Here is a 72,089-nt window from a genome sequence, read left to right on the forward strand (position 1 = left end):
AGTTTCAATGTCGACACTTTATACCGGGTGTACGCCTACACCGGGATGTCGATGGTCGTGGCCATTTCGTAAAATGATGCCGAGGATATCCGGGACAACGGTCATTAAACCCCCCAAAGGCTTATAAGCAACAAAACTGTTTAAATGAGCCAATCATATTTAATCAATTAACCACCTAAGCGATGGAAGTATATAATGCTCAATCAAGCGGTATTAGTATACCGTAACCCAAGCCCATATAGGGGAAATAAGTCAAAAGTATTTACCTTTGCAAGTATAAATCCTTAATTTAGATCAAGTCACCGATAGCTTTTACTGGGGCTCCTAATCTGGAACGAAGGTTTTGATTAACCTCTTAGAATCCTAACGGTCCTTGTATTAGCCGTAGCTTAAACCGGTTGATTCCGATATATAGATATGGTTAATTCGCACGAAAAGGCGAAAACCGAGAATGGAGTATGATTCTGACCCAACAAGTTCAGAGACTTGTTTTATATGGGTTTATAGTTCATACTCTGGATTTTAGGGTTCAAATAATATAATTTGACCCATATCGGCTATTGCACGAAAACTAGTTTCATGAGCCGTACCGTGTGCGCAAATAGGCGAAACGGTTAACCATAAGAGTCGTACGCTTATTTCCTAAGTCAATATGCCTTAAAAGTATTTTGGTATCAGTAGGATACCTTCCGTAATGCCCGTAACGAGTTTAAGTTTATATTATGCCCCGTAGGGCTTTTCGGTCATTTTAAAGACTTTAAAAGGGATTTTCGAGTTCTACAGGAAATCTGAGTTTCCCGAACAGTTTATAAAGCTTAAAATACTTTATTTATTATTTAAAACCAGTAGCAACTGGAATCGGGTCAAAAGACCTTGTAGAACTCCCGTTTTGGCCAAAAAGGGCATATTCGGTATTTACCGAATCGTAGCCATAACCGCAGGTTATGAGCAAGGTAAAAATTATTAAAAATCCTTAAAATTCCCAAAATATTATTTTACCACAGTGGGTAAAAGTTTTGGTGACGAAAACTTGGGTTAGATGGGCGTTATGCTAATTGCGCCGTTAATTACTAAACTTTCTTAAAAGTGCGCCTTTTAGCATAACTCTCATTCTAGACCTCGGATTGACGTGAAACTTTAAGGACATGCTTATAATTTAATAAGCAAGGTTTTGGTCCGTTCACGTGTCCGAAATACTCGTTTTAATTTTAAAAGGCCGTTACGGTCAACTTTTAGGCGAATGACGGAATTGCGCTAAAGACTCGGATAACTCATGAACCGACCACAGAGGCTTATACCAACATGTGACCTGGTCCTAAGAGAGTCCTAAGGTATATTTATACCTCACTAAAACGGGTCAGAACTGAAGTCAAAGCAAAAGTCAAACTTTTGCGACTTTCGGCTCCGAACCGGTTCTATATAGTAAATGATCGATTCAAACGAGCGCAAACAGGTTTATATACTTATTATCATGTTTTATGATTGTCAAAACAGGTTCCATAACATATATATCACAGATTATGCTTATATTGCTAAAATAGCTTTCTGTTGACTTTTTAACCGCACGTTTGACTCGATAATTGACATAGTTAGAGTGGTGATCAGGGGGAACCATTTTAGAGGTTTAATACCCACATAAATACCAACTCAAAACTACTTTTGGTTCGTCATAAGACTGAACCATTTGCAAGACATTGCAATGACAACCGTTAGTTACGACGGTTGCGTTTATAGGCTATAACTATGGAAATGTGGAACCAAAATGGTTATGAACGACTTACAGAAGTTAACTCTTGATGAGAGAACAGAAGGGAAAGCTAGAGAGCTCTTGAATGATCAGTTATAAGTGTTTTTGAGTTGTGTGATTGGTAATGCACAAGGAGTGGCTATTTATAGCCAAAGAAGGCAACTCATGATCATTTCAAGCACTACTATCAGTCCAGAGCTGATGGGTAGTTGTCCCCTACATGTATGGGTCATTTGTAGGGTGCCCATGCCCCATAATTACATGCATAATCGTTCACAAGTTCCAAAAGCCAAGTAGTTACCATTTTTCTGCATCTGGGCACTTTACGCGACCCGCATGGGAGTTCCCATGCTCTTTTACGCGGGTCGCCTAAAGGTTAAGAATCAGACGCGTTTTTGAGGAGGCTCGCGGCCCGCCTCAACTTAGGTTGAACCTTTACGCGGGTCGCGTGGGGTCATGTTTTCAGAATTTTTCAAATCTTTTATAATCATTACAGAATCGGGCCATTAATAACGAAATCTTTCGTAATGATTCACCTGGCCTTTCGGTTCTGAAGGGGTAACTTTGCGGTTTGGCCCTCGGTTATTTACCGATAGGGGCCTCGTGTTAATTACCCGCATTATTTAGTCCCCGGTTTATTTATTAATTATATTGGAAAGCCTTAACTTTCACTGTTGACGCTTTTAACCCTTCTTCTACGAATTCGATCGTAACTTTCTCGTTTCATATCGAAACTTCGCGAAATTCATATATATATTATTTTAGTGAGGGTATAATATCGTTACAAAGTCTTGGGAACGTTAAAGGGTCACTCAGAGGTATTATTAAACATGTTGACACAGTTAACCCCTGTAGTTTGTAATCTCTCACTTTCTTCCGCGTTTTATATTTGTACGATCTATAATTTATTCGTTTGAAGGTTTAAGCATTATTTAGGGATACTATACAGTATATTTACCCTTGTTGACATTTATAACCCTCGAATTTATATACTTTCAAGGTTTGTCAAAATTAGTCCTTTATTTATTATAGATGCCACGTGTAAACAAATGCCACGTGTTAACACATCATTGGACACAAAAATTCGAGGTGTTACATATACACATGTGTACATCGCATTAAAATCAGAATACACATGTGTACATCGCATTAAAAACAAAGCAAAATCAAAAAACTGAAATCCAAAAAACTTAAAGGTATATCTTTCAAAATTATGCAATTCAAATATGTGTTAAAAATATGATAAAATATGCCTTAAAGTGCACCTAACAGTTTTTGTTGTTTATGCAATATTTTACATAATGTTGGTAAAAAACTTATATACTTTTATTTTCACATTTGTTGCAAGTAATTCAAAAAATGCCAGCAAAACTACGTCAATGAATGTACATTACGTTTGGAAACAACGATGTCAAAGTAGGTTTTTTTAGAATATATTGATTTAAAATATAAAAGTCAACACGTTTTTTATGAAACCTGTTAATTGAAATTATTAGTTCTAAAACGTAAATTGTAATCTATATCTTTCATTGGAACGTAAATTACCGGTGTTTATGGAGACGGCGAAGGCGGCGATAAAATGGCGACAGCGGCGATAAAATGACGACGGTGACGGCGGCCATAAAACGGCGACGGCGGCAAAGTTGAAATCCCCATTCCAATCGTCTTCTACGGGTTTTTCCAGCGACTCTTGAACTTCGATGATAGGTGAACTTCGACAGAAGTGAACTTCTACGGGAACCATGATAGAGAGAGAAAAAGAAATTGTTGAATAAAATTGAATAATAGAGATTTAAAACTGAAATTGCTATATTTTAGGAATTGATACATTCGAGAACTTATGGAAACTATTCAATTTCCCTGCTTTGAATTCTATGATGGTGTAATTACACATGTACCCTTATTCATTTAATTAAAGAGTAACAATTAATCAATTAATTACCATCATGCCATTCAATTTAATAATCAAGATCATAATAATCAATGGTCCAGATCAGTTCACGCAGTTCACTCTTGGGATTTTGTTCACGTTTGAACCTAATCCTATATATATATATATATATATATATATATATATATATATATAGTAGGAGTTGGGTGGAAAATCTATTTTTCCTAGAAAGTCTAGGAAGGAATAAGAATTGGACATGTGTCATTGAGGGATTTTAAGTAGAAGGGCTATCACGTAATTTCACATTTTAATTTTGTTTTTGGAATGTATCTTCATTAACTAGAATTCCATGATTTTCGGAATTTTTATTATTTTCGAATTCAAATCTGAAAGTCAATGTGCTCATTAACTAAAATTCCATGTCACATTACATCGCATATTCCATTGTTCAGAAGATTACTGGAATTTATCAGCATGTTCTTGGTGCTGTGTTTTAACAGTTTATAGGGCTAAAGCCATTTTTTATAGATCCCACAATATAAAGATGGTAAAACACAGGGTATGAATCTGATTCCTGTTAAAACACAACTGTATGAATCTGAATGCTAAAACACAAGTGTATGAATCTACTTGCTGTTAAAACACAACTGTATGAATCTGTTTGCTGTTAAAACACAACTGTATGAATCTGAATGCTAAAACACAACTATATGAATCTGCTTGCTGTTAAAACACATCTGTATGAATCTGCTTCTTGTTAAAACACATCTGTATGAATCTGGATGCTAAAACACAACTGTATGAATCTAAATGGTAAAACACAACTGTATGAATCTGCTTGCTGTTAAAACACATCTGTATGATTCTACTTGCTGTTAAAACACAACTGTATGAATCTGTTTGCTGTTAAAACACATCTATATGAATCTTAATGCTAAAACACAACTGTATGAATCTGCTTGCTGTTAAAACACATCTGTATGAATCTAAATGCTAAAACACAACTGTATGAATCTGTTTGCTGTTAAAACACATCTGTATGAATCTGCTTCCTGTTAAAACACAACTGTATGAATCTGCTTGCTGTTAAAACACATCTGTATGAATCTGGATGCTAAACCACAACTGTATGAATCTGCTTGCTGCTAAAACACAACTGTATTAATTTGCTTGCTGTTAAAACACATCGTCAAGAAAACGAAGATGATAAGAACAATATTTGAATGGTGATGATGAACTCGGAGATGGTGGAGATGGAGAAGTGTTTTAATTTGATCCGGTGCTCTCCATCGTTTCTAAAGTTATCTTCTTCAATGATTGTAGTTATTTTTGGTAGGGATTGGGGTTTCCAAGATGGGTTTGGAGAGAGAGAGAGGGAAAATCGCTTGAATTTAGGAACTGAGCGGTTATCTAATTGATTTAAAACACGACCATTGACAAAATTGCCCCTACTCATTTAAAACAATCAATTAATTAAACTCAAATATTACAAGATTGCCATTGATTTAATCTCAACCCTTAAACACACCAATCGGATGGACCAGATCGCTTCCTAGACTTTCTAGGAAAAACACACTTTCCGTGCGAACCCTACTCTCTATATATAATTCCTTCCAATTATTACTTAAAAAATGGGTAAATGAGAGGTTAAAACTTGTCTACTTTGAAAAACTACATATAAAATTGTGTATGTATATATATAACTAAAAATTACATCTAAAAATCTCAATCCGACTAATCCCTATTAATCCCGATTAATCACTAGTCGGTACCTCATCGCCCAACTAGCGCCTAGCGATTCTTACAACACCGGTCGAAACTCGAAAGTTGTAATGTGGAATGGATCGGAACCTGTAGGGAGTAAATAGTAAAATACGAGAAGTTAAGGGTGAACAATGGCAACTTGTTGTTAATAACAGAATGTGCTTTAACAACAAAACCCTAAAATCGTAGCTCCGAATCCCCATCTGTGAATCAAAAAATGTTTTCTTCATCATCATCACCACTTCGACGGCTTGTTAATGGATCATCTTCGTTAATTACTTCAAGGATTACCATCTCGCAGATGAGATCCAAGCACACTATCAGCCGTAAGTTTTCATATTCAACTTTTTATTCGAATTTTATGATGTTTTATTATTATTATTGTGAAATGATTTTGATAGAAGAAATTCATTTGAAATCTGACATCAATTTCCTGATGTAAATCTGTATTGATTAATGTAGTAGACACATTTGTATTATTTGTAACAAGGTATTATTGTAATTTTAGACTATCAATTTAGGTTTAAAGTTTGAAACCTAAATTTGTAGAACCCTTATAAATAGACTGATTTTTTCCTTTTTGAAAATGAACAAATAGTTTAGATGCCTGATTGTGTATTCTTGTGTTGATTTTTAGGAAAAGAAGTTTCTAGTTACATTTGTATTGGCTTGGTTTAAAAAAGTGTGTGGCGATACAATGCATTTTGATTTCTAAAGCCGATGCGTGATGCACGATGCGCGAAGTGTGTGCCTCACGTATACGTTGGTAATTAAAAAATATATTTATGGGTAATTTTATCTTAACTTGTTAACTTTTTATACACTAATATATAAAATATTCTCATCATCTCTAGTTAGATTTGTTCAATCGATAGTCTAGTTTGTTCAAATGCTCAAACCCATTGCTCGATTGATGGTTAGGTTTGTTCAGTTAAATTTGAAAAACTCTTGACTCATGGCCAATTTGTTAAATACATTAGGCGCCATAGCAGACCACATCATATGATGCGCGCATCATGGAATCTTGGTTTTAAAAAGCGAGAGGCGCACAAAAGCAACGAGGTCTAAAACCGAGGCGCAAAGCGCAAAAGTGGCGGGCTTTTCGTACCCGAGGCGCAAGCTAATTATATATATTTTTTATATATCCCATAGGTTTTTAGCTTTCCCTACCCAAAATATAGCTACAAGTAAGGTTTTTTTATGATTTTAGCTGCATGTACAAGCCAAAAAAACCAAGGTACAACAGTTAGATGCATAAAAACGCCTCAGGTACAAGAAGTGGGCGCCTCAGGCCAAAAAAGCCCAGAAAAATCCCAAAAAAACGCGTCTTTTAGGGCTTCTTGTAATTACTCTAGGCACTCAGCGAAAAAGCCCCAGGGTGTGAGCCTTGTTGTGCCTCGCGCTTTTTAAAACCAAGCATGGAATCGCATCACGCGATGAGATCTCATGACCGCATCATGTGATGAGCGCATTTAAAGCTAAGAGTATTGGCTTTTGATTTCGTTGTGAACTAATGAAGTTAGCAATGCACATGGAAGAAGTAAGAACTATATCTGACATTAAAAATTGAAATGAAGAATGCTGAGGGATGTGCGCTAAGGAACAGAATAACTTATTAAATGCATTAACGGTTTATTTTTAAAACAAACTTCATTGGTGACTTGTAGTCTTTCAACCAATATGTAGTTTTCTGTCACCAATTTGTACCGTCTCGTCACCAGTTTAATCACATTGAAACACAAATGTGGGCTCTTCATCATCTGGGTCACTGGTTTTAAATATAACATTATTATAGGGGCGGCTCAACCATTTTGGAGGCCTAAAGTGAATTGTAAATTCGAGCCTTTTTTTCTGAATTTCATTGTTATAAACCCTCCTCTTTTATACGGGTTTGAGACCGACAATAGTAAACTAAAAAAACTATTGTTTGGTCATTGGTGGAGTGATAAATAGTTATTATTTTACTAGTTATAGTTGGCCTTTTTTTGATTTTTCTCTTTGTAGTTGGCAACACAGTGAAGCATAGTTATTAAAGGCGTTAAGCGCACTCAAGGCGCATAGGTCTCGCCTGTGGTCTAGTCGCAAGTCGCAAAAAAAGCGCGGGCCTGAGAAAAAAAAAGCGCACAACAAAAAAACTTAAAATATTTTTAATAATAGAAAGTTAATACTATTCTTCAAATAAAATAAAACTAAAGCTATTATATAACATTTTATATCGTCTATTTAGTACCAAAAGTTATAAATGCTTGTTTATAAGTGTAGAAAAATAGTTTTCGTTAGATAAAAGTAGGAAATCTAGCTGGAATCTTGCCAGAATTTAAAGAATTTGGCCAGAAACTCTCCAGAATCTAGGAATCTCACTGGAATATGCGCATGAACCATCACTTGGAGAATTAAAGTGCAATTGCCTTGACTTAAGGCACAATCGCCTCGCCTTGCTAGGAAATTGGGACTAGGCGCAATAGGCGATGGCTTTTAACAACTATGCAGTGAAGAACTAAATTCGCTGTATTTTGCCACATCTGTTGAGAAATAGTGGAAAATATAACATACCTACCGCAGGATAATAAGTTACATCAAACTCTCAAAGTCATGGGATATGTTTATAGATAACAAAATAATATATTCAGTAACTTAGAAAAAGGTTATCCTATTTAAATCAATGATATCATCTGGGCCACAGAATTACAAGACAAGTAATACATGACATATGCATTTAGAGATAGACAATATATCAACCTACAAAATCATCACACATAGTATTCTTACCAAGTTTAAAGCCATTGTAAATCTATAGTACTAAACTTTTTATACTTTAGTCATGTTAAATCTATTGTTTTTAGCATAATAATACTTAAGATTTTATTTCTACAGGTGCGCATAATGTCAGCTCTGAGAGACCGCTTAGACAATTCGTCACTGGTAAAAGCAAATCTGCCGGTAGAAATTCCGCAGGTCGTATAACAATTTGGCACCGAGGTGGTGGAGCAAAAAGGTTACAAAGAACAGTTGATCTAAAAAGAAACACTTCATCTGTCGGGGTTGTCGAACGAATTGAATACGACCCAAATCGCACTTCTCGTATTGCTGTAGTCCGATGGGTGGAGGGTGCAGAGATTGACCGCCACAAGAAAGTCAACACCGTTGAAGACCTTGCACCACCCACCCGTAAGTTCACACCTACCATGACAGTTCAAGGTCAATTCGCATTCTCTTCTCTACCTGCGATGCAAGAAGAAAGAAAGGTTGTTCCTTTTGGGCCTAAAACCGATCATGTCTATGTTGGGCTTCCTAACGGGTCAAAAAGCCCGTTTACTAGTAAAACCACACCCATAGGAACCCAAATGACGAACGTGCGGGATGTATTTTTATCTGCGTTTTCTTCTTCAAAAGTTGATAAAACGTCTTATTCCTTTGTGAACACTTTGGGCTTACCGAGAATGGCAGTAGCAGGAGCAAGGCCTGAATTCTTTGTTCCGAGATCGAAAGATGATGTTAACGATAACGAAAGTCTGTCACTTAACGAGATCAAAAAGTGGGACAAGGATAGCGTCTCGTGGGCCCATAAGATGAAGCATAAAGCAGCGGTTTCTTGGCAGAGTGTTAGGGGACATGCGAAGTCAGGTCTTATTGAACTAGCGGGACAAAAGGGGTCGAAATTGAACTCGAAAACGATAGACAAACAGAAAAGAGATGGGAAGTTGACTGAAGATTTTGCGCCTGTAAGTTATATATTAGCCACCCAGAAAATGGAAGCTGGGAAGATGGTGATGAATCGTGATTCGTCTAAACGTGCAAATGATGAATTGCTTAATAGATATTGATAATGAAGACAGGTTATGTTTCAAATATGTTGAACTTTGTTGTGATGAGTCAGCTTCATAGATTCAAGATAAATTCTGCTTTAGTATTTTGTAGTACTTTTTATGAGCATTACATGCTTTTTTTTAGTTTTCTGAAATGTTTTGGGTGTGCCCAAGTAGGTATAATGCACAACAATGATCTTATCTGTTGGCAAAATCTTTGTTGAACTATCTTTTGGTTATAAAGGACTAATCTTTTGTTTAGTGAAATGCTATTGATAATACATTCTAAACTTCTATATAACAATTAACGTAGGCTCTTGGGAACAGTATTATCATTGGACAAATATAGACTACTAATTACGGTTGTGCCATCTGCTGTAAAAGGAAGAGAGAGAGACTAACATAGAAATGGGAGTTAATAGAGAGAGTACCGAGTACGATAAAGAGAGAGAGTTAGGGGCCGGCCAGGCGGCCACCAATCCTTACGGCATATTCACGACGGTGTCGGTTCGGTGGTGCAAGCAATAGTGGTTCTATTCCTATGGTCTAGGTGGTGTACGAGGTCAACCGGCGGCGGCGGTTCTTACGGCGGTGTGACGAATAGGGACTTTAATCCCGGGTTCGAACCTGACGGGGTGCGAGGGTTTACGGATTCCGTCCGGTTTCCGCGCATCAGGGGGGCACGGTCTCATGGCGGTCGAGGAGTCGTCCTTGGACATAGCCTTAAGCAGGGCACACGTGAGATTCTGTCATTCAAAAAAAAAGTTGCGTGTATACAATGTTTTAAAAATTGGTTTTTAAACGGTACCGGGTAAGGCTCAGAAATAGTTCAACCGGTTGTATTGGGTTTTGCCTGGCGGTAATACCAGGTTGAGCAGTTAACCCTATAATTCCACAATAATACAACTTCAACTCAAAAAATAATCTAAAAGTACACGATTCCATAACTATGAAAAAAAATCCAAAAAACACTCCAAAAGTACTCGATTTGAACTTGGAACACAACAATGGAATGTTGGTTCAGTTCTGTTTATACATGAAGGAAAACATGAAAACATACCTGATTGCATCAGCACAAGCCAGCAGAGAATCCAGATGGAGATGTAGCAACAGTGTTTGACATAGTTGTCAGTTTGGTCTGGTTCCTCCTTAGGGTGCAATCTAATGATGGTGATGAAGAAACCGAATAAGGGAGTTCGGTTATGGAGATGGAGGTCGATTTGATGTTATGAGTAATTAGGTTATGAGTCTAACCCTAGAACCTCAAAATAAGTCTCCTTATATATGCACCCAGGAGGAAACCCTAATTAGTTAATAATGGTAATAAGGCCCATCAACAATTACCAACTAATTATTTAATGGATTGTTATATATTTTGATCCATATAATGTAAATGATTATAATGGCCATATATAAATAAATATATTATTTATTTATTCTTACATTCTCCCACTTGGCCGAGTAATCATTTACTATGAGTATTAGATAAGCCTGATCAGGAGTTAACACTCATTTTAGCCTTAAACAAGTACTATAGCAGAAAAATACAGCCGTTGAATCATTATGCAACTCAGGACCCCCATTAATCATACTATAGCCTTAATTTAAAACCTAATCGTTATGATCAAAATACGCGTAAGCCCTTTGTTTGATTTGTAACTATATTTGTCTATATGCCATTATGCTAGCTTGACATATTCTTAGAGACATACAAAATCAAACTGATGAGGAAAATTAACTAATACTTAGTCATTCATAGTACGATATGCAATTGCGCACGACTATTAATTAATACCCGTCTATGAGCTCTCTTAATAAGACTTATGGGTAATAGCCCTTCAGTTATAGGATCCTTAAGCATATCATGAATGTATTCGATACAAAACTTAGTTTCCTCAATTCGTTCATAAACGAATAATTAATTGCGTATCGAAACTTAATGCAGCACCTCTTGAACTGTTACTGTTCAAGGAGTAATGGTAGCTGACTTTATCACACTAATTCTTCAAAACATTAATTATATGGAGTTAATAAACTTACGAGTCCACTGATAAATTTCCAACAACATTTAGTGACTATATTATGTCGTTATAACTTACGTTGTTGATATTAGTGCATTATGACTCTTCCATGAGATAGTTTTGTCTGCTGACATAAAGATATACCCGAAACTACATTTTGTCATCTTTGAATATCTCAAAGTTAGAGTAATAAACCGGTTTTAATTCTCACTTCTTCTTTAAATTGTAGTCTCTCGTTTCTTTTAAAGATATTGTAATACTCAATTAGATGCTACACATTAATCTAGACATATCTAGTGTGTTGCAATGTGAGTAATATCTAAACGAGTATAGACTTAAACTTACATAAGGCTTCCAATTAATGAAGCATAAGGAAATAATCTCATTTATCCTATTATCCTCTAAAGGAGAGCAAAATTGTTTGTTACATGTGTGAGGACCCATTTAAGGTTAAATTTATGGAACGGAACTAATATCCCATTGGGTCTATCTCAGTATGTTATGATATCAATCACGTAAGAGATATCTCTGAGATTTATTATATCAAAGTTTGTGTTAACAATGCTTTGACTTATGTAACATATACTTGTCAAAAGAATATCATCTATATAGACAAGTTTATCTTAGTTGCTCCCACTCATCTTGAGGTAGGTACATTAATCCACTTGATTCTTGATGAAAATAATTACGTTAGCTTTTCATCATATTATGATGTTTGCATTAACCCATACATGGATTTTATTGGCTTACAAATAAAGTGTTCTTTAACCTTCAGTTTGGAACTTTCAGGTTGTTTTATGAACATGTAAATATGCCAGCCATTTGTTAGGGAAAATCGTTTTAATGTTCATCTAATGTAGCTTAAAACTATTATAAGCTACTAAAACAGTGATGATCCTTAAAGAAATCTTTTGTTAGATATGTAATAAAGATTCTTTAATAATTTATCTCTTCCTGAGTACAACCTTTGACAACCAATCATGCCTCTTTGTGTCTTAACGCTTATATTAGGATTTGATTTAGTTATGAACACTCTTAGGTGATTCAATCAAATCCCAAACGTTATAAGAACACATAAAATCAGTTTTACTAGAAAACAGTTTTATTTCATTCAGAGGATTGATTGACACTAATGGCTTAATTTTAAGAGATGAGATCAGTAAACTTTTCCAAAATCCATTTCAACTTCAATTAGGGAGGTTATGTAATCATCAAAGTTAGTATGTTTTTAAACCTAGATGACCTCCTGAGTTGATTATTGGGTTTGTTAGAAGTTTCAGTTTTATGGATTAGCTCTTTGTTAGGTTGCTATCATTTTCATTCTAAGTTTATAAGAGTTGGTGCAGTATGGTGTACAAGAGGTGTAATCGGAGTTAAATTCGGAGTGAAATTTAATGACACTCTTCCCCCCGCCTCTTGTATTCCTTGCAAGTCATTATAAGGACTTTGACTGCTCCCACTGACCTTAGAAATCTTTAGGAACTCAGCATGCTTAGGGTCAACATGTAATGACCAACAAATTCTAATAGAGAAACAAGTTAATGACGTTAGTCGTTGTAGTTTCTCTTGTTGAGGATTATGTTATTTTAGGTAAGAAATCTAAGTGCGCACACAATTAGGCAACAATGAAACTTTTGTAAGAGTAGCATTAGATTTAAGGAGATAAGGTTTGATAGAACAGTGTCGTGATGGAGCGATGTCTTGTACAAGAGGTGTAAATTTAAAATTTTCACTCCCCACCTCTTGCAACTATTGCAAGTTATTATTAAGACACTTAATGCTCCCACTGATCTTTAATATCTCTAGAATGCTACAAGAGAAGTTTCAATGAGCTACGTGACGTGGGAACCTATCACATATACGTTAGACTTTATTTGATTTCTTTAATGTCCAGATATCATAAGAAACTTTAGGGACATATTTAATAGAAATCTGATTAACTACATATATGAATAGAGTTCTTCTAAGACCGTGGGCCATATGCGACAAAATTTAGATACAAGTTGATAGTCTTTCAAATGATAAATGAATTATGTCTGAATATTCCATTTGGAATAAGTTCCACGAATGTCAATGAATGACTTATGATGGACCCATGCTTATTCCTTAAGCCAAGTCATATTTTAGGGCTTTAACGTCATGATTTAAAATCACTTAAAATGAGATTAGATGAAAAAATCATCCTCATTAACCATGTTATGATTTCTCATGAATTTTGGTTCTAATGGATGAAATTTATAAGTCTCATTTTCCTTTTGTCAAATTCTCATTTGCATGATGACAAAAGTTGTGAAAAGTAAGGCATCATCTAGTTTCATCTTAGTAATGTTTCTATCCAGATATTTAGAACAAATAAAATGAGAGTTTACAGTAAGTGTGACTTTATGTTGACTATGCAAACCTCACAATCTTCATATCTTTGCTTAATTATGATACTATATTCTGATTAATCAGAATATATCAGGTATCGAAAAGCGTTGTTTGAAGACTGCTTATTATGGCTCTTATAGCCTTAACATTTAATTTTTGTCACTAACTCTCGTGTTAGTTATTTGTCGAGTTCTGGTAAGGAAACGTATGGAACTAGAGTCAACTAATCATGTGTTAATTGGAATATTAAAAATTATCAGACTTAAATATCATTAGGAAGTTACTATCTAATTAATTTATCCAACTGTTCTTTAGAATAATGGATAGTCTCGTTGCTTATGCCTAGTCTAATGACATAATAATGCAGTGAGATTTTTCCCTTGAAGAACCTTAACGTTGGGATTAGCACTTATAATTTGTCTATGGACCTTAGAACAATCCTCTCTTAAGGTTTTAGTGGTTGTAAGGTGAATAACATCTTATTTTCCAGTTTCAAACATTTATTTCTTTGTACATATGTTGCTTATCAACACACTCATTATACTTTGGTACTTTTGAGTGTTATAGCTGATTTATAATGCATCAAATTGTACAAATGAAAACTTAGTATGTAATGTACTGGAAAATGTACTTATTTCCATGCGTAAGCCCTTAACTTTATGGGTCATGGTATTGTACATTATAATATATTCACATATACCACTTAACCTTATAATTTATAATTTTAAATGAAGACATGCACCTTAGGAGTTCTAGTGATTATTCCACATATAAGAGATTAGCCTTAGGAAAATCTTAATCTGGAATAACTTTAGTGATAGCATTATGTTAGAGAGTTCTTGATTATCATAAGAGACATCATGTTCGATTTGTCCTGATCATCATGCTCTAATTTTCTTCTTTATAATCTTTATCAGAAGAGAGCAATAGGATTATCGTGTCTTAAGAAATAATCAAGGATTTAATTTAAGAGCTAATTCCAATAGAAACTTTAAATAAAACAAACATTTTGGGTTTAGGAATTAGAGTGGATGAGATATATGTAGAAGTAAATTATAGTGAGTAAAATTATGGGTACTTAAAAAAAACAGACGAAATGATCATAAAAATTAATTAAGGATCATTAATATAAGGATCATTGTGTGAAGAGGTTGTGATATGTCTATTATTAACATCAAAATAATAGACTTATTTAAAATTCTACTTAAACGAAGACAAATCAGCTTTGGCCAGAAGTGTAATCATTTAAGCATGTGTGCAAAGTAATCGTGACAAATCAGCTTTGGCCAGAAATGAGACAATCACTTTAGTTATGCACTTGTCAAGCATGCTAAACATAAATGAATTAAATCAGCTTTGGCCAGAATTAAGACATTTCACGTTTGTAATGCATACTCAACATAGCTTTTATAATACTTGAACAATAAATAGATGCATCAAATCAGCTTTGGCCAGAAGTGATACATCAAAAGCTCATTCAAGTTAAGCCATTTTGGTTTTGTAAATCATTCTTTTATCCTCATTAATTAACTAAATAATTACAAAAACCAATCATTTAATAGCAAACCACCCGTTAGCGCGGATCGAACTACGGTCTCGACTAATGACGTTATGGTTGCGAGTCGCAACTACGGTCTCGACTAATGACGTTATGGTTGCGAGTCGCAACTACGGTCTCGACTAATGACGTTATGGTTGCGAGTCGCAACCTCATGGTCTCGAGCAGCAACCTCATGGTCTCGAGTAGCAACCTCATGGTTGCGAGTAGCAACCTCATGGTCTCGAGTAGCAACCTCATGGTTGCGAGTAGCAACCTCATGGTCTCGAGTAGCAACCTCATGGTTGCGAGTAGCAACCTCGTCAACAGCTGTTAATTGTGATATCATAACCGAAAATTCGAAATCTAAGGGATTTTATGATAGTGTTTCCTGTTTTAATAAAGATTTAATTTTATCAAATATTTCAAAATCATAATCTGTTTATCTAATAACAGTTTTTCGAAATCTTTAGAGGACAAAACAGATCAAAAACAGGAAAAACACTTAATAATCCAAATCATATTCCAAAACATAATAGAATTTTCGAATTTTCTAAGAACAAGTGATGAACCCTAAAAAAGTAAAACATAAAATTCTGGAACCCGAAACCTGAAAATTAATAATTTTCTAAACAGATTTCGGCTAAAACATAAACCAGTTAATTTCGAATAAACATATGATTAAGCTTTTATCCGAAAACTATGATCTCGAGTGGACAAGGCCGACTCGAAACCGGCTGTTATGATTCATAAGGTTTCAAAATTCCGTTTTCCAAGTTTCAATCCCAGAATTATGGATACGAAAACAGAACTGACTAATCAACATATGCTCTGATACCACATGTTGGTTCAGTTCTGTTTATACATGAAGGAAAACATGAAAACATACCTGATTGCATCAGCACAAGCCAGCAGAGAATCCAGATGGAGATGTAGCAACAGTGTTTGACATAGTTGTCAGTTTGGTCTGGTTCCTCCTTAGGGTGCAATCTAATGATGGTGATGAAGAAACCGAATAAGGGAGTTCGGTTATGGAGATGGAGGTCGATTTGATGTTATGAGTAATTAGGTTATGAGTCTAACCCTAGAACCTCAAAATAAGTCTCCTTATATATGCACCCAGGAGGAAACCCTAATTAGTTAATAATGGTAATAAGGCCCATCAACAATTACCAACTAATTATTTAATGGATTGTTATATATTTTGATCCATATAATGTAAATGATTATAATGGCCATATATAAATAAATATATTATTTATTTATTCTTACATGGAATGTACAGACACCTCAATGTGAAGCCTGTAACTGTTTGCGACAAGCGATCAATGATCGTTAGGTTTTTTTCACCATTTACCGAAAAATCTCGGAATTATCGGGATTTTATTAAAAAATAATTTTTAAAAATCAAATTTGTAGATTAAGAAAACCGGTTCAACGGTTTGAACCGGTATTACCGGATTTGGTGCCGACACATAACATTTATCGTTTGCTAGTTTAACCGGCCCTTATTTTGCCCGGCTCGAGGTCGGAGACCAATGTCATCGGCCGGTATGAACTGATATTTAAAACATTGCTTGTATATACCGGAGAATAACTGGCCCAAGTTCAAATCATCTGGGATATTAGAAAGATTAAAACTTAAAAGTTTGACTGTGGAAGTCAAAGTTGACATTAATTAGCACATATCACATATATCAGGTTCATGATGCTGACACATGGTTTCTATGGATCAACCAAAGAGGTGGACAAGCGGATCACTTTCTGAAAGTGCAGCTGAGCCCAAATCCATTGTTTCTTCTGTGTAATGTGATGTTAGCGGCCAGCTCGATGATGCGACTAACCGCTTGTAGATAGATTATCGTCTTAACCGAGTTGAACAGTAAGAGCATTCAAAAAACAAACTACCATAAAACAAAATTCGTGGAGATTTTTTCATTCCAATCTTACATACTAAAATTCATGGATATTTTTTTTACAAGGTAAATAGACATTCTACTTATAAGCAAATCAATAACTGAAATTCAGTACATTGTGAAACCAAATCATCTTGAAATTTGTGGCTTTACACTTCATTATAAACCGTAAGATTTTGTTGATCAAGCAGAAGTAGTGTTTCCTCGTAGGAATGCACGTAAAACGAAAACCCTTCTCCATCAATCCCAAGATTACTTATGTGTTTCGAGCAGGGATCGTAACCAAACAATTGTCCACGTTCATCATCCATAATTTCGATTATAGCTTCACTAGTCATCCTAAATCCCCTAGCCAAAACCATTGATTCAAATGGTGTGTTAACACTAACATTGAATAGCTTTGTAAATGTTTTCGGATCACCATCCTCCATCATCCACACACCCCATACTGTGTCGTTAGGCCCTACATCACGCTCAAGCACAACAAGAGACTCCCTTAGCTTAGACATGGCTAACTTTAACTCACACACGTGGGCTAAACTATTCGTGAACTTTACTTCTCTAAACTCTTCACTCGTCATATCAAACGAGATTATCAGATTACAAGACGTAAACCCACCAACCATAGTTATCTTATCAGTAGCAAGCCAATAAAGCAACCCATCCACCACTTGTTGTTGTAAATCGGAATCGGAAAATTGAACCGATTCACGGGGGAGATTGTTACAACTTCTCCAAACCCCGGTGTTCAACGTAAAAATATGAGCATCCCAACTATTATCATGTAAAATCTTGACAATCTTAGGGTCATTGGTTGTTGGACACACACCAAAACCTAAAACAGTTCCCTGTACCCAATATGGCAGAACAACAGCCACAGCCTTTCTAATAGAAAGGTTCCAAAGAACAACTGCTTCAGTATCGGAAATGGCGTCATCACTGTCATCTTCATAATCACCAAACAAACACAACAAGCCATGAGAGCAGCCGATTATTCCAGGGTTTTGAAGCAATAGAGGAATAGTGTGGGAAACTTTCTTTTGGGGAAATGTTTCATCGTCAGCAATTGAAACATATTTTCGTTCAGAATCAACAAGAGCTTCATAACTTACGAGTAGATGTTGCTTGTGGCCTTGATAGTGTTTGATAAAATCAGCACTATCGATGAGAGACTTCCATGCTTTGGAGACTGTTCGGCATTGAATCAGTGATCTGATAGGAAGCCATTTCATGATGTTTAGTTGGAGTTCAAGAGGTAAGTTGTCTGACATTTTGATTTTGCATGAAGGTATGAATTTCTAGGGTTTTTGAGGGAAGATTTGGGGATACAAGGTGCAGCCAGCAAACGACGCCGTAGTGTATAAAATTATACCAACAATCTATGTGGGTGTTGGCTGTTGCTATATTGAATTGTTGAGTTGCTACAAAATTGTTTAATGGAAAATTACATTTTAAGTCACTATGTTTTAAGGATTTTAAATACCTCGTTCTAAAAGTAAAAGAGTAAATTACTTTTTGAGTCCCTGTGTTTTGGTGGTTTTAACTAGTTGAGTCCAAAATCAAAAAGTTTAACGACCTGAGTCCCTATAAGCATTTTCCTTAACCATTTGAGTCCAATTTTCTAACACCATCCATTTTTTCTGTTAGTTTTCTATTGAAAGACTAAAATGCCCCCCATCTTCTTCAGTACCTTTACAAAAACCTAAAACCCCCTCTGTTGCAACTCAGGCGTTATACATTCTCTGTTTTCTCTCGAGTACACACCGGTGACCGGAGATCGGAGCTTTGCAACTTCATTATCTCTTCCTTATCTCTTCCTCTTTCTTCATTATCTCTCTCTCTGAGATCAGCAACTTCATCTTTACACTCTCTCTCTATAAACACCACCAACAACCATACACCACCATCACCACAATAATCCACCACCATACACCGCCTCTGGCCCCGCCTCCGTCGTCACCATCAGATCCGCCACCACCATTCCACTGCCGAAAACACCACCAACATTAAAACCCCAACACCACCATCCCACTGCTGCCACCTCCGAACACCACACCATCCCCTCGCCGCCACTCCACCGTGAAGATTTGAAGCTTAAACCTACACCACCGCCGCCTTACTACTGCAGATTCCCCACCATCCCCTTGAAAGTTGATCAATTTCCGTTTCAATTCCTCCCAAAACTCCCAAACAAAGATGGGGGTTCCAGTTCGAACAGCAACAGGGACGATGGGTGTCGATAATCTGAGCGAGAAAGCAGCAAAGATGAGAGAATCACTGAAGCAGAGTCAAACAATCACAGAAAATATGGTTTATATTTTGGGTTCTTTTGATCACCGTTTATCTGCTCTTGAAACCGTCATGCGACCCACTCAGGTTTCTGATCTGTTCTTTAATCTAGGATAATTATGCTTGAATTTGAGGTGATTTGAAGTTGTTTGTGTTGGGAATTTTGGATTTGAAGTTGGGTACATCTCCAGTGAATGTGAAATGTCTGTGCGTGGGTATAAGAATATATATAATTTATTTTATATATAATATTAAAATATTTATGCATTAAAGACTTGTTCTTTATACTCTTGTGCATATAAAACTTGTACTTTGTGTGTAAATGACCAAATTACCCTTGCAGTTAACAAACTTGATGGATGGAGTTAGAAAATTGGACTCAAATGGTTAAGGAAAATGCTTATAGGGACTCAGGTCGTTAAACTTTTTGATTTTGGACTCAACTAGTTAAAACCACCAAAACACAGGGACTCAAAAAGTAATTTACCCAAAGTAAAATGTTTAACGCCCTGAGTTCTTACAGTCATTTTCCTTAAACATTTGAGTCCAAAATGTTTAAAGAATTGACGAAAATACCCCTCACGTGGATTGCACGTGGGGGGGATTTAACGGCCCATTTAACAAACGTCACAAAATTGAACTCAAATGGTTAAGGAAAATGGTTGTGGGGACTCAGAGCGTTAAATATTTGTTTTTGGACTCAAGTAGTTAAAACCCCTAAAACACAGAAACTCAAAACGTAATTTTCCCATTGTTTAATCAAATAAAAAATTTTGGTTTGTTGGGCCACCACCTCAAGTATGATCGAATAATGTTTCATAATAATTAGCGGGTAACACCCGTGTTTCGCATCAGGACAGACCGATGGACCAACTATCCAAATTCACTACACGCATGACCGGCACCGGTTTTGCCGGTTGAGTAGGAGTACGTGAGAGCCATTCTGGACGTGCCCCGACCCCCTAAAGAGATATATCTTATCATATGCTATGAATGCGATTAGAGCATTTTTAGCATAAACAAGGATTCCATAAATTCTCCAAGTTCAATACTCTTTTGAGATTCGCCAACACTTTGTTGCGACACTATAGGTAAATATCAGGTTATTCGTTTACAAAAAAGATGCTAGATCATAAGAAATATTTAATCAATAAGGTGGTGGTCCCTTAGCAAAAGTAAAACCTTTAAACACTACGTTTCCACATAAAAAAATATTGAACGACAAATTTCATTAGAAAAACCCAACTAGCAAGGCGCTAGAAAGCCAAAAAACAACAAGACAAAATGAAAATTACACCAGTGTTTCCAAACGTTAGTTTTTAAAAAGAATCTATATTTAATCCAAAGAAACTCAAGGGACCTCATGCCTTCAACAATCTTAGAGCACACGGGCCACTACGTTATTGTATCACGAAATAACAATATAACGCGTTATACAATAACAATTCCCACCGCCGCCATAAACATTAACGCGTTAATGTATCACGAAATCCGATTTTCGTTATTTTTTCAACGCGTGATGATTTATTTTGTGAGGGTATTTGTTGGTTGGAGGAAATTGTTGGGTGTGGTGGTGAGTGATGACCACCCCCACTAAGACCACCCGTAGTGGGGCGTGATTTTAAAAAAAAAATTGAAAAATAACGCCCCAAAACGCCCCCACTACCATTACATAGGGCGTTATTTTCTATTTTTTTTTTTGAAAAAAAGGTGCTCCGGCGTTTTAATTAAAACGCTCAAAACTTGTTTGCTTTACCTGACATGTTTGACTAAGGGGGCATTTACTTGCTTTTCTTTTTGACAAGTGTATGTATCTGACATTAATTTGACAAGTGTAAAGTATCTTTTTTTTAATCCTTTTTAATGATTGGAAGGGGCGTTATTGGAATAATGTCCCACTACACCACTTTTTGCTATAATGCCCCATGCTGACTGGGATGACACGTGTCGGATAATGCCCCATGGTGGGGGCATTATAAGTTGTTACCACTACACATGGTCTAAAAAGGTTGTGAGTGATGAAAAAATGATTGATGACATGGCGGAACTTGATTGGTGCTTGTGAGTGATAGAAACTATCACTAGTGAACCACCCCTCCTGCCCTTAGATGCAAAGAATCGGTTTGTTGGAGAAGATAATATCATTTCAAGCCCCACAAATCACCAACAAGCAATCATATTCATAACTATCCGTGAAGAGATTTTTGCTTCACCCAGACGAGATGAAAAGTTTTCTGAATACAGAAGATCCCGAAAGAAAAGGCAAAAATCTACAGAATGCCACACCAATCACTAATGATTTACCAAACCAAATTGACGTGAACGTTTTGTTTAGTGAAGGCTGTGAGGGTTGGTAAACGCTCCATCTCAGCTTCCCACGCAAAGATGTTTACTTGTTTGAGGATCCAGTTGTTCCAAATCATGACGAACAGAACATTTACCGTCAATGCATCATATAAAACAATCTTCATCAAAGCAACAGAGATGGTACCTGAGGCACCACCAAATCGCCAATGCATTTACTTTAATTTTGATGCTATAGAATAATCAATTTTGTGTATACACGACACCAATTGATATAAAGCTTTGGTTCGCCCAATACAAGAACTACAGCCGAGGCTAAAGCCGTGGACTAGGCCCCCATGAGAGCCCTGCTTAAGGCTAAAGCCGTGGACTAGGCCCCCATGAGAGCCCTCTGATCGACTAATGTACTCCTTTCCCCATGCCTTCCCTGTGAATGATTGACCTTCGGATTCAAATAATACCACGTCGCATAATGTAATGCATTTTGGGGAGCTTTAATTATAGAGTAAAATTAAAAAATCATATTTAAACATTTGAGCAAATAATGTAGCCCAAAAGGATAGATACTTAACAATTTTCATTTCATAAAAAGAGAGATTCTTTTTCTTCATACTAGAATTGTACCATAAACAAACCAGTTTACAATCATCCTTCTAAAGCACAACCTAAATCTCATATCCAACTACACCATCATACAAATGTAATCACAAACAACATCATCTAAGTAGCCTTCTTAGGTGATTTTGTCGATTTTGATGGCGACTTAGGTTCCTTAGTAGCCTTATCATGAGCCTTCTTCGGCAAGAGAACCGGGTTGATATTTGGAAGAACACCTCCATGAGCAATTGTCACGCCGGATAAAAGCTTTCCAAGCTCATCGTCATTTCGAACAGCCAACAATACATGCCTTGGTATGATTCGGTTCTTCTTGTTATCTCTTGCAGCATTTCCAGCCAACTCCAAAACCTAATTACCAATCCAAACCACAAGTAAATCTCAAGTTCATCATTATCATGTTGATTCAATAACCTAAGAGTTGTATCAATTTTTAACTAAAATTGATAGCAATTATATATCATTGGCTTTAGATTCCAAACATCAACATGTTCAAAGTTACGTAAACAAAGTTTAACCTAATGTAATGCCGATTCAACCGCATTTTGTCAAAAATCACAAGTAAATAAGAGAATCTCAAATTCAACAGCAATTATATAATCATTTCGCAATCAACTGAATGATTCGTCCAATATCACAAGTAATCAGGTAAAACTCAAATTAAACAATGATTAGGTAATCATAAAGCTAATATCTCGTAAAATAACCTACAATTAGCAGCAATTGTAGATCACTAGATAGAGATTCCGAACAATAATGAGAACGTTACATAAACGCAGTTTAACCTAATGTATTGTCCAATTCAACATTTCAGCCACATTTTTGCACAATCTAGTAAACAATTAAATGATTGAACAGGTAAATCTCAGATTCAACAATGATTATAATCATATAACTATCATCTCGCCTATCAACCTACAATCAACAACAATTATAGATCACTAGATTCAGAGTTCTAACATCATATACAACAAATATACGTAAACGGAGTTTAACCTAATGCATCTGCTGATTCAACAACGATTCAGCAACAGATTCACACAAATCTAGCAAACAGATTCACAATCAATTGAATTATTCGTCCGAAATCACACATAAGTAACCAATAAATCTCATATTCAACAACAATTACTTAACCAACAGCAATGTTTCGTATATTGACATACAATTAGCAATTATATATCACCAGATTCAACAACATTTTCTCAAAAGTCTAGCAAACAGATACGCAATCAATTAAATTAAACCTAAATTCTGAAAAATTACCTCAGCAGCAAGGTACTCTAGAACGGCAGCGAGGTAAACCGGAGCACCGGTACCGACGCGCTTAGCGTACCGGCCTACTTTCAGGTACCGGCCGATTCTACCGACGGGGAACTGGAGACCGGCTTTGATGGACCGGGTGACCGGTTTCTTTTTCGGACCGCCGGCCTTTCTTCCTGCGGCTCCTTTTTTCGACTTTCCAGCGGCTTCCATGGCAATTGGTGTAGAGAGAGATAGAGATGTGAGATGAGAGAGAGTAATAAAAGAGAGCGTGATGATAGGAAAATGGTGAGGGCTAATTTATACGGTTTTCTTTGTTGATGATCCAAATGGTTTTTGTGTTGTTGATGTATCTGCCGTTGGATTGGGGGTAAATGATGGGCGGTCACGATTGGCGATCCGTGTGATGGCGCTTTAGCCAATAAGGTGAAGCATCTGTTATTTGATATAACTAGTGTTTATTCACCGCGCGTTGCGGCGGTTTGATTCGGTTGATTCCGCTGCAACGGATGTGTTAAAATTTGTAAGTTTCTGACGCTAATAAAATTAAACATGTCAAACAATAAAGGCGGAAAATTGAAAAGGCGAAAAGAATTTTACAAAACATAAAAGCTTTCTATAATTTATATTGATAAGTAAGTTAATGTAGTTTTCTTATCATATGATTAAATATGAAGAATATCTCTATAAAAAAAGAAACGATTAAATCTAGAGAATATTTCTATAAAAAAAAGAAACAGTTTTAATGATGTATAAGCGTAAATTAAATATATATTCTGAAAATAAAAAAAAAAATATTGGATTGAAATGAAATGAAAACAATACAGTTGAACATTTTTACTTAACCTTTTACTTGATAAAAAATGTAAAAATGTGTGCATATATGCATATGTACACACATTATTAAACTCTATATAAATAATAAATACTCGAAAGTAGTACTTGAAAATAAATCATATGCTTTTTTAAACTATATACAAATTTATAAGTGATGGTTTATTAGTTTGAAGACAATATTAGCAGAGAAGCAAAATTAATTCATGGTCCAATATTCTATGAAAACCCCCACGATGCTTATAATGTTTTACAATTTAATAATAAAATAATAATTAGTATTTATAAATTTTCATTCAATCTATTTTTTAAACATTTACACATCCATTCATTCCTGCATCTCGTTCCTTCAAATCTAATCTTTTTCTCTCTCCACCAAAAGAAAACTACCATTGCCACCACACGAAGATATCACCCATTCACTACTGCACTACATGTATACCACTATCGGCACCTCCCACTTTCTTTGCCACTACAACCACCTCTTCCACCGCTATCACACCCATCTGCCGCCGCCGACAACACCAAGCAAACAAAATTTCAACCCATTCGCATTCGCCACCACTACACCACCGTCTATCCATCTCTCTTCTACTTTCTCTTCTTTCTCTCTCGCTTCTCCATCTTAGTTGCCGCGGTTCTCGTGTCCGTCATTCCGTAATTTAAGCCGAGGTGGCGTGAAAAAATCTCCAATCCTCTCATCTTTTCTCTCGCTCTCTAAAAAACTAACTTTTTCTGTCTCTTAAAAAAACCCAGACCTAGTGGCTAAATAGATCTTAAAAACATTTGTTTTTCCGGCCATAGTTCGATTAACGCTTGAACCATCGGTGTTTCCAGTGGTGTTGTAACCGGAGTGTGTGACAGAAAAATAACATAAAACTTAGACCAGTGGGTAGATGAGCAAAATTTCTTTCTTGATCTTTGTTGATTTTCATGATGAACATGTTGCTCCTATATTAAATGTTCTCTCCATTGCCAATCGGTTGCCACATGGATGTCACCGGAAAAAGGAATCCGGCACTTCTATCTATATCTCTCTACATATATATGTAAAGCTTTGTGTTCTGCAAAGCGTGAAATGAGGTGCCCCTTTTGTAAACAGCTGGAATCTAATAACATGGGATGTAAACACCTGGAATCTCAGAGCTTAGGATACATGACATGTGTTTAGCTTGAAAAGAAAGATTGAAAAAGTTGGTGTCAAAAGTAAAGCTTTACACGTGGAACACACTTGGCCATAAATATCAAATGTGATTATATGATGCATCTATGAAATTGTTGTTGTACTTTTACTTTTACCATTGAGCAAACTTTTTTACTGCATATACTATTCATCAAGGGTCACCAACCATATTTATATAATGTTTTATAAAAAATAATATGGTTTTACTATATGGTTATTTTTAAACGTTTTGATATTTTATAACGGAGTTGTATCAAATTTATATAAAAAATATAACGTTTTATAAGTCGTTACAAAAATTTATATTCCGTCTTTTTATAAAATTTATATCAAAACGTAGATAAAAATAAGCACATCACAAAACCGTATTCATTTTTTAATAAAACATTATATGTCGGAATTTATACAAGAAAAACACAAATTTGAATTTATTAATATCGCATCACTTTGTATAAATAGCAAAAAGTTGGGTGTAAATCTTGTACTTCCATCATCAGCACACACTTTCTCATCATCTTCTCCATCAAGTCACTACTTTTCACCGAGAAATCACCTGATTTGGGCTGTTTTAGGGTGACGTGACCTCGGGTTCTTATGAACACTGAAGTGTGACCTCATCTCACCAAGAACGCTCCGGATCTAAAGGATTTCTACATACTTTTACACCGATTTCGACTAAATGTAAACGCTTAACAACTGATTCAAACTTTTCTTCAACGTATTTCACTTTTTACTCAAAACCGTTAGAATCTGGACTCGTTCAGGCTCTCTACTCATTCTCTAGCGGAGAACCGGTCTGAGAACAGTTTTCCACCGAAGAAGACGATCGATCCACGAGTTGAACATGAAACTCCACCTGGAACAGTTGAGTTTGATCGAATGGGGTGGTTCCCATCCGATCGACTGATCTGGACTTGGTGTGGTTTCCGTTGTTTAAACACGTCGGCATTCCGTCTCCGTTAAACCGCAAAACTTTTTAACTTAACTGATTTTACAAAGTTTCAAACAAAATGGTTGCTCGATTGAATAGCCATCCGATCGGATGCCCATCCGATCGAATGACTATTCGACCAGGCGACTATGCCTTACAAGTTCAACACTTAAACAATTTTACGAAACTTCAAAGAATATCAGCCTTTCAATCGAATAGCCATCCGATCGAATGGCCATCCGTCCGGATGACCATCCGATCGAATGACTTAAATTATACTACAACGAAAACTTCAAAAGTTCAAACATTTTACAAACACACTCCCCCAATCGAATGACCAACCGACCGAATGCTCATCCGTACGGATGGTCATCCGATCGACTCACCATTCATCACTCATCTCACCTAACACACCGTTACACGTTGTTCAACGCTTACACTATCGTTCTCTGGTCAGGCTAATCTCCAAAGTGCTCCCTTCAATCCAAGGCAGTGTTTATTTACTAAACACATACTGTGAGTATACTCGATCCCTTTTGATTAACGCACTTTTAGGTGTTACATACGTTACCTATATCAAATCACATTAACACACAATGCAAACACTTTTAAACGCTAACTGGTGTGTGTAAGGTGTAATATGTTTTTATTAATATTTTAAGCTCATTTTACACATTAGTCAAGTTTTAAATTTATAAAACACGATATTCTGCTAACACTAAACACACACATGGGCAAGTGCACCCATGGTGAGCGTAGTATAGCGTTGGTAAGATACCGAGGTCGTCCAAGGACACAAGAGCTTTTAGTACCGGTTTATCGTCAATGTCTAATCAAACTAATTTTTTTTTTGTAAAAGGTTTTAAGCATGAAAAATAAAAACTAAAATGCTGAAATAAAAATAAAAGTAAAAACATATTGACAAGATGAATCACTTGGATCCGACTCACCTTTAATGTATCATTTGATAATTTATGCACTTTTGCACTTTTTAAGAGATTATATTAGTTATAATAGTAGGCCCCTCTTTTGAAGGTGACGTTACCCTCAACCCAGTGGTTTGAGTCAACAAGGATACAATCCCAAAGGTCGGAATATTTGAAGATAATTAATTAAGTTATTAATGCGAAAAGTGGTAGGCCCCTTTTTTAAAGGTGACGTTACCCTCGGCTAAGTGGTTTGAGTCAGCAGGGATACAATCCCAAGTAGCCGGTTTAATGTATTAATAGTAGTTTACATATGAGAGGATCAAGCCATTCGCACCCCCGCCATCCAATACATATGGGTATTGAAGGAGGTCCTAGTAAGTTTGACCCAGGTCCTTGCAGGATCTATACACTGAACAAGGCAAGAACCTTACTAAACCATTCCTTTAACCCCCGACCAGGTAGCCAACATATCTTTATATAGACCGTAGAGATATGAATGGTGAAAATCTTTTACTTTATATAGACAATAAAGTAATGCCAAGACAAATGATAAAGAAGTTTCACCTTCAACATAAGAAACTAGTTATTAAAGTCATTAATACAAAACCAAATAAAAAGTGCGAAAAGATAAAAAATCAAAAGTAATACATTAAATGTTTGTCTTCACCAAGTGATGTAAGAGACTTAGCCAAACATGGCCTTTGATTGATAAGAACTCTTATGATCAATCTTGGATCCCAATACTATTACACACACTCTAAGGTGGTTGATGGATAATGGTGGTGGATGTGGGTGTTGTAGTGGTGGTGGTGTCACACCCCGATTTCCACGTGTCTCACCGGTGGGCCCGGTGGGGGATTACCGTGACGTAGTTGGCAACAATATAGTCAAACCACACAATATATGAATGCACAGCGGAAGCATAAAGATAAATATATTTCAACATTGAATGTAATATCAAAGTATCACCATCGTTGAAATAAAATCCACAGGGGATCAATAATAAGATAAAAATAATTGTTCAACAGACGTAGGCACCTTAAGCTTGCGAGACTCCTTATTGATGCTAAGGAGAAATATCCAGCCAATTACGCTTAGTACCTGCATTTATTTTTTTTTGGGAAAATACGTCAGTTTACACTGGTAAATACATTCAACTGACACTTTTTTTTAAAGGTTTAATAAAAATTGATTTGAATGCACAAGGCACAAACGCTTTATAAATTGGGAGAATTATTTAAATTTATAATCTTGTGAACGAATTACATGTTCCTTATGCGTTCAGTAGCCCGGACGTACCGGGTTAAAGATCAATAGACATACCACATCAACTATTTATGCACTGACGAGTGTACGCCTACACTCCGCGCTTAGGTCGTGACCATTTCGTAAAATGCTGCCAGGGATATCCGGGACATGGTCATTAACCCCCAAAGGCTTTTAAGTAAACCAAACTGTTTAAACAAGCCGATCAAATTATTCAATTAACCACCAAACGATGGAAGATGTAATGCCCGATCAAGCGGTATTTTATATACCGTAACCCAAGCCCGTATAACGGAAAATAAGTTAAAAGTATTTACCTGAGCAAGTATTAATCCTTAATCGAATAAATTGCAAATATCTTTTACTGGTCTCCTATTCTGGAACGAAGGTTTAAAATAACCTATTAGAATCCTAACGGGTCTTTAATTTAGCCTTAGCTTAGACCGGTCAGTTTCAAAGGATAATTACGGTTTAATCGCGTGAAAGGCGAAAACCGGGAATGGAATGTGCTTTGGACCCAACAAGTTTGAAGACTTGTTTTATATGGGTATAATAACCACACTCTGAATTTTGGGGTCAAAACAATAAGGTTTGACCCGTTTCGGCTAGTTTATGTAAACTAGTTACATAAACCGGACCGTGCGCGCAAAAGGCGTAACGGGTAACCGTAAGAGTCCTACACAGGTTTCATAAGTCAATATGCTTTAAAGAGGTTGTGGTATCATTAGGATACCTTCCATAATGCCCGTAACGAGTTTAAATCCATTTTATGCCCCGTAGGGGTATTTCGGTCATTTTAAAGATTAGAAAAGAGGTTTCTGAGTTCTACAGGAAATCTGAGTTTTCCGAACAGTTTATAAAGTTCAAAATACTCTATTTATTATTTAAAATTAGTAGCAACTGGAATCGGGTCAAAAGACCTTGTAGAACTCAAGTTATGTCCGAAAAGGGTATATTCGGTATTTACCGAACCGATGCCATAACCGCAGGTTATGAGCAGGTTAAAAATAATTAAAAATCTTTAAAAATCCCAAAATATTATTTTACATCAGTGTGTAAAAGGTTTGGTGTCGAAATCTGGGTTTAGATAGGCGTTATGCTAATTGCGCCATTTAATTACTAAAGTTTCCGTAATTGCGCTATTTAGCATAACTCCTATTCTGGACCTCGGATTGACGTGAAATTTTAGGGACATGCTTAGAAATCAGTAACTAAGGTTATGGTCCTTTCACATGTCCGAAATTCTCGTTTTAAATTAAAAAGGGCGTTACGGTCAACTTTTAAGCAATTAACGGAAATGTGTAAAAGACTCGGACAAACAACGAACCGGTCACAGAGGGTTATACCATCATGTAACCTGGTCCTAAGAGAGTCCTAAGGCATATCTATATCACACCATAACGGGTCAGAACTGAAGTCAAAGCAAAAGTCAAAGTTTTGCGACTTTCGGTTCCGAACCGGGTCAAAACAGTAAATGGTCAGATCAAACAAGCTTAGATTAGTTAATATACTTATTATCATGTTTTATGTTTTATGAGTGTTAAAACAGGTTACACACCATCTACATTACTGATTATGCATAAAATCGCAAAATAGCATTTCTGTTGACTTTTTCTAAGCACGTTTGACTCGACATTCGGACTAGTTAGAGTGGGAATCAGAGGGTGCCCTTTTAGGGTTTTAAAGCCCACATGATTACCAACATATAACTATCTTTGATTCGACAAACCACTGGACCATTTGTGATTTGTCGTAAAGTCAATCGTTAATTACGACGGATTGACTTTTAAGCTAAAACTATGGAAAACTAAGCCACAAAGGGTTAGGCATACTTACAGAAGCTTGGTGCACGACCAGAGATGTTAGAAGAATGCTCTTGAGCTTCAGGAATGATCAAGAAAGCAGGTTTGAGGTGTGTTGAACAATGGTGCACTACATTGCCTTTTATCGTGAAAAATGGTGCACAATATCATTACAACTCAACCTATAATTGCTCATGGATGATCAGCAGTTGTCCCTGAGTGTTAGGGGACATGTAGGGGGCGCCCATGCTTCAATTAATGCATCCAAGGTCGGTTACAAGCTCAAACAGTGAATCTGTGATGTTTTCTGCATCTGGCACTTTGACGCGGCCCGCATTAAGGATCAGGCTACTTAGACGCGGGCCGCCTGAATCCTGAATCCTTATGTCAGTAAACGTATCTTCATATAGCGCGCGGCCCGCATTAGCTTGCTTGTTTCTTTAACGCGGCCCGCCTGAAGCCTGTAATTCAAGATTTTCAAATCTTTCGTAATCATTGACCTGACCTTTCGGTTTCGAAGGGGTAACTTTGCGATTTGGGCCTCGATTATTTACGAATAAGGGCCTCGTGACTTTTACCCGTGCTGTTAAGTCCCCAGTTAGTTTAATTACTATCCGAAAAGCCTTAACTTTTATTGTTGACGCTTTTAACCCCTCACATACGAAATTGATCATAACTTTCTCGTTTTAAAACGGAACTTTGCAAAATTTATATCGTACATTCTAGTGAGCGTAAATTACTGTTACAAAGTCTCAGGTTTGTCAAAGGGTCACTCAGAGGTATAAATTAAACATGTTGACACATTTAACCCCTGTAGTTTGTAATCTCTCACTTTCTTCCACATTCTGTTCCGTATGATCCATGATTCATTCGTTTGAAGGTACGAGCATCATTTAGGGTTACTATACAGTATATTTACCCCTCGTTGACATTTCTAACCCTCGAATTTACATACTTTCAAGGTTTGTCAACTTTAGTCCTTTATTTAGTATTTAATACCACGTGTAAACCTAAGACACGTGTCGATACATTATTGGACACAAAATTTCGAGGTGTTACAGGTGGAGTGGTGGCAAAGTGGGATAGAGGTGGTTTGCCAAGGGACGCCTTTGAAGTGAGCCAAACACCCCTATTCATAGCCTAAAACAGAAGCCCAGCCACGGACCCGTGTCCGTTAGACACGCCCCCGTGGCCATCTCCTTTCTCTTCCTTCATTAATTGCAATTGTCTGCATTAGGCTCCACACGACCCCGTGTGAAGAAGCGTATCTGTACTATCAAGATTTGCAAGATTATGCAAATCTTAGCGTTGCCCACGCCCCGTGCTGAGCTGGGCATGCCCCCGTGGTGAGCATAGAAGCTTCCACAACTTTGTCCATTTCTGCAGACATCTGACCACGCCCCCGTGTCCAGTGGGCACGGGCCGTGGTCAGCCTTCTGTTTCTTGTTTTTGCTTGTGGAGATGCTGTCGAGGGGTCGGGCATGCCACATTTATTTCTTTTCTTTGTATTTATGTTAGTTTTTGCTGCATATTTGTTCATTTTGTTCGTTTAAGCTCATTTGGTCCTGAAAATACAAAAGGAAGACAAAAACACACTTTTTCCAACATTAGTACTAAAAAGGGTTAGTTTTATGCCTCATTTTATGTAATTTATATGTTGCATTTTATACACATCACTAACCGCTCTCGTATGTTATACGTGTTTCGATGAATGCTTGTATGTTATGTTTACACAGTGATTGTTGTCTGGCACATTAGCAGCGATAGTACTATAGTTTGGACTCAACACCTGTCGTGGACAGGGGTTGTTAAGGGTTTTACTTCACATGGTCACAGTGGTGATAATGTGTTGCGCATTCGACAACTCGCAGTCATGTCGGTTGCATATGTCATTGTCAATAGCTTACTTGCTTCACTTTTCTACCTGTTACATGCTAGTTATGCGTAAACGCTTTCGCTATACTATATGCTATTAAACTTGTGTACTCACCTTTAAACTACGTGTATTGATCTTATTTTAACGTATGTGAGAGGTGTCTAGGATGCTATGTTTGCTGATCGTTATGGAAATCAAGTTAGGTAGTTTAGAAACCCACGAATAAAATTTGAGACTTCGGAACTGTTATTTGTCTTTGAGAACAATATATGTAATAACTATTTTTACTTTATATGTTGATGGTATGGGACGTTAACGATTAATATAATGTCATTAATAGTGTTATGGATTATCTTGGACAATTTGCTTTGCTCAGTGTCACACCCCGATGTTTCCGCCATCGGTTGGGATGTGACATAGTTAATACCTAAAATTATCAAATTGCCCTCATGTGCAATGCATATAACTAGAGTTAACTCAAAATTTTAACTGAGTTAGTGCTAAAGGACGTACGGTGTAATGTTTTTAACAAAGAAAGGATTGTAACTGTAATTATTGAAGTTAAAGGTCATACATTGCAATCCGATACGAACATAAATGACGAAAATTGTAATTTACCATTAACACTATCTATGTTGTTTTTCTATCTAGTAATTTATTTTATATTTTATACCTCATTTTAACGACATCTATTTTGTTATTTATTTTGTTATGTTATTACTAGTTTTAATACCTTCAATTCATATATTTTATATTTTATATCTTTATTTCTAATAGCATTTATATTGTTGTGTTCCTAGCATTTATATTGTTGTGTTACTATGTTTTATACCTTCAATTCATGTATTTCATTTATTTATACATCAATTTTATGTTTTTATACCTTAATTTCCTTAGCTTTGCTATTGATGGGATTTACTGAGGATGCTGATGATACCTTAATTTCGTTATTTAAAAAAAAAGTTTTAACTCAAGTTTGATTTTTGGCTATTAACCGAGTTAAATGAACCGAACCAAAATCGTCAATATAGTGGAATAAACCAAACTGATTAACCGAAAACCAATTAGTTAATAAAATAGACTAACTAATGATTTCAGTTGAATACAATAATCGAACCAACCGAACCATGTACACTCTATGTAATTTACGTGCTTTGATTTAATAATAAAAAAAGTCGAGCGAACTTCGTTCAGTCTTATATTATTTGTGTTCGATCAATGCCTGATTTCCAACAGAGGAACCCGGACTCACAAAGAATCAAATATCAACACAACAATCAAATCATTGGACACCAGACCCAAACACCAGTCAATTTGCAGCATATCCAACCTCTAGTCAACTTTTCTTTTTTGAGTGATTTAGTTAGTTGATTTTCTTGTAATTGATCTAGACTCTTGTAGTTGTAGTTATACATTTTATAATGAGGTGTTTTTGAGTTGATTACCTACCTTTTTTACTATTATATTTTGAGACGATTAATTAAGCTGTTGTTTTGTTTAACCTGATCATGATTTTGGACTATTCTGTCGAACAAGCTTGTGATGATGGCTAGTTTTTGCATTTTGGTTAAATTCTTCATGCAAAACATGCCTTTAATCTTTGGTGTCATATTTTATTTTCTTATAATCTACTATATCGGGTCATGTTCTTTTTGAGACTGTTATCATGCTACTTTTTATGGTATCCTTTATGCAAGCATGTCATCGCTTCGTCTGCTGCAACGCAACAGTATCGCAGACTCCGCAACGCAGGGAACCAATTCTAGCTTTTCTTAAATTGCGAGATTCAAACACGAATATCCCAGAAAGTAAGAAAGTAAGATTAGTGCTTACGACCCCAACCAAACCACTTTTGTTCACAAAGTGAAAACAAACTGCAAATGAGGTAGTGGTGGAGTGGTTGGGGGAAAGACTTGGTGTTCCTTGTGACCCAGGTTCGACTCTCACTCTCCCCATTATTTTATGCGGCATCCAGGTGAATGGTGAATACGGGTGGCGTCGGTTCGTCTTGGATGGGAGGCGAGGTTTTAACGATTATCCACTGTCGTGCCTTCGGGCGGGTGGAGGTTGGGTTTCTGCGAATCTGGGTGAGCTAAGGGGCTGACGACAGTCGAGTAGTCGACCTTGGCCACAGTGCCCGGTGTCACAGTGATTGACACACCATTCCTTGCCATTAAAAAAAAAAGAAAACAAACTTAAATTAAATAATTAAGATAGTAAATACAAGTGACAACCTTCAATTAAGGGCATGTTTGGCTTAACTTATTGCTGACTTTTCCAAAAGTCCTTTTAACAAAAATAAGTCAGATAATCCTGACTTTTACCTTCAAAAAAGGACTTTTGCCTTTAAAATGGAAAGCCAAACACTTCTAAAAGGACTTTTGCCCCTTCAAAAGTCCTTTTTTCTTCAAAATAAGGAACCCCAAACACCCACTAAAGCAACAAAAAAGACTTAAATAGTAATTAAGATAGTAAATACAAGTGACCACCTTCAATTAAAGCAACACAAACTAAAATTATACATCTTTTTTTTTTTTTAAACTTCAATTTCATTCAAACACTACACCGACCAACGGCACAAACAAACCTTACAACATATGAAGAGGATATTTACATCAATCTTTCCATCCTAGGTTATTAAAACGAGACCTACTTTTAAGTCATAAGTACGTAAACGATTTCACACTCGCGACTATGTCGCCTATTTTAACTTCCTTGCCTTTGAAAATTTTCTTATTGCGCGCCTTCCAAATACACCACTCTGTGCACTGTCTTCTTGCCCATTTCCCCCCTGCTTCTGACTTAGATATCTTCAATAAGTGTTGCACTTGAAAAGCGAAAATCGGCTCTAATATTATACATCTCATGAAATAATTTCTATGTTTACGACTAGAAAGCAAAAAACACAAGATAAATTCTACAGAAATATCTTTGCAAAAACATGTAAATACTCCATAATTGAAGGGTATAATTGCAGATAATCTATATAAAATTACAAATACATGTCATCTACTACCTTATCCGTTCTTTATTCTTACACAAATATCTTTTTATATCTATACAAACCTCAATCTCCATAACCACTTTCTTCATCCAAACTCGATCCCCAAAATTCATGTAATCAAACATACATTTATTTTGACAAAATTAGGGTTTCAAGAGCAGCGAACAATGCCTTCAATCGAATTACTTTCACAACCTAATTCTACATCTTTTAATGGCGATTGTTCGTGTTCGCATCGTTTAATACATCGTCTTCATAAAAAATCGTCATTGTAATCGTAGCTTGTTCCTGTAATTAACTGAATCAGTTTATTCTTCTTTGTTGTTATAATTTGTTTTTCAGTCGGTGAATCAAAGTTGTTGTTTGTTTCGAGATCGTTTTTGACGTTCGGACGGTTCTAGTTTGACGGAGAATAAGAATTAAGAAGGTAACATGTTTACTGCACTTATTCAGTTATTGATCTGATATGTATTTTACCTTTTTTTTTGCTTTAGATTGATCGTTTATGATTTGATCCATAAATTTCTTTGTTATTTAGTTGTTGTTTTGTTTATTTTGAAAACATGAGTTATTGTAATATGACTGATTTCTTAACATATTATCGTTTTATTCTCAATAATCAAAGAATTTACATCGAGACATAAGGTAAACGGGCAACAACGCGCACTGCGCAAACTAAGTCTTTTAAAAACTACTTCCATATATTATCGGGGTCATAACATTACTTTGTATGACCCTTTGAACTCGGCTAAGTAGGTCGACAACCTAAGGCGTAAGGAACCCAAAAGTATTAAAAGCAAATGGAATAAACACGTGCTCGTTGTCAAGGCACGCTTTCTCGTGTTTGGTCACTTTGCCTGAGACAGCCTTTAAAGCAGCCTCTGACCCACCGTGAAAGCACTACCCCTAAATCCACAAGCGGGGAATTTATTTATTTTTGGGTATGTTTGGCATGGAGCTTTTAGGAGCTTTTAGGAGCTTCTAGCTTTAAGCTTTTAAGAAAAAACTCATACTCAATAAAAAGTCTTGTTTGGTTGAAGAAGCTTTAAGCTTTTAGGTTAGGAGCTTTAAGCTTTTGGTTGAACGCTACTACTAGTAGCGTTTAGAAGGAGCTACAAGCTTTTAGGGAAAAAATGACTATTTTAACCTCTAAAAATAGGAAACTTTTTAATGCACCAACTTTCTAAATTTTTAGTTATGTCCATTTTGGTAATTTTATACATTTTATTAAAAGCTCCAGCTACTCTACCAAACACCAAATATATCTAAAAAGCTACAGCTACTAACTACCAGCTACAGCTACCTTGGTTTAAAAAAGCGCGAAGCGCTCCGAAGCGTTTTGGTTCCAAAAGCTTTAAGCGAAGCTTCAAGCGCGAAGCGAGAGCTTCACGTATACGAAGCGCTCCATATTATATATAATTATATATAATGTTAATTTTATATATATGTATAAAAAATAGCTATCCATATTATATATATGTATTTTGTAATGTTAATTTTGTACTTTTATGCATAAATTAAAAAGTTTAAGGACCAAATGTAACTACTGAAGATAGAGGGGGTTAAATGTTTAAATAGACAAACTATCTTTACACTTTTTAAGTAAAAAGTTAGAAGTTTTAAGGACTGAATGTAAACTAATGAAAGATAGAGGGGTTAAATGTTTAAAAACCTTAACTTATAAAAACCCTAAAAACCTAAAAGACATATACGCAGCCGTCAGCATCTTCTCTCTTCTTCTTCTTCCCCCTTCTTCCTGGTTTCCGGCTGAAAGCAACTCCGTCGCCGGAAGTTGTCGCTTAAAAAATGGCCCAAATATTAAAAAATGGCCCAAATAGTCATCTGATTGGCTGGAGCGTCGCTTCACAGCTTCAACGCTTCACCGCTTAAAGCTCGCTTCAGCTCGCTTCATGTAATGCAGCGCTTCAGAGCCAAAAAAGCGTTTTTCCGATCGCTTCATCGCTTCATCGCCTCAAGCGTGCTTCAAGCGCGCTTTTTTAAACCAAGACAGCTACCAGCTTCCAGCCACCAGCTACCAGCTTACAGCTAGCAGCCACCAGCTACTTTTGCCAAACATACCCTTTATAATGTGATCATATTGTAAGCTTAATAAGGTAATCTCATAGGTTCCTTTGAAGATTAAAATGCTTTTGTAGATTTTTCCGGAATAAAATGCCAAATTTGGCCATATTTAGGACTTTGCACTTTTTGTTGCTATATATGCATTTGGAATAATGGTTATCATGTTAGGGTGTGAAGTTAATGAAGTAGCACGTCATTTTGGATTTAGTTGAGTGTGTAACGATTTCTATTGTCGTATCGGGTATGATTTTGTACTTTGTATGATACCATAGGCAAATCCGAGTCCGTTCTATCCGGTCATAAGATAAGCTTGTCAAAACATAAAAGGCGCGGATTTTAGAAGTCACGAAGGTTTTAAAAATTAAAGTAGTGCAACCCGACCGATTTTAGACGACACAAAGGCCTTAAGTTTACCCTTGTTACTTGCACTCAAAATATACAAGATCCTTGTTACTGCTGATGCTTAAGGTATATCAATATAATAAATCTAATTGTGTATATAGTAATATTTTCTTTCTGTTATGATACTCCGGACTCTTCATGGCATTAAACTTCACATCCAATGCGTCTTTTTTCAAGATGCACTTTGCATATTGTAGCGGATTCATGTGTCAATTGGATTGTTTGACAAATGTGCAATTCCAATAGTTGCACACGTGTGAGCTATATAGGCTTGCATATGCTGTTTCTGCAGCTTGTGCACTAATACGCTCATAAATAAATCAAAACAGCGACCCGCCCATTTGTTCATTATCTTAATTTATTCTCAGTGTTTTCAAATAGCATATGTACATGTTGACTTCTTGTCTAAAGTCTACCATGGATTCACACTTACATTTCTTTTCAGTTCTGGCGTTTTGATACAAATGGACGTTTGCTCTCACATTGGTTTCTCGGTTAATGATGTTAACAGCCTTCATGCGTTTCGTACGGATACCCTTAAATCCAGTTATGGACCCGTGGGTGATTTTTTAGTGGATGAACCTGCATATGGAGCTACCAAAATTTTGAAGATCCAAGTTGAAGATGAACGGAATTCGGTTTCCATACCATCGCATGAGGAAGATGTAATGCAGACGAAAAACGCGTGTTTAGAAGCTCAACAGAGTGAAATAATCACCAATACTCATCAGAGTGACGATGATATCGTAACCAGTGAAGTCATAACACATGATGATGATGATAATGATGATGCTAAATCTATTAATACTCATTGCTCAAGAGGTCAATCTCTACCAGTAAGTATCAACCTCATTTAATTTGAGTAAATTACGATTTTGGCCCCTGTGGTTATATCACTTTTACCCTATTAGCCCAAAAATAGAATTTTTTAACATATGTGCCCCCATGGTCTCTCTAACTAACTATTTTGGCCCCTGTGGTTAGACTCAGGGTAATGGGTTAAGTTAGACTCAGGGGCCAAAATAGTTAGTTATAGAGACCATGGGGGCACAAATGGGCCAAAATCGTAATTTACTCTTTTAATTTTGATGTGTATTAAGAGTATTACAATATCTTTTTGTAATCTTATTTGGCATATTAACCACCCTTAGAAAAATGTGAAAAAAGGTGTTTGTGAGTCAACTCAACCTGGGCCAGGCTGTTTTGAACCACAATATATATTACCATACCCATTTAAACCCGTTATCGACCTGTCCTTGTTGGAACACTAGGGTTACTTTTGGACTTTGTTGTGAATTGAAATACGTTTTTTTTTTTTTTTTTCATAATTAGGCCTGTAAACAAACCGAACGTTCATGAACTGTTCGTCAACTTGTTCGGTGGGAAGTTCGTTTATTTAATAAACAAACAAACTTGAACACAATTTGTTTTTCATTTAATTAAACAAACGAACATGAACAATTCGTTAACGTCCGTTTATTTACATTTGTTTATGTTCGTTTCAATTTGAATACACAACTAGTTATATTTGTATAAATATTAAACATAAAAGGAACTTTCTAACTACTTAGATAAATCTAACTAATTGGTAATTGCGCTTTTTATTAATAAAAATGGATTTCCAACGGAATTTATCGTTTAAGTTTTGTCAATTATGTTCATTTATGTTTGTTCAGTTATATTCATTTGTGTTGTTTATTGTTTGTTAATATGTCCGTTTAAGTTTGTTTATGTTCGTGAACTGTTCGTTTAGGTTTTAAATGAACGAACATAAACGAACATGAACATACTCATTTTTTTTAATAAACGAACATGAACAAAAAAATGCCTTCAATTATATGTTCATGTTTGTGTTCGGTTAAAGTTAAATGAACAAACACGAACATGCCTCTGTTTGTGTTCGTTCGGTTCATTTATAGGGCTATTCATAATAATAAATTCTTACAGGAACATTTAAAGCCTGTATCTGCCATGAAAGGCAGCCGTGAGAAACGTGGATTGAGCCCACCGAAGCAGCTGACCGTGAAGTGGGCCCCAGATGTGTATGATCCGCTCCCAATGCCATCATTACATATAGTAATCAACAGGCCACATAGACATGGTAAAAAGAAGTCGAAGAGCAAGCAGAGAAACAGGAGTAAATCACGAGGAAGTAAAAGTAAAGACAAACAACAAGATGGTAAAGACACGTTGTGTGAACACACAGAGGAAGTTTCCCATGTTTCCGAGATCCAACAGCCAAGTGATATCGACTTCCTTCCAGGATTTACTGGCGTTTTCTCTGAGGGTAGTTTTGTCAATTCACATGGCTCGGTCTTGCACCTCTCATCGGTCACAGAGACCACCTAGCCATCTACAATCATAATCGGTTTGTTTGTATTTCATAAGATCCTTAAACAATGATATTATATCATAGCATTGTATTTAGTAAGTGGCGAAATAGTTTATTCAGAACAACGTATTTCGTTTATTATAATCATACGCGCTCGAAACAGCTTTTTGTTGTAGCATCACATCCCAAGGTGTCAGTTATTTGATGTAGGCTACGAAAATTAGATATACGGAAGGGATTGCTATGATCAGGGATGAATATGGTTGCGATAAACAGGTAAATCCAATAGTTGGGGATTAAAAGTTTTACTTAAGGTTGTTAGTTTGGTTTGATGAATATTTATGATACCGTTGTTGAAGCATGCGCTCATAGCAAGATTGATGCGCCGTCAGAGTGTCCGCAAGGACTCAAGACCCTTTTAATCGGTTGTTTGATGCACCGTTAGAGTGTCCACAAGGACTCGAGACCCTTTTAATCGGTTGTTCATGATCTTTACGGCTCATGAAGATCATAAATAAACAGTGATATCATAGAGTTTGTATTAGTATCGAATTCGTTTATCCTGATATGGTTTCTATAAACCAAGTAAATCTATTAGATTTCCACGACGTTAATATGTCGGGTTTGATGAATGTTTATGCTACTCGAAGCCTGTTATAGTTTTGTAGTTGTTGAAGCGTGAGCTAAGCGTCAAGCTACAAACGTCACACAAAAGCGTGAGTGGTTCATTTCGAAAGGGTACTTAGTTGGGACACTAAACGCTACGACTTGTATGATAGATCGATGCAATATTCGTAACGTCAAAGCACCGAACTGATTTTAATCTGATTTGTATCGGACCGATTCTATACAAGTTTAATAATGACATCTCACTATTATCTCTGTATCACATACTCAAAAGCAACCATATCAACAAGGGTGAATTAACAAAGTTTCCATTCACAACAACGGTGAAAAAGATCATTCTGTTTAGCATATTGAATGCCGAAAAACTAGTTTATGAACATGAGAACAAAATATTGTCTATTTCGGAAGTATCAAAATCTTGATTTTGCACTAAAGACCTACGTTGGAGAATTGTTTATTCGAACCCCAAACCCGCTGATGGTCTCCGCATAGATCAGCAAGCAATTATAAAAGCAAGGGACTCCTTGTGGCTTTTTTGATACAAACGGGTCGTCTAGACGCTGCCAACAATATAAAACAGTTAGTATGCAAGTTAAATAATATTAAATTTTTCCATGAAAGATGGTATAGCACAGATAACCATGAAAATCAGAAAGTTTCATACGATTTATTGATATACTTTGCTACTTATGAGTTAACATCTTCTATTAGAGCATTAATAACTAACGTATTTAGCACGTAACACTTAAGTATAGCCAATTCTGATGCATTATTGCATATGCAATTACGATTACTAGAACAAAGTTTCATCGGAAAGGTTAAATACACATGAATCTTAGATAGACATAGAAGAGTATTTACGACCGAAAATGTAGCCTAGAAAACATAGGAAATTCATATAGTCTAATTACCATCTAAGCTAACAAAATTACATCACCCAAAATCATCAAGAAGTATATGTGATCATGATCAAGAAAGATCCCAACGGCACACATATTTGAGCACAAAAAATATATCACCCAAGATCATCAAGAAGATCATCTGTGATCATGATCAAGAAAGATCCTAACGACGCACATATCTGAGCACAAAAAAAATATATACCACCCAAGATCATCAAGAAGATCACCTGTGATCATGATCAAGAAAGATCCCGACACACATATTTGAGCACAAAAATATACCACCCAAGATCATCAAGATCATTTGTGATCATGATCAAGAAAGGTCCCAACGACACACATATTTGAGCACAAACGATATACCACCCAAGATCATCAAGATCATTTTTTATCATGATCAGGAAAGATCCCAACGACACACATATTTGAGCACAAAAAAAAAAATACATACCACCCAAGATCAAGAAGAAGATCATATGATCATGATCAAGAAAGATCCCAACGACACACATATTTGAGCACAAAAAAATATATACCACCCAAGATCATCAAGAAAATCATATGATCATGATCAAGAAAGATCCCAACGATACACATATTTAAGCACAAAACAATATATCCCTTATGATCATTAAGAAGAACATTAGATCATGATCGAGAAAGATCCAACGACATGCATATTTAAGCATAAAATTCCCGGAACGCAAGATAATCAAGAAGATCATGATCAAGAAAAATCCCATTTTAAACACATATTCAAGCAAATAATTCCTGAAATCCTAACAACAATCTTTAACTTGATAAGGTTTTCTAAGCTACTAACAAATACGAGACAGCAAACAACCTTCTAAGCCACAAAATTATACTACTTCTCATCATTAATCCAAATTTCAAACTCAAATCACTAAATTCACAATCTTTAACCACTAAAACAAAAACTCATAATCATTAAACAATTAAACAAACCTCGGTGACCCGACATTCACATTCCTCCTCACTATCCGCCCCAAACCGGAACCTGAACCGCCGGACTCGTCACTCGCTCCAATCAACTCCTTCAACCCAAAGTTAACAACTTTCTCATCCACATCATCATCTTTCACCTCATTCTTCACCTTCTTCCCAACAACATCCCCCCTCAACCTCTCAAAATAATTCCCATAAATATACTCCGGATTATACCCATTCTCCTCATCAAACAACATAACATGCCCATGCCACTCCCACACCCGGTATTCTGACCCGGGTTCCACATGGTACCCGACACAAATATGGTGTTCCCCAATATTAACCGCCTGACCCGAATTAGGTTTCAGGGTTTGCTCACTTTCCCCTTTGAGAATAATCTTGATCACCTCTTTTTCGAGCTTTGATTCCTCAATTTGGAGGTGGGTTTTGGTGGGGTTTTCGTCATCGTCTTCTTCGGTGTCTGAGATGTTGTTGATTGTGTCGAATAATAGGTCTTCTAGGGTTTGGTTTAGGATTGGGGATAATTGGGGTTGAAGAGGGTTTTGTGGGCGGATTTGGAGGCGGTTCATTAGGGTTTGGAGCAGGAGGTTGTCGAAATTAGATGTGTTTGTGTGGGGATTCATGGTTTCAGGGGGTGATTTGATGGGTGTGTGTGTGTGTTAGGGGATTTAGGGTTTTTGAACGAGGGTTTATCAGGTTATTTGTTATTGTGGATTCACGATGGATGGATATTTGAATAATAGGTAAATAAGTTGTGGAAGTTATGTAATGGTCCCTGGATTTTTCCATTGTGTGCATTTCTTGTCACTTGTTTGTAAACGAATCGAACGTTCAGCAAAGCAAACAGTTTGTAAACTGTTTGGCGGGAAGTATGATTACCTTAGTTCGTTTAGTTAACGAAAGTTTCAATTTATAAGTCTTATTTTCTGAGAATAATATATGATTAAAGTGATAAAAATTATTCTTCATATATTTATCCTTTAGATTCGATGTTCTCTAAAGCAACATAAGTTTTAGTCTTCTAGATCTTCAACTTGCTACTAGATCTTTGAACATTTCATGATGCGGCAATCTTCACCTTTGTATCACAACTAGTTGATGCCCCGCCCGCTTTGCGGGGCGATGACCGAATAATTCTCAATCAATCTAAAACGATGATAAGACCATATTTTTAGGCGCGGGACAAAAGTGTAATTTTTCAGAACAAATGAGCAAGTGTTAGGCAGCTCCTTGACACATGAAAAAATTAAATCTAGTCAACCAATTTAAAAAAAACTTTTATACTTTTGCAAAAAAACTAAAACGATGGGAAAAAAACGTAATTTTGAACTGAGAGCGAAATCATAATTTTTTTCAGGGATAAAATCGTAAATTAAATGGACCAATGAGGGAGTGCCAGACATCTGCCGGCATGACTGTAATTTTACACTGGGGGTAAATTTGTAATTTACCCAAGGAAAGAAAAAAAACCGTGGAGAAAATGTAAATTTAATTTGAGAGCAAAATTGCAACTTGGCTGTAAGGAAAAAAAAAACTAATGGCAAAAGTATAAATTTAAATAGGGCAAAATCGTAATTTTGAACCGAGGGCAAAATTGAAAGTTTTAGCTGGGAGCAAAGGCATAAATGTATTTTTAAGTCGGGGAGAAAACATAACTTTGAACTTGTTTTGGTCAAAAATCACACAAGGATAATGCAACCAAATCTGATTTTGTGAGGTATGATGCTTGGTTAATTGTATGAACAACAAGTATATGACATCAACGATGAACACCGAGATTTATACGAGGAAAAAGCCCTTGATCTTTAGAAGATCTCCGGCATAAAAAACCTCGGGTGATGAAAACTACCGATCACCAAGTGTATTGCAAAAACAATAGTGATCCTTGTACAACTTCGGAAGAAAACAAGCTCAATACATTGAATTGCTAGTGAAAGTGTGTGTTTTTGCTAAGTGTTTGCAGAGAATTCGTGTTTTGTGTGTTTTTTCTGTGGTGTGCACGAGTTGTACCTCTAATGAGCTGTTTTCCCCTTAAAAAGATAAGAAATAAACAACTAACTAACTTCCCGAAAAAGGTGGAAGTCACCCATGACCACCACTAACGGTTATTTCTTCAATATGCACGTGCCTAAAAGCATATTCCACGAGATTCCAGCAAAGAAGTAGTCCACTACGTCCATTATCTGCATTTACACATTAAAAACGTGACAATTGTAACAAAACATAAGTTCTGTTAAGGATCCTCGGACTCGTGATCCTCAGACTCGTGATCCTCAGACTCTGGATCCTCAGACTCTCTGCATCATCCATTAAGGATCCGTGATCCATGCCCAGTCTTAGGATAGATGATCCTTAACATAAAATTCATGCCCTAACAATTGCCCCCAATATGGCAGTTGTGATAAGGATTCACAGCTGTCATATTTCCGTCAGAAGCGGACTAGCCGTTGCTGCTGGTAACTAGTTGTTACACTGCCTGTCATCACTGATAAGACCTGCTATAATCATCATTGCAGAATATAGAGTTAGAGATAACTCCTCAAGTGCCTTTACAGATCAGAAGATCCTTCCGTTCATGGAGAATGAATCCTTCTACACAGTTTGCTATTAACCTTCCTGCACTTTAATTTCTACATAGACACTTTAACTGTTAGATAGCCTTATCCGGCCTGGGTGGATAGTCCACGGTTTTGCTGGTGAAATCCAGGCCAGATGATTTGATACATAATGAATGGGTAATAACATTAAACATTTTTAGCTACAACTGTTGTTGTTTCTTTCATCTTTATTTTTCATGTATGCTTTCTATTTTCAAAGATATCATCGCCAAACAACTGGAAAGTTATTGGAAATATGATGATAATGTTAAACTTTTAACAGAAAACTTGAAGTGTTCGAACAAATGTGGATCAATGACCCTTAACCAAAAAGAATAAGAGACAACTTACTGTTTTGGTCAAAAATCTAACGAGGATAATGCAACCAAACTCTTAGTTATGAGGAATGATGCTCGAAATGATGAACAATGATAAGGATCACTTAAATGTAAATTGCACAAGTGACACAAAGATTTATACGAGGAAAAAGCCCTTGATCAATGAATGATCTTCGGCATAAAAAACCTCGGGTGATGGAAACTACCGATCACCAAGTTCAAATTAACCAACCAATGTTTACAACTTCGGATAGTAACGAGCTAGGTACAAGGATCACTATGGTGTAATGTGCAAGAATGTGGGAAAAATGTGAAGTGTTTTGTCGAATGCTCAAGAGTGCAGATGTACGAGTGTGTGTAGCTGAAATTAGCCAAGTGTTCTAACTACTAGCTCGTTACCCCTTTTAAAAATAGAAGTTAACTAGCCTAACAAACTATCCGCAATTTGTGCCAAGCTCCCACGTTCTCCACAACGTCCATTTTCGATCAAACGTATGCGAAATAAGCGTGGAATATTCCTTAGTAACGTTGTCAAGACCAGGTCCAACTTGTAACTCCTGCAAAACAATACGAAATTCAAAGAGAACAATCGTTAGTATAAGGATCCTTAGGGTGATCCATGATCCTGATCCTGAAGCTCTTCTGAGGATCACTATCTGCCACAGAAGTAAGGATCACTATTAGGATATCATGTGAGGATCACAGGTCATTAAAAATCCTGCCCTAACAATTGCCCCCAAAATATAAGGAGTAATTATGTAACATTGACGAGTTATATTTTGCTGATCTTATTCGTAACTAACTAACGGATATATAGCCGTTGTAATCGAACTATCCGTTGCAATCCTGACGTCACGGAAGTGACAACCCTGCACAAATCATGATTATAAATAGAGATAGAGATAGGATCGTTTGCATTTAAAATCAAGAACTTCTCCCTTTATAACCGCATTTAGAAGATCAAACAGGTATTCTCCCCTTCATCTTCTTTCTTTTGCTTGCTCTGTTTCTCCTCTTATCTATTCCGTTCAAAATGTTGCTCCGGAACTCCCCTGCTAAAGATCACCGGAAGGAAAGCCCCTTCAAGAGTCAAGGGATCATCACAGATTCCACTAAAGAACGCTGTATTTTCACTGATCCTCAAATTGACAGGGTCCGGTATTGTTTTCCCGCAAACACTGTATTCAAACCCTATGATCCTTCTGCCCTGAGCGATCACACTTCTGATTCATGGGTTGCCTTCCCTGTGACCCCGTTTGCCATAGGTTACACGTATCCCTTTCCAGTTTTCACCCAATCCTTCTTTTCCCTGACTGGTATATCTTACATCCAAGCCATGCCGATGATCTGGAGGGTTTTACATACCCTTGAGAGGATCATCGAGCAGGAGGGGATAGATTTAGGCATGGCTGAGTTAGGGGAACTGTATGATCTTACCACCTTTGGTTCCCATCGTTATCTGTTCAAACGAAAACCTGTGGAGGAGCACCCAATCTTCAAGGCTACCAAAAACGACACCAACTGGAAGCGGCGCTTCTTTTTTGTGAGAAGAGATACCATCCCTGATGGGAAGGATTTACCCAAGAAATGGGCTACCCATGGTAGGATGGAGGATCCTGAGAAGGATCACCAGAGAACCTTTCTATATGAGGATCACTGATATTATTTTGCTTTCTTGTTGTGCAGTTATCTCCGTTTCACACCTTAGATTAACTCCTGCTGCAAAAGAGAGACTCTTGGCCTTCAAGAGACTTGATCCTGAAATAAGAACTTTCAAGACTACCACCCAAGATTCTCAGGAAGTATCATCTGGTTCTGTCACGATGTCAAGTAAGTATCCTTGTTTAAAGATTCAATTACATAATGAAATTCAAATAAAATTAAGATACTTATCTTGTTTTGGTTGTGTAGGTGCTGGAAAATCCACCAAGTCTGCTTCAAAGTTCAGCATCACCGATCTCACCAATGTCAAATCCTCGAGGAAGAAGACTCCTGCCAGCCCAACTGCTTCAATCCCCAAGGCACCCCTCAGAGGGAAGGGAGGCAAGAAGAGAAAGGCCTCCGAAGCTGAGGATCTGCAAGGCCTCCCCTTGATCCGCCAACAGTTCCTGGACTACTTCAACGAGGTAAGGATCACTGTCCCTGCTTGTGTATCCTGCTTGTTTGAGGATCATTTGGTTCTGACGTTATCCCTTGTCTTCCTTGCAGAAATTTGCTGAGATAGAGACCTATGCTGGCCATGTTGAGGATCAGGATAGCAAGATTGCTGATCTTCAACAGGTTGCTGTGCTGAAAGACCTCAAGATAGCCGATCTTCAGAAGGATCTCCAGGCCACCAAGAATGAAGCTGCCAAGATGCTGATCAACTTTGACTATAAGAAGCACGAGATCACCCAGGATGCTAAGGTCTCCGCCGCCATAGCAATGTACAAGATCCAGCTGCAAATGGCCATGGAAGCTCAGGATCCTGCTTTTGATAAGAGCACCTAGGACGTGGAGGGCTGGAAAGCAAGGCTAGCTGAACTGGAGGACGATGAAGAGGCCGAGGAGATCCTGACACTTGAGGCTGGAGGCAGTGGCAAGGATCAGGGTGGTGAGGCAAGTGGAGCTGGTGGTGAAGATGCAGCGAAGGTCTAAGCTGCAGGATTGGGCGATGAAGGAAACTTCTAGATATAGCAGGAGCCCAATTTTTTTTTGTTTAGTGGTTGTTTGTTGAACAATGATGGTCTGTACTTGTGAACAATAGTTTTAGGTTTAAGGATCTAGGATCCTTCAGACAATAGGCAGGATTGCAACTGGTGGAGGGATCCTCTGTTTGGGGGATGAAACCATTGTGATCCTGCCTGTCACACCCCCAAAATCCACCTGCGGATAACACCCGCTTCGAGGGTGTGACTGACCAGGATCCAGCCACCAATTATACTGAATAATTAAATTGATAACAAAAAGTAATACTTACTAACCGTAAGATTAGCAAATATCAAGTTCAGAGTTTAAAGTTTTAAGTTCAAACAGTAATAAGTAGCGGAAGCACAAGTAGAGCAGTTTAACAAAGTTCATATTTCAAAATAAGGTAACACCCAACACAAGGGTGGACAGACACTACTCGTTCCCAAGCAGCAAGCTCCTTCGTCACTGGTTACCTGCAAAGCATGCAGTAAGGGGTCAACAATAATGCTGAGTGAGTTCACTAGTTGTCCAGTTTTAGTTTACCAAAAACTTGAGTTGTTTAGATAAAGCATTTATAATCACGTTGTGGGGAGCTACCCCACCTGTAAGCTCACTAAACTGTAGATACCGAAACTGTTGACGGAATATAAATATTCGTGCCCCGAGTCAATGTCTATCGTCATTGACCATGTTGCAAGGTCTACTAGTTCACGCCCGATCCCCCCGGTCACGGTGTGAGGTTGTCAAACCTAATAGCGCTATCAACTAATAACCCGTTCGCCCCCGGCGATTAATCGGTACTATAAGCAGGGACTTAAAGTGATAGAGTTTCGTTTAGCATGGCTAGTGTGATTTATAAATAATATCCAAACGTATCTCCCCCGGAGATAGTAATTACCCATTTTGTTTTTCCCCCGGAGTAATGGGTCATAAGTGTTTTCCCAAAGTTTGGTAGTTGGTCCGTGTCCCTCCGCGGGATGCATGCTTTTAGTGTGTGAACTCACCTTGGGTTGCTCGGCAGATTGGGTTACTTGGTCAAACACGCTGGTCACCACGTCCTAACATGGTTACCGGTAGAGGTCAGGTTTGGTGTACAAGCATTCACGTAAAAACTTACACATAACTAACACGTATCATGCATACAAGTAAACAGTGGGTCATTGGGCCGGCCCTATCATTTACGAAATCAATAGTAACACATAGCCCAGTCAACAGATAGCCCAAGTTAAACACATTGTGGCCCAATAACCAAAGTGGACAGCCCAGTCGCAACCAGATGGTCTCGAGTCGCAACCAGGTGGTCTCGGCTTGTCACGCTGTGGTTGCGAGTCGCAACCGTATGGTCTCGAGTTGTCACGTTGTGGTTGCGAGTCGCAACCGTTGTAGTCTCGAGTCGCAATCGTGTGGTTTCGACTTGTCATGCTATGGTTGCGAGTCGCAACTACGTGGTCTCGAGTTGCCATGCCTTGGTTGCGAGTCGCAACGGTGCGGTTGCGAGTCGGAATGCTGTCCCTTTCAGGTACACGTGATGATGCAGATGCATCAGTCCAATTTGTACCATGTATTCAGGCCCAAATCAGGTAATAGCCAATAAGATTTCACTAACACCTTTCCTAAACTGACCATTAGTAAAACTAGATCAAACTTTGCCATTTTTTGAATCTTCAAACCATATTCAAACAAGTTCATCCTATATTCATAGTTTTCTAGGGTTTTCACCTTAACATAATCATACATTTTTGAACCGAAAATCCTATATTTCATCAAGATCATCATGCAAGAACAAGAAAGCATTCATTTTATAACCTTAAACATAGTTTGGTTGGCCATAATCATCCTTAAATCACCATTCTTTTAGTCATTTTAAACATGTCATCAAGCATTCAAACATAGTGGTTTACACATAATGCCTAACTTCACAAATCATCCTAAAGATCATGCATAACATTCTAACCAAGCATTTCTAGTTCATACAACATACATAAATCTTATACACATAACGATAACACTAACCGATTAGAAGAAGGAGAATGAGCCGAAACAAAGAAAAGGAACCGAGAAGATGGAGTGTCCGAGTGATGATCTTGACCGAGTTCCCTTGACCGAGATTCCTTGTGAGATCCAAGCTTGAATCCGAAAGTTGGAAGAAGAGAGTGGGTTGTTGTTTTTGGGGTTTTCTAGTAGAGAGAGAAGGGTGTATGTGTTGGTGTAACAAATGAGGGGAAATGGGGAAAGGTTTGGGATTTATACAAGGGAGTTTTCGGGTTGGGCTTGGGGTTTCGGCCCAAACCGGTTACGGCTCAAAGGCCCACTCGAGACCGAGTGGCCCACTCGCAACCGAGTGGTTGCGAGTCGTGGTCTCGGGTCGTGGTTTCGGCTCTCATATATATATATATATACTACATATATACAACACGTAATATGCAAAAAGGATCACGTTTTCATTTAATAATATTTATATATACAAAAATATTACAAGGTGTTCGTTCGGAAAAACCTAGAGTGTCACATTATCCCCAAGTTTTAAGAACTTTCGTCCCGAAAGTTGAAGCAGCCACTGTCAAGCTAGAGTGTTTCAACGGGGTGTCACATCATCCCCCCGTTAGTTTGGAATTTCGTCCCGAAATTCAGTTGTAGCTTCAGTGCTGGGGGTTTCGTTTGGGAACAACTGGGGATATTTGGACTTCATCTGGTCTTCCCGCTCCCAGGTAAACTCTGGGCCGCGTCGTGAGTTCCAACGAACTCGCACGAGAGGTATCTGGCTACGTTTGAGGGTTTTGATCTCTCGATCCGTGATCTCAATCGGTTCCTCAGTAAAGTGTAGCTGTTCATCAATAGTGAGTTCCTTGAAAGGAATTATGAGTGTTTCATCCGACAGACACTTCTTCAGATTAGACACGTGAAAGACATTGTGCACTGCACTCAGCTCTGCAGGCAGGTTCAATCTATAAGCAACCTTACCGATTTTCTCGGTAATTTCGAATGGTCCAACATATCGTGGATTCAGCTTGCCTCGTTTACCGAAACGAACCACACCCTTCCAGGGTGAGACTTTAAGTAGAACCCGGTCCCCGACCTGGAATTCTAACGGTTTCCTACGCTTATCAGCGTAGCTTTTCTGACGGTCACGAGCTGCCGCCATGCGTTGTCTGATCTGGGAAATCTTTTCCGTTGTATCTACCACCAGTTCTGGGCCTGTGAGTTGACTATCACCGACTTCCGCCCAGCAAAGAGGTGATCGGCATTTACGACCGTACAATGCCTCAAAAGGTGCCGCCTGAATGCTAGTGTGGTAGCTGTTATTGTAGGAGAATTCTACCAGCGGCAAATGTTTCTCCCAGTTCTTGCCAAAATCGATCACACATGCTCTAAGCATGTCTTCCAGGGTTTGGATGGTGCGCTCAGACTGCCCATCCGTTTGTGGGTGGTAAGCGGTGCTCATGTCCAAACGTGAGCCAAAGGATTTGTGCATAGCTTGCCACAACTCGGAAGTAAAACGAGCGTCTCGGTCGGAAATAATAGAAGTTGGCACCCCGTGCCTGGAGACTACTTCCTTTAAATAGATTTCCGCCAAGGTAGAAAACTTGTCTGTTTCCTTAATGGCCAGAAAGTATGCAGACTTAGTCAATCGATCTACTATCACCCAAATAGTGTCATTCCCGCGTTGGGATCTAGGTAGCCCCGTAACAAAATCCATGGAAATTTGCTCCCATTTCCACTTCGGGATTTCGGGTTGCTGGAGTAGGCCTGCTGGTTTCTGATACTCAGTCTTGACTCTTGCGCAGGTCAAACATTTGCTGACGTAAGCTGCTATGTGAGCTTTCATGCCAGGCCACCAGTAAGTAGTCCTTAAGTCGTGGTACATCTTATCTGAACCAGGATGTACTGAATAACGGGACTTATGGGCTTCGTCCATCACAAGCTCTCGTAGATCTCCGTAAAGTGGGACCCAAATGCGCCCTACCACAAAGTAGGCGCCGTCTTCTTTCTGTTCTAGTCGCTGTCTTGATCCTCGCAGGGACTCAGCCCTGACGTTTTCCGGTTTCAGAGCTTCAATCTGAGCATTTCGGATCTGGGTAGGGAGGTTAGACTGGATGGTGAGTTGTAACGCTCGCACGCGCTTTGGGAGTAGTGTCTTTTCGGCTGAGGGCGTCTGCCACGACATTGGCCTTGCCCGGATGATACTTAATGGCGCATTCATAATCATTCAGGAGTTCGACCCATCGACGTTGTCGCATGTTTAATTCCTTTTGCTTGAAGATATGCTCGAGACTCCTGTGATCGGTGTAAATGGTGCACTTGGTACCGTACAGGTAATGTCTCCATATCTTAAGCGCAAAGATCACTGCTCCCAGCTCCAAATCGTGCGTTGTGTAGTTCCTTTCGTGAGTCTTGAGTTGTCGTGAGGCGTAGGCAATAACTTTCTCGCGTTGCATTAACACACAACCGAGCCCATGGATGGATGCATCGCAATAAACCACAAAGTCGTCCGTTCCTTCAGGCAACGAGAGAATAGGAGCACTACAGAGGTTATCCTTTAGTTTCTGAAACGCGGTTTCCTGAGCTTCACCCCACTTATAAACCATACCCTTTTGTGTAAGAGCCGTGAGAGGTTGAGCGATCTTTGAGAATCCCATGATAAATCTTCGATAGTATCCCGCTAGTCCTAAGAATTGGCGGACTTCAGTCGGAGTCTTAGGGGTAGGCCAATTCTTTATAGAGTCGATCTTTGCAGGGTCAACGTGAATTCCATCCTTGTTAACCACGTGCCCAAGGAAATGGACTTCTCGAAGCCAGAAGTCGCATTTCGAGAACTTGGCATACAGTTGCTCATTGCGAAGGAGTTCGAGGATAAGGCGCAGGTGCTGTTCATGCTCTTCTTGACTTTTCGAGTAGATCAGGATGTCGTCTATAAACACGATCACGAATTTATCGAGGTAGGGTTTGCATACCCGGTTCATGAGATCCATGAATACCGCAGGCGCGTTGGTCATTCCAAAGGGCATAACGAGAAATTCATAATGACCATAACGAGTTCTGAATGCAGTTTTGGAGATATCTTCATCACGAACTCTCAGCTGATGATAGCCTGATCGTAGGTCAATCTTAGAATAGTAGCTTGATCCTTGCAATTGATCGAATAGGTCGTCGATTCGCGGGAGAGGGTAACGATTCTTGATGGTAACCTTGTTCAGCTCACGATAGTCAATGCACATTCGGAACGTGCCATCCTTCTTCTTAACAAAGAGTACCGGTGCTCCCCAGGGCGATGACTAGGACGGATAAATCCTTTATCCAATAGTTCTTGTAGTTGCGTCGAGAGTTCCTTCAATTCTGCGGGGGCTAGACGGTAAGGTGCACGAGCTATGGGCGCTGCTCCAGGAGCTAGCTCGATTTGGAATTCGACCTGACGGTGGGGAGGGAGTCCAGGTAATTTCCTCAGGAAATACCTCAGGGTAGTCACGTACTACCGGAAAATCTTCAATCCTCTTTTCCTTTTCCTGCGTGTTGGTGACAAGTGCTAAGATAGCGGTGTGCCCTTTTCGTAAACACTTCTGGGCTTTCAAGAACGAGATAACGCCGGAGATTTCTCCGCTTTTGCCACCTTGTACAATGAGGGGTTTGCCAGAACGACGGGGAATACGAACTGCTTTCTCTTGACAGAGGATCTCAGCGCGATGCTTGGATAACCAATCCATACCAATAACGACGTCGAAGCTTCCAAGAGTAACAGGGAAAAGATCGATACTAAATGTCTGACCAGACAACTCTAGTTTGCAGCCTTTGATAACATGTGAGGCCTCGATGTTTCTACCATTGGCTAACTCGACGATATGAGGGGAACTTAGTAACGAAAGCGAACGCTTAAGCTTCTTACTAATACGTAGGGACACATAACTAGCATCGGCTCCAGAATCAAATAATACAGAAACATAACGATCATCGAGTAGGAACTTACCCGCCACGACATTGGGGTCATTCCTTGCTTCTCCAGCTCCAATCACAAAAGCTCTTCCTCTAGCACCATACCCGGCATTGTTGTTCTGATCGTTGTTTCCAGCTCCTTGATTGTTGTTGCGGTTCTGGTTCAGTTCAGGGCAATTCTTCTTATAGTGCCCCTCAGCTCCATACTGGAAACAACCCTTGGCATTCCCGTGATGTTGTTGCTGCTGGTTCTGCCCCACGGGACGTGGACTCCTACAGTCTTTGGCCTCATGCCCCATTTTGTTACATCGCTGACACTGACCTTTCGCACACTGTCCGCTGTGATGTCGATTGCACTTGTTGCACTTGGGGTGGTTACCGCGATAGCCACCCTGTTGTTGAGTGCCCTTGTTGCTTTCAGTTTTCCTTTGCTGCGCTGGGGCCTGAGTGGGGTTAGCATCCTTGCTTTGATTTCCTTCCCACTTACGCTTGTTGTCACTAGAAGTTCCGACAGTAGCACTGATCCTTTTGGGCAACCTGCCCTCTTCTACGGCCTGATCAGTAAGTTTGTGAGCAAGTCGAACAATCGGCTGAATGGTAGTGTGGTTGGCTGAAGTTACATGGCTTCGAATTTCTGGAGCCAAACCCTTGATGTACAGTTCGATTCTTCGATACATAGGTCGAGACATGTTTGGGCAAAGAGCAGCATAGTCGTTGGACAGCTTGGTGTAAGTTTTAATTTCCGACCCAACCATCTTGAGCTCATAGTACTCATTCTCAAGCTTGTGGATGTCATCCCGGTGACAGTATTCCTCCTTAATCATGTCCTTGAAATCCTCCCACGCAGTAGCATTAGCAGTTTCCAAACCAAACATCTGAATTTGCGCCTTCCACCAAGAAAGCGCGTTTCCTTCAAGCGTAGCAGTAGCAAACTTCACCCAGTTCGCAGGGGGACACTCACAGACAGCAAAGACAGCTTCGACTTTCTCAATCCAATGCAGAAGACCTATGGCACCCTCAGTGCCGTTGAAAGGGAGAGGCTTGCAATCCATGAAAGTTTTGAAAGTACACACGGGTGGTTGCGCAGGTGCATGCTGACCTGTTCGTGAGAAGCGAAGCGTATAGATTTAGAGGCGAAAGACGATGTGGCGGTAGGATCTAAACATCCTAAAACAACGAGCTTACCTATAGGGTGAGCTGCGAAAGCTGCAGCCACTGTGTTGAGCAGGTTAGTGAACTGAGCCTGTGTCATGTTGATGTTTCCTCTTCCGCGTCCACTCATTGTCTTCATAACCAGAAAACACAGTATGAGTGTGATGTTGTAGCGAGAATGAGACAGAAGGGAGAGGTGTATCTATCTAATTTAGGCACACTAGTACGTATAGCATAACAGGAAACATAAGGTAAGCAAACAAGTAAACACTGGTCCGAGCTATGTGGTCAGAAGTGTTGAGCCTTGCACTTGGAGTGTAGTGTCGTCGCGAGTCACAGGTTATAGTCTGGTTTTCTCCAAAAAGATTTTTCTCCTTTTTAAAACCAAGTTCACTATAACCAATGGCTCTGATACCAATCTGTCACACCCCCAAAATCCACCTGCGGATAACACCCGCTTCGAGGGCGTGACTGACCAGGATCCAGCCACCAGTTATACTGAATAATTAAATTGATAACAAAAAGTAATACTTACTAACCGTAAGATTAGCAAATATCAAGTTCAGAGTTTAAAGTTTTAAGTTCAAACAGTAATAAGTAGCGGAAGCACAAGTAGAGCAGTTTAACAAAGTTCATATTTCAAAATAAGGTAACACCCAACACAAGGGTGGACAGACACTACTCGTTCCCAAGCAGCAAGCTCCTTCGTCACTGGTTACCTGCAAAGCATGCAGTAAGGGGTCAACAATAATGCTGAGTGAGTTCACTAGTTGTCCAGTTTTAGTTTACCAAAAACTTGAGTTGTTTAGATAAAGCATTTATAATCACGTTGTGGGGAGCTACCCCACCTGTAAGCTCACTAAACTGTAGATACCGAAACTGTTGACGGAATATAAATATTCGTGCCCCGAGTCAATGTCTATCGTCATTGACCATGTTGCAAGGTCTACTAGTTCACGCCCGATCCCCCCGGTCACGGTGTGAGGTTGTCAAACCTAATAGCGCTATCAACTAATAACCCGTTCGCCCCCGGCGATTAATCGGTACTATAAGCAGGGACTTAAAGTGATAGAGTTTCGTTTAGCATGGCTAGTGTGATTTATAAATAATATCCAAACGTATCTCCCCCGGAGATAGTAATTACCCATTTTGTTTTTCCCCCGGAGTAATGGGTCATAAGTGTTTTCCCAAAGTTTGGTAGTTGGTCCGTGTCCCTCCGCGGGACGCATGCTTTTAGTGTGTGAACTCACCTTGGGTTGCTCGGCAGATTGGGTTACTTGGTCAAACACGCTGGTCACCACGTCCTAACATGGTTACCGGTAGAGGTCAGGTTTGGTGTACAAGCATTCACGTAAAAACTTACACATAACTAACACGTATCATGCATACAAGTAAACAGTGGGTCATTGGGCCGGCCCTTTCATTTACGAAATCAATAGTAACACATAGCCCAGTCAACAGATAGCCCAAGTTAAACACATTGTGGCCCAATAACCAAAGTGGACAGCCCAGTCGCAACCAGATGGTCTCGAGTCGCAACCAGGTGGTCTCGGCTTGTCACGCTGTGGTTGCGAGTCGCAACCGTATGGTCTCGAGTTGTCACGTTGTGGTTGCGAGTCGCAACCGTTGTAGTCTCGAGTCGCAATCGTGTGGTTTCGACTTGTCATGCTATGGTTGCGAGTCGCAACTACGTGGTCTCGAGTTGCCATGCCTTGGTTGCGAGTCGCAACGGTGCGGTTGCGAGTCGGAATGCTGTCCCTTTCATGTACACGTGATGATGCAGATGCATCAGTCCAATTTGTACCATGTATTCAGGCCCAAATCAGGTAATAGCCAATAAGATTTCACTAACACCTTTCCTAAACTGACCATTAGTAAAACTAGATCAAACTTTGCCATTTTTTGAATCTTCAAACCATATTCAAACAAGTTCATCCTATATTCATAGTTTTCTAGGGTTTTCACCTTAACATAATCATACATTTTTGAACCGAAAATCCTATATTTCATCAAGATCATCATGCAAGAACAAGAAAGCATTCATTTTATAACCTTAAACATAGTTTGGTTGGCCATAATCATCCTTAAATCACCATTCTTTTAGTCATTTTAAACATGTCATCAAGCATTCAAACATAGTGGTTTACACATAATGCCTAACTTCACAAATCATCCTAAAGATCATGCATAACATTCTAACCAAGCATTTCTAGTTCATACAACATACATAAATCTTATACACATAACGATAACACTAACCGATTAGAAGAAGGAGAATGAGCCGAAACAAAGAAAAGGAACCGAGAAGATGGAGTGTCCGAGTGATGATCTTGACCGAGTTCCCTTGACCGAGATTCCTTGTGAGATCCGAGCTTGAATCCGAAAGTTGGAAGAAGAGAGTGGGTTGTTGTTTTTGGGGTTTTCTAGTAGAGAGAGAAGGGTGTATGTGTTGGTGTAACAAATGAGGGGAAATGGGGAAAGGTTTGGGATTTATACAAGGGAGTTTTCGGGTTGGGCTTGGGGTTTCGGCCCAAACCGGTTACGGCTCAAAGGCCCACTCGAGACCGAGTGGCCCACTCGCAACCGAGTGGTTGCGAGTCGTGGTCTCGGGTCGTGGTTTCGGCTCTCATATATATATATATATACTACATATATACAACACGTAATATGCAAAAAGGATCACGTTTTCATTTAATAATATTTATATATACAAAAATATTACAAGGTGTTCGTTCGGAAAAACCTAGAGTGTCACACTGCCGCCTTTACTTTCCTGCACAACTTCAAACCTATTATCATGGACACCCTTTACCTACCCCAGCGGACGGGCCACGTATTGTTGGTAGATGCTTGGGGTAGGTAATTTTGACAACCTTTGAAGGGTTAGTCTTTTTGTTAATAAATAAAATATTAACCTTTTGTCGCTTATCCTGTGTTGTTATCCTTTAAGTTCCTTTAATTTTTAATTGTCTTGATGTACATGTTAGGGCTGGATTTTTATGACCTATGATCCTTACTTGGTATCCTAACAAGTGATCCTTGTTTCTTTGGCAGATAGTGATCCTCAGAGGAGCTCCAGGATCAGGATCATGGATCATCCTAAGGATCCTCATACTAACGATTGTTCTCTTTGGATTTAATGTTGTTTTGCAGGAATTACGAGTTGGACTTGGTCTTAGCAACGTAAACAAGGAATCTGTCACGCTAATTTTGCACATGCATAATCAAAGATGGACGTTATGGAGAATATGGAAACTCAGCACAATTCAAGGGCAATTAATTAGGCTAAATTTACTTCTATTTCTAAAGGGGTAACGAGCTAGTAGTTAGGTGATTTGCCTAAAATAGAACCACACACACTTGTATAAATGGCACTTTTGAACATTCGGAAGACACAACACATTTCTCACACGCTTTAGCATACGATACTATAGTGATCCTTGTACCTAGCTCGTTACCATCCGAAGTTGTAAACATTGTTTGTTATATTGAAGTTTGGTGATCGGTAGTTTCCATCACCCGAGGTTTTTTATGCCGGAGATCATTCATTGATCAAGGGCTTTTTCCTCGTATAAATCCTTGTGTCACTTGTGCAATTTTCATTATAGTGATCCTTGTCTTTGTTCATCATACCAACCATCATTCCCCGTTTACAAAGAGTTTGGTTGCATTATCCTTGTGTGATTTTTGACCAAAACAGTTTGGCGCCCACCGTGGGGCAATTGGTGCTTCATTCATAAGAAAATTTTTCTATTGGTGATCATTCCGGAAGTGTTGCATGGCTTCATCATTGAAGAATACTTCCACAGCGATGTCTGCAGTCAATTCATCTAATGGCATTCCACCTTTACCTCCACCACCAGCTGGATCTCAGAAAAATGCTGAGAAGAGACCAACTCCTATCTTCTCTAAACCTTCATCTTCTGCTCTAACTTCTTCTGCTCCCAGTACTAGTGATATATTTACTTTGATTTTGCAGATGAGGGATCGTATGCAGCAGCAGGATGAAACTAATGACAGGATCCTCAAGGAAATCGGAGATCTCAAAAGACAAAAGAAAACGGCAGAGGATCATTCCCCACTAATGCCCAAATCTTTGAATTTTGATACTCCGATGATTACTTCACAGCCATCAGAGGCCCCAGACGTTCAACATATGGGTGGATTAAGAGGAGTGCATTTCGGCCCAACAGTAGTGACTCAGGCATCAGGATCATATTTCCAACCGGCAGGATCCTATACTCAGCATATGGGATCCTTCATGAACTCAGGATCCTCCTTCGTTCCAGGATCATTCCGGGTTCAAGGATCCTCCTTCGTTCCAGGATCATCCCAGGTTCAAGGATCCTCCTTCGTTCCAGGATCGTCCCAGGTTCAGGGATCCTCCTTCGTTCTAGGATCATCCCAGGTTCAAGGATCCTCCTTCGTTCCAGGATCATCCCATGTTCAGGGATCCCTTCAGATACCAGGATCCTTGAAGAATTTGCAAACAGGAAGTCCAGATGTCCATCAAGGAGATTTTATTCCGATGCAGACCATTGCTTCCACTGGTCCCTCCATCATCCCAAAATCCCAGCAATATGGATTCACATCCAATGTTCCTAACTTGAACTCGATGGGAGGTAACACTTTTAATAATTCTCCTACCACTAACCACGGATTCATGCAGGATACAAGTATCAATCATGCTATGGCCAGAGAACTACAAAAACTGAAGGATATGATATCAAGTGTTCCAGGGGTAGTCAAACCTATCCCGGAGATTGCAGATGGAAGCCATAAGGTATCTCGTTTTGCACCACCAATTTGTGATGCTGAGATACCCAAAAGATTCCATATCCCTACTATGAAGCTGTATGATGGTACAACGGATCCTGAGGAACACATAGCACAATACAGGGAGAGGATGGAGATCAATCCAATTCCAGAAAGATTAAAGGAAGCATGCCTGTCCAAGGGATTTGGATCCACTCTTACTGAATCAGCTCTTAAGTGGCTGCTAAGTCTTCCCCTTTACTCTATTACTTCGTTTGCTAATTTAGTTAACTTATTCAATAATCAATTTTCTTGTAGCAGAAAATTTGAACGATTGACTAGTGATTTATATAGGATAACTCAGGGTCATAATGAATCATTAAGGGATTATATAACCAAATTTAGTAAAGAATCCTTGGATATTCCTAACTTGGATGTGGCCACAGCTGTTGAGGCCTTCAAGATGGGATTGCTTAAGGATTCATTGTTCTATGATGATCTTGTTATGACACCATGCAGGAACCTAGACGAAGTAAGAACTCGGGCACTCAGGTTCATCCGGCTAGAGGATGACAAGAGGATCCAGGAGAGACAAGTAGGATCCTCAAAACAAGAAAAGCAAGGATCCTCTTTCAAAAGCAACAAATTCAAATCCTATAACAGAACTGACAATCAGAATGTGCATGCTGTTGACCAAGAAGAGGATGATGAAGATTATCCTCCAATTTTTGAATACTGTTTTTCCGTTGATAATCATGAACTAATCCTTGCAATGCAGAATCTAGGAGAAAAAGCCAGATGGCCCAGAAAAAATGATAAACCAGCCGCAGCTAAAGATAAATCAATGTGGTGTGCATACCATGAGGATTTTGGGCATTTGACAGAGGAATGCATCGCATTACGTAAGGAAATTGGATATCTGCTGAACAAAGGGCATTTGAAAGAATTGTTGGGAAGAAAAAAGCAAAGGACTCAGGATCCTGAAAGGATCCCTGAAAGAGCTCCAGCCCCTCCGGCAGATGCACAAGTGATCAACTTCATTTCTAGAGGATCAGACATCTGTGGTACATCCTTCTCAGCAGCTAAAAGGCATGCAAAGGAAGCTAAAATGGATAACGGAGAAAGACCTATCCGAACATCAAGTGTCTCGGAAGGAAAAGCGATAACCTTTGATGAGGATAATCGAGTTGACATCCAGAATCCTCATCATGATAGTTTAGTTATTACTCTCTTTATTTCTAACCACTTTGTCCGCAGGATCCTTATTGACGGAGGAAGCTCAGTAAACATTATCCAGCTTGATGTTCTGAGGAAAATGGGTATCCCTGAATCAGATATCACACCAAGATCCTCCGTGCTTATGGGATTTAGTGGCGAAACTAAGAAAACCCTGGGGGACATCAAACTCCCAATTTATGTGGAAGGATTACATAATTATCAGAAATTTTATGTTATTGACTGTTTGTCTTGTTGTAATGTTATCCTTGGCAGGCCCTGGATACACGATATGAAGGCAGTCCCATCCACCTACCATCAATGTGTGAAGATCCCTAGCCCATGTGTGATAACCCTCACAAAACCAGGTATCCGTACGACTTAATTAACTATTAATTGTTGCCTAATTACTGTGCTTGACTGAGATTTCTGATAAACTGCTACTTGATTTTGATACTTGTACATATCTGCATCATACTTTGATTTTTCCATCACTACATTATTTATTTACTGAACATTAGTGACAAACATGATGCACAAAAGCACAGTAGCATTTGAACGGATAACCTATTTGACATGCTGATATAGCCAGCATCAGGCAGACACTGCCTCTAAAGGCCTGTATGAGCCAGAAATATTTTACTACACCCATAGTGTGTGTAGGAATACAAGGGTTGTATAATTGCGTCTCTAGGAATAAGATATAGAGATTGGATGTGCCTAAAACGTATTCTAAGCACAAAACACAGCACTTTTATTTACATACTAGCTTCTAGCTAATTAATAAAGTGCCAAAACATGAGGAAATATTCCTGACACTTTGCAGAATAAATTGTGTCGCTAAAAATATTATTTACGACGCTTAAAGGATTATTTAAGCACTTTAACGGATTACTATCCAACCGAACAACCGGACTATACCCGGAACATAAAAATATTGCCAGAAATATTATTGGTATTTTTCTGAGCCAGTTAGGGTCCCTGATTACCCTAACACCCGCTTTATAACGCATTAAACAACTAACGGGGTTAATCACTAAACCTAACCGACTTAACCAAACTAAACTCTAACTGTACGATCAAGATCCAACCGGGTGACCCCACCCCCCTTAGGGCCGGTTTGGTCCCTTTGGAACTAGAGGGTACACCTCTTTTTATTATTTTATTTGTTCGTGGATATCTAGACTTGTAAACCGATGGACGATGATCCTAGAATTCTCTATATAAACACACACACACTTCACACAAGAACACACACTAAACACCCAACACACTCTCTCCCTCTCTCTTTGGTTCTCGGCCGAGAGCACCCACACTCCATCCATCCGTTTCGGTTTTCGTCTTGCAAGTTCCAAGCTCACACAAGTGTCGGGGATCACGTATAAGGAAGCCGGAAGCAAACGGGAGTTGAAGGACCTCGCTCACTTGCTTTTATCCACGCCGTTTTCGCCAAAGATCTTCCCTAGCCCCGAGCTAGAGGTATAACATTTAAAACTTGTTCTTGAACGTATCTAAAGTGGTTAAAAGGATTTTTAACGGTTAAAAGTCGGTAACCCACCTTTTGAATCTAAAAAGTCTACTAAAACATGAAAATTGTTGGATAAAAGGTCATGTCTTGTGTAAATGTCGTAGTATTTGAATATGTTGATTGTAGAGACCCGATCTACGATGTGGTGGCTCTTATCATCGTTTAACCCGACTTTGTTAAGATCCCGAATCTTGACATACACTTGTTTCTTTTGTACAAGGGTTAAGAGGTGAAACTCCACCACACGGGAAGCATGAACTTGTGTAAAAGTGTTTTGACATGTAAAATAGTATTTAAAACGAGCCGATCTACGTATGTATAAGTGGTACATTCGTAGAACCAAGTGTCGAGAAAATCATGTTTTTATATAAGCTGGATAATATGTTTACAAAGGTGATTTTTATAAACTACAAGTGTATAAACACTTGTGAAACGAAAGATCCGACAAAATAACAATTTTTATAAAAATTGTCGGGAAGTTGTAAAGGATGATTTGTTCTAAAAACGGGGTTTTTACAAGACTAAACTATTATATATATAGATCCACTAAATATAACGAGATCTACACAATAGTTTTAGAAAAACTACAAGTTCATGTAATAATGCGATTTTACATACTAGTCTACACGTTTGATGTATTGAAACTGGTTTGAAGTGTTGGAAATTGATTGGTTGATTTGAAGAAATTGTTGGAATGATTTTGTAAAAGAAAATGATACGCTTGAAAGCGTGGCCACCTCCAGTTACAGGGGAAACTCTGGCGAAATTTTTCTAAAAATCTAACACTTAGAATTATTTACAAGTGTTAGAGTTATTTTTGAAATGTTTACAAAATATATTTCGCCATGACTTTATTTACAAATATTCGGAGGTGGGGTTTTCACAAAAATAAACGTGATAAATATTTATTCGATAAATATATTTTTCACAACACTGTTTATGATTATTTTGTGAAAATGTATAAATATTATTTTTAGAGTAAAAATAATATTTACAAGCTTTGTCGAACCCAAAATAATACCAACGCCTTCACGACAAACATATAAGTTACAACGGTAATTACTATTACCACTAAATCGCCAAAACGTAACTTACGCTTTATACGGAAATATTCATGAATGCGCATCTTGTCAACGTATTATTTTGGAAAATATTATGTAAAGAGAAAATATATTATTTTTGAGAAAAATAATTATATTTTGGAATGAGAAATAAAATATATTAAGTGAGACTTAATATTATAAACACGCATGTATTAATTCCCCCATCCTTGGGAAGGAGATTTACTACCAAGTATATACACGGAACGGTTGTCTAACTGTTTCCCGAAAATGTAAACTATAAAGCTAAGGCACGGCCATCCGTCTAATAGAATTAGCACATGTAGGTCGTTGCGCAGCAGTTGGATATTTGGATTACTTGGTATTGTGACGCACTCACTGTGAGTTCATGTCCCCCTTTTCTCTTAACTGTTTTCAGTTTTATAAACTGCGGGGGTGAAATACATGTTACTATGATTATGAATATGTTTATACACGGTATGGTTAGCGTAAGGAGGTTTGTTACTCAGATCATGTGAGTGGGTAGGCACAACTTGAGGCCATTAATCCTCGTAGTAGGACCGAGGGACAGGAGCGGTAGATCTATCTGGGTGTAGCGAGCCCGGCCCCAGGTCCAGCATAACGGACCTCGGGGTGACTTAGTGCCCGACGCATAAATCCGCTAGGTTTGAGTCATCCCTACTTGCACTTCACACATATCAATGGCCTTGCAAACCATTGGTGATCTCTTTTCCTTATTTGCTACATACCAGGTTTTTGATAAAGATAAAGGTTTGTTTACGCACTTTCGCATGAACTCGCTCAACATTATTGTTGATTTTTCAACTTACATGTATTTCAGGAAATTAACGATCTGGCGCGGTATGGCTTGTTTTCCGCTGCATTAGGCCCGAGGTCATCCAGGGTTCGAGGCTTGTGACTCTTTCCTGGACAAGTCACAGTCCCTGAACCATGTTTACTTTAAGTTTGCATTTGTAATGTTTAGACAAAGTTATGGTTGTTGGGTGTTAACCCGTTAAGACAATGTTTAATATTTTTATCAATGGATGATCTTGCATATTTTAATTCATATAGCTTGTTATGATTAAGCTATGGTATTAAGAAGTCACACCAAATTAACCACGCTTCCGCAAAGCCAGGGTGTGACAGCTTGGTATCAGAGCTCTGATCATAGCGAACTAGGATTCCTTCTCGAGTCTAGACTATGATCACTAGGGCTCTCACGAAAACATTTTTCTGCATACCACTTAAGTCCAGATCCAAAACGTTTTTATAAACAAATGTTGAGCATATTTTATTTATTATTTTTAGGCTCAGTCTGGGAGGCTGAGGCTCGGTCTGGGAGACTGAGGCTCGGTCTGGGAGGCCGAGGCTCGATCTAATGGATCGAGGTAGTTGGCTAGTGGGACTAGGGAGTCAGTCTGGGAGGCTGGGAGAATTTGCTAGTGGGACTAGGGAGTCAGTCTGGGAGGCTGGGAAAGTTTGCTAGTGGGACTAGGGAGTCAGTCTGGGAGGCTGGGAAAGTTGGCTAGTGGGACTAGGAAGGACAGTCTGGGAGGCTGGGAGGCTAGTGGGACTAGGAGAATTATGTGACTATTATTTGGTAACTTATGTGATTATCTGATTTACTGATTATTTGTGCATACTTGTGATTGTGTTACAGACACATGGATACATCAGACACCGGAGACTCAGATACCACTGGACCTCTACCCATAGTGTCGGATGACATTGTGTCATCGGAGCATCAGGTGCATACCTCAGACTACACGAGCACGGATGATGATGACTTCCAGCCGTTCGCTCTACCCGGCGACATTGATGAGCATGCTGATGACTCCTTGCCCTTTGCGTTACCCGAGGGTGCCTATGAGCCTATTGATGGCGATCCTGCTGAGTATCTTCCCCTTGTTGTGATTCCAGCTCCGATTCCTCTTGCTTCTTACCCAGCACACGAGCTATTACTAGACGCCGAGGCTGACGGCGACATTGATCTCTACGAGGACGAGCCTTTTGAGGACGAGGATCCTGATGCAGCCCCTTTACCCGCTGGCGGTCTCTTGATGATTGCTGATGCCCCAGCTGGAGACTCGCCCGTCCACTCACCAGTCCCAGACTCTTTTGAGTCTGTGGCTTCTGCTCCGTCTCACGAGGTGAGCATTCAGCATTTTGTTCATGACTCGGACCCTGATCAGGCATCTTCTGCCGCCCCCATTCCGAGCCTTGTATTTGAGCACGACGCTATTGAGGACTCCGATCCCGTTTTTCCTCCAGGATTTGATCCTGACCGCGACATTGAGTATATTCCTATGGACCATCATATGGAGGACCCTGTTGATCCCGTCGATCCTATCGATCCCTTTGATCCAGAGTTTGATTTTGACATGGCTTTTGACGACCCGGAGCCTGCCGTAGCCCCAGAGCAGGCAGCTGCTTTCGATCCTGTGCATGAGCATGACTTGGTACATGCTGACGTTCCTGTTGAGCCCGTTTTGGCTGACCCGCCAGTTGGCGATCTTCCTGTTGATGATGTCCCTTTGTTAGATGCTGATCATGCTGTTGATCCTTTTGTTGACCCACCTTTGATTGCTGACGTCCCTGTTGACCACCATGTTGATCATGTTGATCCTGTCATTGCTCCTTTTGACCCTGTACCCATTGAGCCTGAGCACGCTCTATTTGCAGAGCATATGGATCCACCTGATGAGGAGGCTCAGCACGGTTGGATACCGGCTGACGAGGATGTTCCACCGCTTCCACCACACCACACTGAGGCACATCATACTGATTTCTCATTTCAGATCCCACCGTTTGTACCTCCAGCAGGGCCTGGAGAGGGCTCTTCAGCCCACCCCTTTGGGCACATACCGATGCCTATGCCTTTCGTACCTCAGATGACACCTGTTCCATCTTCTGTTCATGTAGCACCATTCGATCCCACCAGCATGCCACTGCTTTGGTCATCTTCCTCTCCGATGCCACCCACTGATCCATATCATCCATTCCATATGAGACATACCATAGAGGACGTCTTGATGTCCTTTGTCCATCAGCATGATTCCCATACACAGCGACTCCAGGAGCTCGAGAGAGCTCAGTTATCACTAGGTCCATATCTTGGTCAGACATCTTCATCTTTTCAGCCTTTTCGATCATTACCTCCTGACTACGCTGCCCGACTTATGACCTTGGAGCAGCAGATTGCATCTGTTATTCGCACTCAGCAGGCGATGGAGGAGGATTGGCTTCATTTACGCCGCTTACTTTACACTCACTTTGCCCCTCCTCCACCCCCATCCGCATAGGGCTCATCGGTGCCATAGTGGTAGACGTGGGTGAGACGACCGCGATTGTGACTGCACAACCTTTTGGAGACCATCTGACGATACTGATTTTTGTTGATATTTGTTGATGTACTGGATGTATGTGACACTGATGTGATATTGTTTTTGACAGGGGTGATGTAGCCCCTATTTGATTTGTGATTGTATGATACAGTGACGTACTGATACCCTTACCACATTATGGTCTCGATATATATAACCATCGCCGTATTCTCACCATATCTGATTCACTTGATTGCTTATTTATGTTTTGTGACATGGGATGTTGGGACATGGGATGTTGTACGTATGATATTTGCAACATGGGATGTTGGGACATGGGATGTTGTATGTATGATATTTGCAACATGGGATGTTGGGACATGGGATGTTGTGTGTATGATATTTGTGACATGGGATGTTGGGACATGGGATGTTGTATGTATGATATTTGCAACATGGGATGTTGGGACATGGGATGTTGTGTGTGATATTTGTGACATGGGATGTTGGGACATGGGATGTTGTGTGTGATATATAGATAACATGAGATGTTATATGCTACTATTATTACTATATACGTATGTTTATTATGGCCTAATCAACGTACGCATCTTTAGAAGATGGCACCAAGACGACAACCTCAGCCGATGCCCACTACTCCTGAAGAACTACAGCAAGTTATTGCTGCCGCCATTGCTCAATATGCTGCCTCGCAAGGAGGACCAAGCGGAAGTAGCTCGAACATCAACGGCAACCAAAATCCTCCTCATGGTAACCCTAAGTCATTAAGACATACCATGGCCTAAATGGATTCCTTTAGCAGATGCTAATTCCGTTCCTATGATATAATGTATGTGCAGGGTGCACCTACAAACAATTCTTGGACTGTAAGCCCATAAACTTCGACGGCACAGGTGGTGCTGTTGCTTTCGTCCGCTGGGCAGAGAAGACCGAGTCCGTACTTCGCATGAGCAAGTGCGTTGTGGATCAACAAGTCACTTACATCTCAGGGCTATTTGTGGATGGAGCCCTATCCTGGTGGAATCTACAGGTCCAGACCCTTGGCGAAGCCGCAGCTTACGCACTGACCTGGACAGAGTTGAAAGAGCTCATGCGCAAGAAGTACTGTTCTCGTGCTGAAATTCAGAGGTTAGAGACCGAATTCTGGCACCTAAAGATGGAAAGTTCCAAGATAGCTGAGTATGTCCAGAGGTTCCACGATTTGTCGCACGTGGTACCCTACATGGTTACACCGGAGTTCAAGAGGATTGAACGCTTCATCTGGGGATTGGCTCCTCAGATAATCAGCATGGTGACTTCTTCCAAACCTGCAACCATCACAGAAGCCATTGATCTGAGTGTGGCTCTCACCGAAGAGGCGATTCGGTTGAACAAGTTTGATGGGGTTGAGCCCAAGAAAAAGGAGACTCATGTGGAGTCATCTGGTGGTAATAAGCGAAAGTTTTCGAGTTTCAAGCAGAGCACCGGGATGGTGGTTAAAAAGGGAGAATCGAATGCGCCAGCTCAAGATACGGCTGGTGGTAGAAAGAAAGGGAAGGGATACATGGGTGCACACCCCAAGTGCAACTCATGCCAAAAACATCACTCTGGTCGTTGCAGCCTGAGAGTTTGTGAATCATGTGGGAAGACTGGTCATACGAAGGATTTTTGCTGGGCTAGTGCTGGCCGGGGAGGCCAGGGAGGAAATGGGAATAGGAATAACCGTGGTGGTAATGGGAACCGCCCACAAGGAAATCAGGGAGGTGATGGGAACCGTGTTAATAATGCTAACCAAGCAGGCGCCATGAATCGGAACCAGGGAAACCATCAAGCTGGAAATAATGGTGGAAACGGGCAGAGGCCCGGATGTTTCAATTGTGGAGATCAAGGGCATTACAAGAGGAATTGCCCAGAATTAAACCAGGCACGCAGAAGAGTGTTTAACATGGAAGCCAGGGAAGCGCGCCAGGATCCCAACGTTGTCACTGGTACGTTCCCTGTAAACCAACGCTATGCATCCGTTTTGTTTGATACTGGTGCCGATTATAGCTTCGTATCACTAGAATTTAAGAACATGCTTGGTTTAGCCGCTAGTAAGTTAGATATTCCATACTCGATCAAATTAGCGAATGGGAAGTTAGTAGAAGCTAACGAGGTGATTCGAGGTTGCGTAATCGAGCTGGGAGAGCGTGAGTTTGCTCTCGATCTACTACCAGTCCAGTTGGGAAGCTTCGACGTGGTAGTAGGGATGGATTGGTTATCGAGTAACAAGGCAGAGATAGTTTGCCACGAGAAGATTATTCGAATCCCGACCAATGATGGTGAGACCATTGTTGTTCATGGGGAGAAGCGTGAGACGCCGTTAAGGATGATTAGCTGCCTGAAAGCAAGGAAGTGTTTGAGGAAAGGATGTGTTGCTTTTCTAGCACACATTGTAGATAAGAAGGCTGCTGAGCCAAAGATCGAAGACATCCCTGTCGTGAGGGAGTACCCAGAAGTCTTTCCAGAAGACTTGCCTGGCTTGCCGCCTCAAAGGCAAGTGGAGTTTCGCATCGACTTAGTTCCAGGCGCTGCGCCTGTGGCTAAGGCACCCTACAGACTTGCTCCGTCTGAGATGCAAGAACTGTCGACACAACTTCAAGAGTTGTTAGACAAGGGATTTATCCGACCAAGCTTCTCGCCTTGGGGAGCTCCAGTTTTGTTTGTGAAGAAGAAGGACGGTAGTTTCCGTATGTGTATTGACTACAGAGAGTTGAACAAGCTGACAATCAAGAATAGGTATCCCCTGCCAAGAATCGATGATCTGTTCGACCAGCTTCAAGGTTCAAGCTTCTATTCAAAGATCGATCTTCGATCCGGATACCATCAGCTACGGATACAGGAGGAGAGTATCCCAAAGACAGCCTTCAGAACTCGATATGGACACTACGAGTTTCTGGTTATGCCGTTTGGTTTGACAAACGCACCTGCAGTGTTCATGGATTTGATGAACCGAGTTTGTAAGCCGTACCTGGATAAGTTTGTGATTGTATTCATCGACGACATCTTGATTTATTCAAAGACGAAGGCTGAGCACGAGCAACATCTTAGAGCCATTCTGGAGCTGCTAAAGAAGGAACAATTGTACGCCAAGTTCTCTAAGTGTGAGTTTTGGCTACGTGAGGTGCAATTCCTTGGGCACGTGGTGAATGGAGATGGAATCCACGTGGATCCAACCAAGATCGAGGCGATCAAAGATTGGGAAACGCCAAAGACGCCAACTGAGATTCGGCAATTCTTGGGTTTGGCTGGCTATTATCGAAGGTTCATCGAGAACTTTTCAAAGATCGCTCAACCGTTGACACTCCTCACGCAGAAAGATAAGAAGTTTGATTGGGGAATCAAACAGGATGAAGCGTTTCAGGTATTGAAAGACAAGCTTTGTAGCGCGCCGATCTTAGCTCTACCGGAAGGTACCGATGATTTCGTGGTATACTGCGACGCATCGCGTCAAGGATTGGGTTGTGTGTTGATGCAACGCCAAAAGGTTATCGCCTACGCATCACGCCAACTGAAAGTGCACGAAAAGAACTATACCACGCATGATTTGGAGCTAGGCGCAGTGGTTTTTGCTTTAAAGATCTGGAGACACTACCTTTATGGTACAAAGTGTACGATCTTCACAGATCACAAGAGCCTCCAGCATATATTCAACCAGAAGGAGTTGAACATGAGGCAAAGACGATGGGTCGAGTTGTTGAACGATTACGACTGCGAGATCAAGTATCATCCAGGGAAGGCGAATGTGGTCGCTGATGCCCTAAGTCGTAAAGAGAGAATCAAGCCCATAAGGGTTAGGGCTATGGAGATGATAATTCAGACCGACCTTACCTCGCGCGTTCGTGCAGCACAGAAGGAAGCTCTCAAGGAGGGAAACCTTGAGGCAGAATATCTCCGTGGGATGGAGAAGATGTTGGTGCCAAACAGGGAAGGAACATTGTGTTTTGGGAAAAGGATTTGGGTTCCTCTGTTTGGTGGTTTAAGAGAGGTTATCTTTGAAGAAGCTCACAAGTCACGGTACTCTATCCACCCTAGAGCGGATAAGATGTACCAGGATCTTAAAGATTATTACTGGTGGCCTAGGATGAAAGGCGATGTTGCTATTTACGTGAGCAAATGTTTAACTTGTGCCAAAGTTAAGGCGGAATACCAGAAGCCTTCAGGACTTCTGCAGCAACCAAAAATTCCCCAGTGGAAGTGGGAAGAAATCTCCATGGATTTTATTACGAAGTTGCCAAGGACGCCAAAAGGCCATGACACTATCTGGGTGATAGTGGATCGCTTAACGAAGTCAGCACACTTCTTGCCTATCCGCGAGAAGGATCATACAAGCAAATTGGCTGAAATCTACATGAGAGAGATTGTTACACGCCATGGAGTACCTCTCTTGATTATTTCTGATAGAGATGGGAGGTTCGTATCGAGGATATGGCAATCCTTCCAGGAAGCTTTTGGCTCAAAGCTGAATATGAGCACAGCTTTTCACCCGCAGACCGACGGCCAAAGTGAGCGGACGATTCAGACATTGGAGGACATGCTGAGAGCATGTGTGATGGATTTAGGAGGTAGCTGGGATAAGCATTTACCCCTGGTTGAATTTTCATACAACAACAGCTACCACACCAGTATTGGTGCCGCGCCATTCGAAGCGTTATATGGGCGCAAGTGCAGGTCGCCGCTCTGTTGGTCAGACGCAGGTGACAGACAATTGGTAGGTCCCGATGTAGTTCAGGAAACTACAGATAAGATCGCGCAAATCCGAGATCGCATTAGCGCGGCTCGGGACCGTCAGAAGACCTACGCAGATCTGAAAAGGAAACC

General features: G+C 39.2%; 5 protein-coding genes across 7 annotated transcripts; 2 read left to right on the forward strand and 3 right to left on the reverse strand.

The window, feature by feature from the left end:
* The first annotated feature begins 5,473 nt into the window (after positions 1-5,473).
* LOC110904867 (60S ribosomal protein L2, mitochondrial) lies at positions 5,474-9,469 on the forward strand. Its single transcript, XM_022150745.2, has 2 exons — positions 5,474-5,728; positions 8,277-9,469. Exons 1-2 carry the CDS (start codon positions 5,620-5,622, stop codon positions 9,224-9,226), a joined length of 1,059 nt encoding a protein of 352 aa, XP_022006437.1. The 5' UTR covers positions 5,474-5,619; the 3' UTR covers positions 9,227-9,469.
* A 7,732-nt stretch (positions 9,470-17,201) lies between these two features.
* LOC110907808 (F-box/kelch-repeat protein At3g23880-like) lies at positions 17,202-18,323 on the reverse strand. The gene has a single exon (XM_022152734.1). It carries the CDS (start codon positions 18,321-18,323, stop codon positions 17,202-17,204), a length of 1,122 nt encoding a protein of 373 aa, XP_022008426.1.
* A 3,880-nt stretch (positions 18,324-22,203) lies between these two features.
* On the reverse strand, positions 22,204-23,798 carry LOC110904866 (histone H2A). The gene is made up of 2 exons (XM_022150744.2): positions 23,527-23,798; positions 22,204-22,611 (listed from the first exon to the last, which is right to left on the reverse strand). Exons 1-2 carry the CDS (start codon positions 23,734-23,736, stop codon positions 22,366-22,368), a joined length of 456 nt encoding a protein of 151 aa, XP_022006436.1. The 5' UTR covers positions 23,737-23,798; the 3' UTR covers positions 22,204-22,365.
* Positions 23,799-35,360: 11,562 nt separating this feature from the next.
* On the forward strand, positions 35,361-40,339 carry LOC110904864. Of its 3 annotated transcripts, XM_022150741.2 has the most exons (4): positions 35,361-35,461; positions 35,691-35,775; positions 38,278-38,668; positions 39,780-40,339. In XM_022150741.2, the coding sequence occupies exons 3-4, from the start codon at positions 38,297-38,299 to the stop codon at positions 40,179-40,181; spliced, it is 774 nt and encodes a 257-aa protein (XP_022006433.1). In that variant the 5' UTR covers positions 35,361-35,461; positions 35,691-35,775; positions 38,278-38,296; the 3' UTR covers positions 40,182-40,339. The 3 variants fall into 3 exon arrangements, with proteins under 3 accessions (XP_022006433.1, XP_022006432.1, XP_022006434.1); XM_022150740.2 differs by having other exon boundaries at positions 35,379-35,775; XM_022150742.2 differs by lacking the exons at positions 35,361-35,461; positions 35,691-35,775 and adding an exon at positions 36,964-37,462.
* Positions 40,340-41,075: 736 nt separating this feature from the next.
* On the reverse strand, positions 41,076-43,382 carry LOC110904865. The gene is made up of 2 exons (XM_022150743.2): positions 42,660-43,382; positions 41,076-41,351 (listed from the first exon to the last, which is right to left on the reverse strand). Exons 1-2 carry the CDS (start codon positions 43,283-43,285, stop codon positions 41,345-41,347), a joined length of 633 nt encoding a protein of 210 aa, XP_022006435.1. The 5' UTR covers positions 43,286-43,382; the 3' UTR covers positions 41,076-41,344.
* Positions 43,383-72,089: the final 28,707 nt, after the last annotated feature.

This window comes from Helianthus annuus, chromosome 13, assembly GCF_002127325.2.
Source record: "Helianthus annuus cultivar XRQ/B chromosome 13, HanXRQr2.0-SUNRISE, whole genome shotgun sequence".
Lineage (NCBI taxonomy): Eukaryota > Viridiplantae > Streptophyta > Magnoliopsida > Asterales > Asteraceae > Helianthus > Helianthus annuus.

What these genes read in the sequence shown, in the direction of transcription:
- LOC110904867 (XM_022150745.2), top strand. Translation starts at nt 5,620, where the DNA reads ATGTTTTCTTCATCATCATCACCACTTCGACGGCTTGTTAATGGATCA. An exon ending in ATCCAAGCACACTATCAGCC is followed by an intron (nt 5,729 to 8,276) that starts GTAAGTTTTCAT and finishes TTATTTCTACAG; the next exon opens with GTGCGCATAATGTCAGCTCT.
- LOC110907808 (XM_022152734.1), bottom strand. Translation starts at nt 18,323, where the DNA reads ATGTCAGACAACTTACCTCTTGAACTCCAACTAAACATCATGAAATGG.
- LOC110904866 (XM_022150744.2), bottom strand. Translation starts at nt 23,736, where the DNA reads ATGGAAGCCGCTGGAAAGTCGAAAAAAGGAGCCGCAGGAAGAAAGGCC. An exon ending in TAGAGTACCTTGCTGCTGAG is followed by an intron (nt 22,612 to 23,526) that starts GTAATTTTTCAG and finishes ATTGGTAATTAG; the next exon opens with GTTTTGGAGTTGGCTGGAAA.
- LOC110904864 (XM_022150741.2), top strand. Translation starts at nt 38,297, where the DNA reads ATGGACGTTTGCTCTCACATTGGTTTCTCGGTTAATGATGTTAACAGC. An exon ending in CAAGAGGTCAATCTCTACCA is followed by an intron (nt 38,669 to 39,779) that starts GTAAGTATCAAC and finishes AAATTCTTACAG; the next exon opens with GAACATTTAAAGCCTGTATC.
- LOC110904865 (XM_022150743.2), bottom strand. Translation starts at nt 43,285, where the DNA reads ATGAATCCCCACACAAACACATCTAATTTCGACAACCTCCTGCTCCAA.